Source organism: Lolium perenne, chromosome 3 (genome assembly GCF_019359855.2).
Source record: "Lolium perenne isolate Kyuss_39 chromosome 3, Kyuss_2.0, whole genome shotgun sequence".
In the NCBI taxonomy this organism is placed as follows: domain Eukaryota; kingdom Viridiplantae; phylum Streptophyta; class Magnoliopsida; order Poales; family Poaceae; genus Lolium; species Lolium perenne.
The window spans coordinates 27197494-27267493 of NC_067246.2; the positions used below are offsets into that span (position 1 = coordinate 27197494).

General features: G+C 43.2%; 3 protein-coding genes across 3 annotated transcripts; 2 read left to right on the plus strand and 1 right to left on the minus strand.

Moving 5' to 3' along the window:
• The first annotated feature begins 11280 nt into the window (after positions 1–11280).
• Positions 11281–17245, plus strand: LOC127341021 (uncharacterized). The gene is made up of 9 exons (XM_071827126.1): positions 11281–11437; positions 11534–11629; positions 11721–11792; positions 11882–13273; positions 13364–13593; positions 14368–16257; positions 16615–16758; positions 16827–17100; positions 17199–17245. Exons 1-9 carry the CDS (start codon positions 11281–11283, stop codon positions 17243–17245), a joined length of 4302 nt encoding a protein of 1433 aa, XP_071683227.1.
• On the plus strand, positions 17017–20957 carry LOC127341020 (uncharacterized). The gene is made up of 11 exons (XM_051366787.2): positions 17017–17100; positions 17199–17301; positions 17396–17526; positions 17726–17807; positions 17893–18025; positions 18116–18273; positions 18353–18814; positions 18905–19028; positions 19114–19205; positions 20194–20298; positions 20472–20957. The coding sequence occupies exons 2-10, from the start codon at positions 17249–17251 to the stop codon at positions 20243–20245; spliced, it is 1287 nt and encodes a 428-aa protein (XP_051222747.1). The 5' UTR covers positions 17017–17100; positions 17199–17248; the 3' UTR covers positions 20246–20298; positions 20472–20957.
• Positions 20958–23306: 2349 nt separating this feature from the next.
• On the minus strand, positions 23307–25444 carry LOC127338107 (subtilisin-like protease 1). Its single transcript, XM_051364357.2, has one exon. It carries the CDS (start codon positions 25244–25246, stop codon positions 23357–23359), a length of 1890 nt encoding a protein of 629 aa, XP_051220317.2. The 5' UTR covers positions 25247–25444; the 3' UTR covers positions 23307–23356.
• Positions 25445–70000: the final 44556 nt, after the last annotated feature.

The following is a 70000-nucleotide window of genomic DNA, read 5'->3' on the forward strand; positions in this document are numbered from 1 at the left end:
TATGTCTTTTATGTGAGTTTTGCTGTACTAGTTCGTGCTTGTGTTTGCTTCAAACAACCTTGCTAGCATAAACCTTGTATCGAGAGGGAATACTTCTCATGCATCCAAATACTTGAGCCAACCACTATGCCATTTGTGTCCACCATACCTACCTACTACATGGTATTTTCCGCCATTCCAAAGTAAATTGCTTGAGTGCTACCTTTAAAATTCCATCATTCGCCTTTGCAATATATAGCTCATGGGACAAAATAGCCTTAAAAACTATCGTGGTATTGAATATGTACTTATGCACTTTATCTCTTATTAAGTTGCTTGTTGTGCGATAGCCATGTTTTCTGGGGACGCCATCAACTCTTTGTTGAATATCATGTGAGTTGCTATGCATGTTCGTCTTGTCTGAAGTAAGGGCGGTTTTCACAATCAAATGGTTTGAGTATGCATACTGTTAGAGAAGAGCATTGGGCCGCTAACTAAAGCCATGAATCATGGTGGAAGTTTCAGTTTGGACATAAAACCTCAATCTCTTATAAGAATATTAACTGTTGTTGAATGCTTAAGCATTAAAAGAGGAGTCCATTATCTATTGTCTATGTTGTCCCGGTATGGGTGTCTAAGTTGAAGAATGATCAAAAGCGAGAAATCCAATGCGAACTTTCTCCTTAGACCCTTGTACAGGCGGCATAGAGGTACCCCTTTGTGACACTTGGTTGAAACATATGTTATGCAATGATGATCAGTGTTAATCCAAGCTAATTAGGACAAGGTGCGGGCACTATTAGTATACTATGCATGAGGCTTGCAACTTGTAAGATATAATTTACATGATACATATGTTTTATTACTACCGTTGACAAAATTGTTTCATGTTTTCAAAATCAAAGCTCTAGCACAAATATAGCAATCGATGCTTTTCCTCTATGGAGGACCATTCTTTTACTTTCAATGTTGAGTCAGTTCACCTATTTCTCTCCACCTCAAGAAGCAAACACTTGTGTGAACTGTGCATTGATTCCTACATACTTGCATATTGCATTTGTTATATTACTCTATGTTGACAACTATCCATGAGATATACTTGTTACAAGTTGAAAGCAACCGCTGAAACTTAATCTTCCATTGTGTTGCTTCAATGCCTTTACTATGAATTATTGCTTTATGAGTTAACTCTTATGCAAGACTTATTGATGCTTGTCTTGAAGTGCTATTCATGAAAAGTCTTTGCTTTATGATTCACTTGTTTACTCATGTCATATACATTGTTTTGATCGCTGCATTCACTACATATGCTTTACAAATAGTATGATCAAGGTTATGATGGCATGTCACTCCAGAAATTATCTGTGTTATCGTTTTACCTGCTCGGGACGAGCAGAACTAAGCTTGGGGATGCTGATACGTCTCCGACGTATCGATAATTTCTTATGTTCCATGCCACATTATTGATGATTTCTACATGTTATATGCACACTTTATGTCATATTCGTGCATTTTCTGGAACTAACCTATTAACAAGATGCCGAAGTGCCAGTTCCTGTTTTCTGCTGTTTTTGGTTTCAGAAATCCTAGTAACGAAATATTCTCGGAATCGGACGAAATCAACGCCCAAGTTCCTATTTTCACCGGAAGCATCCAGAACACCCGGGAAGGACCAGAGGGGGGGCACTGGGCCCCCAGACCATAGGCCGGCGCGGCCCAGGCCCTGGCCGCGCCGCCCTATGGTGTCGTCGCCCCTTCGACCCTCCTGCGCCGCCTCTTCGCCTATTTAAAGCCCCTGGATCGAAAACCCTGAGACGTTCGACGAAACCCACAGAAACCTTCCAGAGCCGCCGCCATCGCGAAGCCAAGATCTGGGGGACAGGAGTCTCTGTTCCGGCACGCTGCCGGAGCGGGGAAGTGCCCCCGGAAGGCTTCTCCATCGACACCGCTGCCATCTCCACCGCCATCTTCATCACCGCTGCTGCTCCCATGAGGAGGGAGTAGTTCTCCATCGAGGCTCGGGGCTGTACCGGTAGCTATGTGGTTAATCTCTCTCCTATGTACCTCAATACAATGATCTCATGAGCTGCTTTACATGATTGAGATTCATATGAGTTTTGTATCACTACTATCTATGTGCTACTCTAGCAAAGTTATTAAAGTAGTTCTATTCCTCCTGCACGTGTGTAAAGGTGACAGTGTGTGCACCGTGTTAGTACTTGGTTTATGCTATGATCATGATCTCTTGTAGATTGCGAAGTTAACTATTGCTATGATAATATTGATGTGATCTATTCCTCCTACATATGCATGAAGGTGACAGTGTGCATGCTATGTTAGTACTTGGTTTAGTCTATTGATCTATCTTACACTATAAGGTTACTTAAACATGAGCATTATTGTGGAGCTTGTTAACTCCGGCATTGAGGGTTCGTGTAATCCTACGCAATGTGTTCATCATCCAACAAGAGTGTAGAGTATGCATTTATCTATTCTGTTATGTGATCAATGTTGAGAGTGTCCACTAGTGAAAGTCTAATCCCTAGGCCTTGTTCCTAAATACTGCTGCGTTACTACTGCTTGTTTACTGTTTCACTGTGTTACTACTGCTGCAATACTACCACCATCAACTACACGCCAGCAAGCTATTTTCTGGCACCGTTGCTACTGCTCATATATATTCATACCACCTGTATTTCACTATCTCTTCGCCGAACTAGTGCACCTATTAGGTGTGTTGGGGACACAAGAGACTTCTTGCTTTGTGGTTGCAGGGTTGCATGAGAGGGATATCTTTGACCTCTTCCTCCCTGAGTTCGATAAACCTTGGGTGATCCACTTAAGGGAAAACTTGCTGCTGTTCTACAAACCTCTGCTCTTGGAGGCCCAACACTGTCTACAGGAAAGGAGGGGGAAAGTAGACATCACACCGCTGTAGCAATTTGGGTTTGATCTTGATTGTTTGATAGAGGAAACTCTCCCGGTGTTGATTTCTACTTGTTATTGATGCTATTGAGTGAAACCGTTGAACCAAGGTTTATGTTCAGATTGTTATTCATTATCATATCACCTCTGATCATGTTCCATATGATGTCTCGTGAGTAGTTCGTTTAGTTCTTGAGGACATGGGTGAAGTCTAAATGTTAGTAGTGAAGTATGGTTGAGTAATATTCAATGTTATGATATTTAAGTTGTGGTGTTATTCTTCTAGTGGTGTCGTGTGAATGTCGACTACATGACACTTCACCTTTATGGGCCTAGGGGAATGCATCTTGTACTCGTTTGCCAATTGCGGGGTTGCCGGAGTGACAGAAACCTGAGCCCCCGTTGGTATATCGATGCAGGAGGGATCGCAGGATCTCAGAGTTTAAGGCTGTGGTTAGATTTATCTTAATTACTTTCTTGTAGTTGCGGATGCTTGCAAGGGGTATAATCACAAGTATGTATTAGTCCTAGGAAGGGCGGTACATTAGCATAGGTTCACCCACACAACACTTATCAAAACAATGAAGATTAATTAGCCGTATGTAGCGAAAGCACTAGACTAAAATCCCGTGTGTCCTCAAGAACGTTTGGTCATTATAAGTAAACAAACCGGCTTGTCCTTTGTGCTAAAAAGGATTGGGCCACTCGCTGCAATTATTACTCTCGCACTTTACTTACTCGTACTTTATTCATCTGTTACATCAAAACCCCCTGAATACTTGTCTGTGAGCATTTACAGTGAATCCTTCATCAAAACTGCTTGTCAACACCTTCTGCTCCTCGTTGGGATCGACATTCTTACTTATCGAAGATACTACGATACACCCCCTATACTTGTGGGTCATCACTCCCATGAAGGACGTTATCTCTACCAGTAAGGTAGATCATCCCTCTTCTCTTTTGTTTACACATGTACTTTAGTTTAGTTTTTTTTATTTATTTATGGATGACACTCCTTCCAACCTTTTGCTTTCACAAGCCATGGCTAACCGAATCCTCGGGTGCCTTCCAACAATCACATACCATGAAGGAGTGTCTATTTGCAAAATTAAGTTGCTTACTGATGAATCAGAGCAAAACATGTGAAGAGAATTATTAATGAAAGTTAATTAATTGGGGCTGGGAACCCCATTGCCAGCTCTTTTTGCAAAGTTATTGGATAAGCGGATATGCCACTAGTCCATTGGTGAAAGTCTGTCAGAAGTAAATGACAAGATCGAAAGATAAAACACCACATACTTCCTCATGAGCTATAAAACATTGACACAAATAAGAGATAATAGCTTTTGAATTGTTTAAAGGTAGCACATGAAGTATTTGCTTGGAATGGCAGGAAATACCACATAGTAGGTAGATATGGTGGACACAAATGGCATAGGTTTTGGCTCAAGGTTTTGGATGCACGAGAAGCATTCCCTCTCAGTACAAGGCTTTGGCTAGCAAGGTTGTTTGAAGCAAACACAAGTATGAACCGGTACAGCAAAACTTACATAAGAACATATTGCAAGCATTATAAGACTCTACACTGTCTTCCTTGTTGCTCAAACACATTTACCAGAAAATATCTAGACCTTAGAGAGACCAATAATCTACACTATGAAAGGGGGAATAGATCACATCAATACTATCATAGTAATAGTTAACTCCATAATCTACAAGAGATCACAATCATAGCTTATACCAAGTACTACATGATGCACACACTGTCACCATTACATCATGAAGGAGGAATAGACTACTTTAATAACATCACTAGAGTAGCACATAGATGATATTCAACTAGATCACAAAGCTCATGATCACATAAAGATCACATGGGAGAGAGAGATGAACCACATAGCTACCGGTACAGCCCTTAGCCTCGAGGGAGAACTACTCCCTCCTCATCATGGGAGACAGCAGCGGCTATGAAGATGGCGGTGGTGTCGATGGAGATGCCTTCCGGGGGCACTTCCCCGTCCCGGCGGCGTGCCGGAACAGAGACTTCTGTCCCCCAGATCTTGGCTTCGCGATGGCGGCGGCTCTGGAAGGTTTCTCGTACCGTGGCTTATTCGTCCGAAGTTTTTAGGTCAGGAAGGCTTTTATAGGCGGAGAGTCGGAGTCGGAGGGGTTCTGAAGCAGCCAGACAACAGGGGGGCGCGCCCCCCTTGGTCCGCGCCGCCACCTTGTGTGGTGGCCCTGGGCCTCTCCTCTGGCCCCTCTCCGGTGTTCTGGAAGCTTCGTGGAATTATAAGATACTGGGCGTTGATTTCGTCCAATTCCGAGAATATTTCCTTACTAGGATTTCTGAAACCAAAAACAACAGAAAACAGGAACTGGCACTTCGGCATCTCGTTAATAGGTTAGTTCCGGAAAATGCATATAAATGATGTAAAGTTTGTATAAAACATATGTGTATCATCATAAAAGTAGCATGGAACATAAGAAATTATAGATACGTTGGAGACGTATCAACACTCCTCCATGGTATGTGAAATGTTGGAAGGCACCCGAGGATTCGGTTAGCCATGGCTTGTGAAAGCAAAGGTTGGGAGGAGTGTCATCCATAAATGAAACTAAAGTACATGTGTAAACAAAAGAGAAGGGGGATGATCTGCCTTGCTGGTAGAGATAACGGCCTTCATGGGAGCCGCTCTTTGAGAGTCTGTTTGGCAAGGGGGTTAGAGTGCCCACTACCATTCATTGACAACAACAAACACCTCTCAAAACTTTACTTTTATGCTCTCTATATGATTCCAAAACTTGAAAATCTCTAGCACATGATTTATTCCCTGCTTCCCTCTGCGAAGGGCCTATCTTTTACTTTCATGTTGAGTCAGTAAACCTATTTCCCTCCATCTCAAGCAAGCAATTGAGTTCTTGTGATCCAACCATCTATATTGTGATCTATTTAATCATGTCTTTTACTCTTCCTTGTTTAGTACCAATTTTATCTGAATGAATATGACTTTGAAGGTTATCTATGCTTGAAAAAGAAGTACAATCTGTTAATCGTTCTTTGAACAAGAACAAAGTTTGCCATCATCAATTATGATTTCCTATGCACCTTTATTTGTGATTTCTCTTTACTTGTTTCAAGTTGAGTTATATGAGGAAGTTGTTTACTAGAATGTCCTGTGTGAATTAATAAATGTGATGTTTCTTGTCCGTATTTTATTTATCGACTCTTCACTCCATAAACATGTGGTCTTGTTTACCGAGTTCCGTTTCGCTTGGGGACAAGCGAGGTCTAAGCTTGGGGGGCAGTTGATACGTCCATTTTGCATCACTATTTTATATCATAATCTACTGTTATTCATTGATATATTTCATGTTTAGAGATGATACTTATGTTATTTCACCTATTTTGCATGTTTCATGATTATTGGAGAATCACTCACCGGAGTCTGGATTCTGCTGGAAAAAGCACCGTCAGGATACAATATTTGTGAAGATCAACAATTGACGGAAAATATACCGAAGTTCCTATTTTTCCAAATGTCGGAGACAGCCAGAAGGAGAGGCCGAGGAGGGCCACCATGGGCCCCCCATAGGCCAGCGCGGCCACCAGGCCAGGCGCGCCGCCATGTGGGGAGGGGGCCCACGACCCCCCTCGGCCATCTCCCTTTCGCGTACTTCATCTCCAGAGAACCCTAAGGCGAGAGGAGGCATCGAGAATAGACAGAGCCGCCTCTGCGGGGCGGAGAAACACCAGAGAGAAAAGAGCTCTCCGGCGGGCAGAAATCCGTCGGGGAAATTCCCTCCCGGAGGGGGAAATCGTCGCCATCGTCACCGTCATCGAGCTGGACTTCATTGGGATCATCATCATCATTATCTCCGCCATCGACACCGTCATCTCCACCGCTGCACCTCGTCTCCGCTGTAACATCTTGGGTTGAATCTTGATTATTTCATAGGGGAAACTCTCCCGGTGTTGATTACTCCTTGTTGTTGATGCTATTGAGTGAAACCATTGGATTAAGGTTTATGTTCAGATTGTTATCCATCATCATATCACCTCTGATCATGTTCCATATGATGTCTCGTGAGTAGTTCGTTTAGTTCTTGAGGACATGGGTGAAGTCTAAATGTTAGTAGTGAACTATGTTGAGTAATATTTAATGGTTTGATATTTAATTTGTGGTGTTATTCTTCTAGTGGTGTCATGTGAACGTCGACTACATGATACTTCACCTTTATGGGCCTAGGGGAATGCATCTTGTATTCGTTTGCCAATTGTGGGGTTACCGGAGTGACAGCAACCTGAGCCCCCGTTGGTATATCGATGCACGAGGGATAGCAGGATCTCAGAGTTTAAGGCTGTGGTTAGATTTATCTTAATTACTTTCTTGTATTTGCGGATGCTTTCAAGGGGTTTAATCACAAGTATGTATTAGTCCTAGGAAGAGCGGTGCATTAGCATAGATTCACCCACACAACACTTATCAAAACAATGCAGATTAATCAACTATATGAAGCGAAAGCATTAGACTAAATTCCCGTGTGTCATCAAGAACGTTTGGTCATCATAAGTAAACAAACCGGCTTGTCCTTTGTGCTAAAAAGGATTGGGCCACTCGCTGCAATTATTACTCTTGCATTTTACTTACTTGTACTTTATTTATCTGCTATATCAAAACCCCCTGAAAACTTGTCTGTGAGCATTTACAGTGAATCCTTCATCAAAACTGCTTGTCAACACCTTCTGCTCCTCGTTGGGTTCGACACTCTTATTTATCGAAAGTAGTACGATACACCCCCTATACTTGCGGGTCATCACCTGCCGCAGGCACTACCACACCGACGACTCCGGCTCCGACACCGATAGTTAGAACGTCGAGTGTTCTTTCTTTGCAGCGAATCTGGCTACGGGCCAGACGAAGCCAGTAGTCGAGGTTTCTGTCTGTTCGCCTAATCGGTAGAACCAACAAGGGCACCATCTCCTCCCGCTGGATTTTCCAGTTTGGGTAATTGGGTGTGCCCTCGAATGTTCTTTCTTGGCAGCGAACATACGGAAATCAACACAACTGGCTTCTATTTATAATTTTTTTTATATTTGTGTCGACCATGGTTCAAACTATGTGTTAGTTTGTGTAAACCATGTTCCTAACTATGTGTTAGTTTGTGTAAAATCATGTTTCAAAATGTAATATTTGAAACTATGTTTAATTGAGAAGAGGGAAAAAAAGAAAAGAAAATGCATCGCCCCGCTGGAGCAGACCCCAGACGCAAACTGACGCGCGGACAAAAACGGTCATTTTAGCGTCCGCAGCGCGACGCAAACGGACGCTCGCGGACATTAAAATAGGTCGCGCCACTGGAGATGCCCTGATGATCTGAGCATGATAGGCGGGCTATACCTATGATGATTTGAACATCAAGATCTCCAAAGGCTGCATGTGGACATTCAGAAAGAACAAATACAGTTAAGTTCAGAAGGACGTACAGACGTCCAGAGCAAAGAAATTCGAATGAGCATTCATGACTTCTCAGAGCACAGCCTGCTCTGCCCCACCATCCCCGTCCTATGCATTTGCACCCTCACGGTCGTTGACAAAACAGTTCGTTAATTCGCTGTTGTTTTCAGAGAATTTGTTGCTTATAATGTCCCTATCAAATAACCTTCTAATAGTTTTTACACTTATGTATTGCAAGTTTGGAACATATAAGATCTCCTCAAAGTGATCATGTCTAAAACGTCAAACCTTAAATTTCTCTTCTAAAAGGCAGCTGTGCTACTCGTGCTCACGAGGCCTCAAGAGGGGCAAATCCATCGAGGCCACACGTTTTGCCCGCGCCAGTAACTCGCGTGTCCACGTTTCACCTTGTCCGTTGGATTCTTCCAGATTTTTCCTACCAGACGCTACGCGTTAATAGTCTGTGACAGCTGGGACCATTTTGCCGCGGGACCGGTAGCCAGAGAGGGTTGCGCGCGCTTAGGTCGTCGACGTTTCCCGCTGGTTTGGTAGCCTTTTTCCGTAGCGTCTCGTAGGCCGGTGGTGGACAAGGCCTCTTTTACCCACGTGCTCCGTGCTCCGTTTCGCTGCCAACTGGACCCCTTCGGTTTGTGGGATCCATTCGTCAGCGATGGGTGTGTGTCGCTGGCTGCCGCGGGACCGGTAGCCAGAGAGGGTTGCGCGCGCTTAGGTCGTCGACGTTTCCCGCTGGTTTGGTAGCCTTTTTCCGTAGCGTCTCGTAGGCCGGTGGTGGACAACGCCTCTTTTACCCACGTGCTCCGTGCTCCGTTTCGCTGCCAACTGGTCCCCTTCGGTTTGTGGGATCCATTCGTCAGCGATGGGTGTGTGTCGCTGGCTGGTACGGGGTGAGCGCGCTTCCTTTTTTAACGCTGCGCGTCGGACGTGGTGGGGGCTCAGCGGTATGGCAGCGAGAGATAGTGGGGCCCCGGCAGTATGGCAGCGTGAGCCCTGTCCCATTGGGCGACAACTTTCCTCACTGCGGTTTCTACCCGTGTGTGTACCGCAGCTCCGTCCGTGGGACCTGGCTTCTGCGTGTCGAACTTGTGTTGGTGGGTTCGCGGGCGTGTGGGTCAACGGTTCCTTCCCTGCCCTCTACTACTCGCCCCCCCGTTCCCGGCTCAGTCCCACGCCGCCTCGCTTCTTCTCCCTCTCCTTCGCCAAGGTGAAACCGTCGCCTGCTCCCGCTCGTCTGCCCGCTCCGTGCCGTCACCTGCCCGCTCCGTCGCAAGGGGTCAATGGGGTTTCAGGGCATGGGCGTCTATGGTTAGGGTTAGTTCGCCTCTCCTTCCTGCGCTTGCTCTTCATTGTTCTTGGTGTTCCTGCTGCGCGTTTGTTGTTGATTCTGCCTGATCTTTCTCCCCTACGCTGCAGCTTGTTTGTCATTGCTGCTGCTGTTTCCTCTCACGGTCTGAGGTTGGGGTCGCTCTCCTTCTCTGCTTTGCACGCGGGCGCCGCTCCCTCGCCCCTTACTTGTTTGATGAAATGTCTGCCTGGTAGAGTGGTAATTTGACCGCCCCTGTTTCCTTGCAGCTTGTTGCCTCCGTGCTGCTGAAGTTCTTCCGCTCGTGTAGGTCTCGGTGCTGCCGTGTTCCGCTTCCCGTGCCACCCAAGGTTTGATTCTCCTGGATTCTGTACGCTTGTTTAGGTTGGTCTTGCATCGTTTGTTTCGGTTGACCTTGTATCGTTTCATCCTGTACTTAAGGACATATACGGTATTGTTGTCCGGGGCTATAATTATGATTCTATGGTAGCATAGAGATTGCGTCAGGTCTGTGGTTATTGTCGCGGCGTGTGCAGCTCGTCGGGTGAGCCGTTTGGAGAGAGAGAGACTCTGCGTCCATTTCCAGCTGCTGCTGTAGGATCGGTGGGCTCAGAGCATTTTCTGTCCTCCCCTGTAGGTCAGGTGCCCCTAGACTGGCATTTGATGTGCTCGCAGCTTATGGCGTCCTGCCGTCAATTCTAGGTTATTTAACTGTTGTTTGTATTGGTCCCAGGAGAATAAGTCTGAAGACTGTTATTTGCTGTGAAACATTGATAGCACTTCGACCAGTGCCTTAAAATAACCAGATTATGCTGCTAGATTAGTTTGCCCACAGCGCATCAATATCGATTAGATGCAGCCCATTTGTTGTGTACTGTTGCATCCTCTTCGCCACGTTGGTTCCATGCTTTTCGAAAATTGGGACAAGGCATGTATATCTGGGAAATTAGTTAATTGTTGGTTCAGTTTTACCTTGCCTGCTAAAATATGTGTGGATTTAAACCCTGGATCTCCTTCTTTTAGTGTTGTTCTATGTTTTTTTAGGCGTCTTTTAAGTTCTGGGCTGCCTACCCTTTGACTCTTCTCTTGATTTTGGTTGTCGTTTTTCAGTCCTGTTCCTTTCTTATTTTCAGATCATGAGAAGCGTTGCCTTTGTTTTTCCATTTCTTTCACCTTAGTGATATTGGACTGTTGCTTCTTCTCCTCCTGCGTTTGTTTCGTGCTGTTAGAAAATTGATACAAAGCTTTCCTTGCCTTGTGAAAGATGCCAGTTCCCAGCCTTAACGTTTACCTAATTTTCAGGGGCATCTTTCTTTCAAACTTTGAACATCTCTTTGGTCAGTTGCTTTCAGAGTAATTCCAGTTTATAGATAGATATTTCAGATTGTTTAGCTTTGGCTGCCCTCTGGCTTGGTTGTAATTTTTCCGCTTTCTGATCTTAAACTTTGTAGATCTGCATCTTGGAAATTAGTAAATTCTATTTCTTTTTACTAGGCTACCTTCCTGTTTTAGAGGTTAGTAAAACTTTTGCTTGCTGCATAGATTTGGTTACAGGGTTGCTTGCGAGCTTGCTTGTGCCTATGCGCTCCTGCCGCATGCATGGCTGGCCCTCGTGCTGTCCGTGCAAGACCACCGCGGGTGTCTGCTACCACTGATGTTCGAACCGGCGTGCGTAGGCGCCATAGAACCTTGGTGCCGCAGCCGCTGCGGCCGGTGCTTGTTGGGTTTGTCTCTGCAGGCCTTCCAAAAAGGAAATGTACGCTCTTTTTGGTTTTCTTTTGGCAGTCCTAGGTTTCTTTTGTTGCAGGGCCTTGATTGCTGTGTGTGCATGGTTTTGTTGGTTTTCCTATAGGGGACGGTTTCTTCCCGGTTGTTAGTCCAGAGGTTGCTACTAGAAACCGGAAAAGGCGCAAGATTATACATGATAGGCTACGTGGTCGTATACCAGGTGATTGTTTACTTTTCACCGTTTTGCTCAAGTTCGGCTTGGTCTCTGGTTGTTTCTTGTGTTAGATTTTATATGCCCTTGTTTGGTACAGATGCTCCCTTTACTTCTCCCCTAGAACCTTCGTGGGTTGGCTTTACGTTGGAAGAGGCTGATATCTTAAAAGGTAAAAGAAGTCTTCAGTAGTTTGTGTTGCCCCTCTTACTTGTTATTGTGTTTTCGTGTGCTTGTCTCTAAACACAGTCAAATGTGTAGCTAGCTACAGAGATAGGTCTTTTTATGGAGGACCAGACTATCTGTGTGGTCGATGTAAGGCGAGCTTCTGGTACCAGGAAAGGGTGAAGTCCGCATCTGCAATCACCGAGAGGCGTGTTGTCTATAACAACTGCTGCAAGGGTGGGAAAGTCTTTATTCCACCTGCCAGGAAGCCGCCTGAGTTCCTTCAGGCTCTTCTTGATTTCGATGGCCCTGCGCGTAGCAAAGCATTTATTGAAAAAATACGGCAATACAACTGTTTGTTTGCTTTTACCTCCATGGGAGCAACCATTGATCGTTCCGTAAGCAGTGGTGGGGGTCCAAATGTTTTTAAAATATGTGGTAACATCTGTCATCGGATTGGATCGCTTTTGCCTGAGGAAGGTAAAACTCCTAAATATGCTGAGCTATACATATATCATGGAGGGGATGAGGCCGATAACAGAATCCAGGCATTAAATAAGGATGATAAACTTGATGGCGGTTTAGATAAGGGCATTGTTAAGGGTCTTGAGGCCATGCTTGATACTCATAATTCGCTTGTAAAAAAATTCCGCATGGCTAAGCAGGTCCTAGCAGAAAATAAGTTTGCTAATGTTTCTGTTCGTATTGTTGCTCCTGGAGAGCTAGATGGGCCCCAGTTTAGTCTTCCTTCTACGGATGGCCTTGCATGCTTAGTGTTTGGTGAGATAACGCCGGAGGCTCCTAAGCGTGATATCATTATCCGTGGTAGAGGTTCTGGTTTGCAGCGAATTTCTTCTTTGCATCCTGCTTATATGTCTTTGCAGTATCCTCTGTTGTTTCCATATGGCGAGCGTGGGTTTCAGTTGGGTGTTAAGTACATTGGAGCAGATAATTCGGACCCTAAAAAAAGGCAGAAAATGACAATGCAGGACTTTTATTGCTTTTGTTCACACTATAAAGAAGGACAATATAACCCCTACCTATCATGTGGCATGCTGTCTGATCAGGCTGTCGTAGATTCCCGTGCTTGTATAGATGAGGCTAGATTGCATTTTATTCAGTTAAGCAATGATGACTTAAGAGCCGAGAGTTTGCAAGGTCTTGTAGACGCAGTTGGGGAGGGGCGTATGGACGGGAGCTCTGTTGGCAAAAAAAATATCCTGCCCTCTTCTTACACCGGCGGACGACGCTACATGGTAGAAAATTTTCAGGATGCGGTTGCTATCTCTCGTGTTCATGGTTGTCCTGATATTTTCACCACTTTCACGTGCAATCCTAAATGGCCTGAAATCGCCGAGGCTCTCTCTGTTGAACCTGGGCAAAAGCCACACAATCGAGCTGATATTACGGTTAGGGTCTACCACATGAAGCTTCAGGAGTACCTCGCTTCTATTAGGAGTGGAAAAGCGTTTGGCAAGACCGTCGCGGGTAATTCAGATGTCTCTTCATTTGTATACTGTCCTTATTCTGTTCTTTTGGGTGTAGGTTCATGTTGTAACTTGCTTGCTCTCTTTTCAGTTTTGCATACCGTTGAGTTCCAGAAAAGGGGGTTGCCTCATGCACACATACTTGTTTGGCAAGATAAAGAAAAGCGGGGTGAGGTAACCCCAGCTTTGATTGACTCTTTTATCTCTGCGGAGATTCCTGACCCTGTAGAGGATCCTCTTGGGTATGCTCTTGTTGCTGAGTTCATGATGCATGGCCCTTGTGGGGAAGATAATCCTAAATGCCCTTGCATGAAAGACGGGGTATGCTCAAAGAAGTTTCCTAAATCATTTCAGGATGAGACATCCATTGATGAATTTGGTTTTCCTGTTTATAGGCGTCGAGACAATGGTCGTTTTGTCATGAAAAATAAAGTCAGACTAGACAATAGGCATGTTGTTCCTTACAACATGACACTGCTAAAAATATTTCAGGCTCATTTAAATGTTGAGTGGTGTAACAAAACACATGTCATAAAGTATCTTTACAAGTATGTTACTAAGGGGCCTGACTATTCAAAGACTCTATTTGAAAGGATAAAAAAAACCGGTGATCCAGAAACTGGTGACATAGATGAGATTGAGGAGTATCGAGCATGTCGTTATATCTGTGCCTATGATTCTTTTTGGAGGTGTTATGGGTATGATATACATAGCAAGCATCCTTCTGTTGAAAGGCTTGTCGTGCATCTGCTGGGTAAACATGTTGTGCGATTTCGCGCATTGTCTAACCTGCCTGCACTTGTTAACAATAGCCTGTTACAAAAAACTATGCTCACTGAGTGGTTTGCTGCTAATGTCAAATATGCAAGTGCTCGGTCTTTAACTTACTGTGATTTTCCAACAAAATGGTCTTGGGTAGCAGAAACTAAAAGTTGGGTGCGGAGAAAACGGAGTGACAAGATTGGGAGGGTTTATTATGTGCATCCTTCTACCGGCGAGCTTTATTATCTTAGAATGTTGTTGATGCTTGTGAAGGGCGCGAAGTGCTATGCTGATGTTAGGACTTATAATGGTACTGTGTATGAATCGTTCAAGGATGCATGTGCTGCCAGGGGGCTGCTAGGTGATGATAGTGAGTGGTACTGTGCTTTTGACGAGGCCTTGAAATGGGGTATGGGGAACCAGTTGCGACAGTTGTTTGTTACTATGGTCATTTACTGTGGTGTTCTTGACGAAAATGTTTTCTTTGAAAAGTATTGGACATATTTGGCTGAAGACATCCAACATAGGATACGTTGTTCTCTTCATGATGCTTCATATACTGTCCCTATCGCTGAACTAAGAAACATGCTTCTGGACGAATTGGCTGTTGTCTTTGCTAAGAACGGCTGTAGTATTTTAGATCATGCCTTGCCTCTGAAAACTGTCTATGATAATGATTCGAATGTAAATAACATGATCAGTGATGAATTTTCTCAAGACTGTGAAACGCTCATTAAAACTGCTGAGGCTATGCAGCAGCAGCTTAATGAGGATCAGAAAGTTGCATTTAAATCTATTGTAGATAAGGTGCGGGATGGTAAACCTGGGTTGTTTTTTGTGTCAGGGCAGGGTGGCACTGGAAAGACTTTTCTTTGGAATGCATTGGTTGCCTACCTCAGGGGGTACAAGATAATTGTTTTAACTGTTGCATCTTCGGGTGTTGCATCTCTTCTGTTGCCTGGTGGTAGAACAGCTCATTCTAGATTTAAGATTCCTATTGACCTAGACAACAATGGGGTTTGTGACATTCGGAGAGGTACTATGCTTTCCTCTTTGATTGAGGCCGCGTCCCTTATTATCTGGGATGAGGCTTTAATGACTCATAGAAAATGCTTTGAGGCACTTGACCGGAGCTTGCGTGATGTTCTGTCTGCCAATGATCCATTGCTGGCTGATGAACCGTTTGGCGGGAAGGTGGTGGTTTTGGGTGGTGATCTTAGACAGATCTTACCGGTGGTTGAGGGTGGCACACGTTCGCAAGTTGTTGATGCTGCTATTACTAATTCTCTTCTATGGGGTCATATTACGGTTCTTCACCTTACTATTAATCAGCGTCTGGCTGTTCAGACCACAGATGCTAATGTGCAGGCCGAAGCAGCCGCCTTTGCTGATTGGGTTCTGAGCATTGGTGATGGTACGGTCCCTGCCGTGGCAAGGCAGGGCGAATCTGAACCAAGCTGGATTACGATCCCTAATGAACATTTAGTGCATACTGATGGTGATAAGATAGCTGCTATTGTTGAGTCTGTGTACGTAGATTTCTCTACAAGGTACTCTGATCCTAACTATTTAAAAGAAAGAGCTATCCTAACTCCAACTAATGAGATAGCCGAAGATGTCAACAAGCATGTCCTTTCTATGGTGCCTGGTGAGGAGAGAGAGTACTTAAGCTGTGACTCAACAGGAAATGCCGCCGATGGAATCCGTAACATAGATATCTTTTATCCTGTTGAGGTTCTGAATACTATCAAGGTCAATAACTCCCCGTATCATAAACTCGTTCTTAAAAGAGGTGTTCCCATTATGCTTCTTAGAAATATAAGCCAGGCAACAGGTTTATGTAATGGTACACGTCTTATTGTAACTAGGCTTGCTGAGAAAGTCATTGAGGCCATTGTAATGACTGGCTCTAATGTTGGAGATGTTGTCTACATACCAAGGATATCCCTCACAACTAAAGATCCCAGATGGCCGTTTACTTTACATCGACGCCAGTTTCCTATTAGAATTTGCTATGCAATGACAATTAATAAGAGCCAGGGCCAAACTCTTGCAGCCGTTGGCCTGTATCTAAAAACTCCTGTATTCACCCACGGGCAGTTTTATGTGGCTGTGTCTCGTGTGACCTCGAGAAAGGCTCTGCGGATATTGATTGAGAATGAGGATGGCACGTCTGGTTCTGAAACCAGAAACATCGTGTTCTCTGAAATTTTCCAGTCGCTCGTAGGCAAGTGATCTTGCTTGGTATTAGGTAGTTATAATATATATGCTCTGGTTCTGCACGGGCTTTTGATCTCCTGGTTTAAATTTTAGTCTGTTTGAAGTATGCTTTTGCATGTGTGATATATACAGCCTGTTTCACTTCCTTGTTTAGGCTATTTATGGGTACATGTTTTTTCTATAGTAATTTGTGCACACTATTTCGCAAATGGATGTTCATTGGGTTTCCCAGAAGGTGATGCTTGTATGATTGTGCCTATTTTGTTCTATGTTTGGTTTATCTTTGTCTGAGCTTACTTGGTATGCTTTGTGTATCCCTAACTATTTGCTATCCTAACTATCTTTGTCGTGTTGTTTCAGATGGCGTTCAACCGGCTTTCTGAGATACATAGTGATAGCAACCAGTGGACAATCCGTGTTCTTGTTTCTCGCATGTGGCATTATCGTGGAGGGACTGATGAAGGTGCTATTCAGCACACTGATCTGGTTCTGCTTGACATAGAGGTGGGTGTTATAGTTTTGCAGCTCCTTCGTTTTTTGTGCTCATTATAAATCTGTTGATGCTTCTTCAGGGAAACCATATGTACGGTCAGCTCCCTCCAGCCACGTCAGAACGGCTAAAGGATGTGCTGGAGGAAGGAAAGGTCTTTGTTATAAGGAAATTCATGTGTGCTCAGTCAAAGACGGCCTTCAGGCCCGTCGAGAGCCCATTTATGGTTCAGTTCACAAGGTATACCACGGTTGAAGAGGTGCCGGGCTTGGCAGATACCTACCCATTCTGCACATACACCCTAACTGCATTTTCGGATATCCCAGATCCAATTGGCCGTCCTGCGCGCTTCATTGGTTAGTTTTGCTTCGTTCGCTATGTATTTATTGTGCATTGGATTGCTTCTGTTTGACTTGTATACCTATCTTACGATTTATGAACTGTGTTGCTGCAGATGTCATTGGAAAGATCGACATGGTTTCTGACATAGTCCCTATTTAGTCGATGTACCAAAAAACTGCTTCTAACACCAGGACTATTATATTGAAGGACATCATGTAGGTTCTGGCAGCTGCTACCTCTTTTAAATCTTCTATGTGCCTTTTCTTGAAGATGCATATGCCTAATTATTTCCTTACATGTGATTATCAGGGGCAAGGAGCTTAGTCTTGTTCTCTGGGGTGATCGTGCGCTCGAGTTTGATGCGGAAGCAGTTCGTGCCATGGGTGAGAAAGAGCCTGTCATTGCTATCTTTGTGGGAACACTATCAAAGACTTCTCATGGTGAGCAGTTCATTGTTTCTTTGGAGTTCATCTGTTTCTACTACCTTATGCTTTCTGCTGCACATGTATTTCTGAGCCTTCTTACCATTACATTGTCAGTCGTTTTGTTTCTTTCCTTGTATATATACACACATAATCGTTTGCTTTGCGCATTCACAGTCATTGGTTGATCATTTGCTGACCCAAAAGTCTGTTCCAGGTGTCAAAAGCTTAAGCGGTGGTTCTGCCTGTCGCTGGTACATTGATGAGGATATACCTGATATCAATATGTTTCGTGAAAGGTCTGTTCTGCTGAAATAGCCTTCAAATTTTACTGCCCTTCTCTCTATTTACTTTGTACTTACCTATGCTTTTCCCTGGAAATAGGCTTGGGCCGCAGTTTGTTCCTTTGGCTGCCTATGTTCCTACAGGGCCAGGTGCCATCATACCTCGTGTGTTCGAGGCTCCTATTGAGAAGACCACAGAAGCGCTAAACGATGCTGATCCTTTCGTTGATATGGTGAGTCAACTATATCTCAAATGGATCTCTTTAGGACGGTGTATTTGCTTCTCCCATATGTTTCTAATTGATGTTAAACTATGTCTGCAGGACAAAAAATTCATCTGCACTGTCACTGTTGATAGGCTTGGTCCTGACCAGCGTTGGTGGCTTGCTTCGTGTTCCGTCTGCCGTAAATCTGCTAGGCATGACGGATATCAGTTCCAGTGCTCTGGCAAAGACTGCGCTTCTGTTGATGCTGGCTTAGCGTAAATTTCACGCTGTTTGGCTATTCATTTTGATTTGCTTTTACTGCCAGTTGGTTATGGTTCGATCCATGCATTTCAGGTACTGTATATCTTTCTTTGCGGCTGATGCCACAGGTGAAACTGAGTTTGTGATGTTTGAGAAGGTTGCGGCAGGAGCGGTTGGCAAGCAGCTACTACCCTTGATGCGGCAGAGATACCCAGGCCATACCACAGTTGGTCAGCTAGCACAGGTTGCTAAGCGCGATACAACTATTCCGTCGGAGATTGAACGTCTTGTTGGACAGAAGTACAGGCTTCTGGTTTCCATATCCAAAAAGTGGAACTCAGGCAATAGTGAGAACTTACGTTTCCAGGTCTGCAGGATTGAAGAGACCTATAAGCCTCAGTTACCGCCACTTTCTCTCTTAGAATCTCATGGGGCTCAGTCATCCTCCAGCAGTTCAGGCCCTAGGCTCCCACCTCTAGGCGCAAATTTTAGTCAGATCGCTCGTGGTGCAAATGCAACACCCCCTCCGCGTGGGCCAGTGACTCCGGCTAAAGGGTAATGTTCCTTGCCCTTCGTTAGATGCATGCGCGAGCTGCCTTATTTTGTTTACCTATGCCATGCTGACCTTCTCATTTCTGACAGCAGGGCGTCCACTCCTAAGCGTGGCGCTAGGCGCTCTTTGTTTCCAAGCCCTTCTAAAGATAGGTCGCAGCTTGATAAGGATAGTGCCCTTGCTGCCGATGGTGTCCTTGCACCTGGCGAAGAGACGGTGATTAGCCTCTCCTCTTTTGCATTTCATTGTTGGCCAGTCCACTGCTTGTTGTCTACTCCTACTAACTAATTTCCCCTGCTAGGCAACTGAGTCCCTGGTGCAGACTGCTTCTGATGATGCCATCGCTGTTGGTGGAGACAAAGATGAACAAACAGTGGTTCCTAAGCCTAAAAGGTAACCTACACTAGACTATTACTTCCACCTGTACACATTATTGCTTGCTCACAGGATTTTGCGAACCTAATCCTTGGTATTTAAAGGACTGAACTCGGTGTGGCCACCGTATTTGTTAGTCGTATGCTCTAAACCAGCATTATATTATGTTGTACATTCGAATACTGCTTTGCAAGCATCGTGTTAAAGTGCTATGCTAGAATCTATTTTACATAGCAACAAGCTGCCATCCTAAAAAAACATACAGTGAAGCATCTTTGATCTTTCTAAAAGAATTCATGCAACCCTTACCTAATTTAATACCACATGTGTGAAGTGTGTAAAGATTAACATAGCAGGCAAACAATACGCTACTCTTAGAGGGGGGTATTGACACCTTAGCCATGATGACACAATTTTTCCTGCCTTAAGAGTAATGCTAGTTCCCTGCCCTAGGAGCTTTTACTAATTTTTAGGGGCATCATTCTTTTTTGATTTTGAGCATCTCTTTGGTGAGTTGCTTTCTAAGTCATGCCAGTTTATGAATAGATGTTTCAGATTATTTAGCTTTGCGTGCCCTCTAACTTTTCACTTGATTTTTGTTGTAATTGTTTAGGCCTCTTCCTTTCTTTTTTTGAAATAGCAAAAAACTTTTCCTTCGTTCTTCTATTTCTTTGGTGAGTTGTCACCTTACTGGTATTCGTCTGTTGCTTCTTGTCCGCCTGTTCTGGTTTCGTACTTTTACAGAATTGAGACAAGGCTTTCCTTCCCTTGTGAGTAATGACAGTCCCTCCCTTAGGAGCTTTTACCTAATTTTAGGGGCATCTTTCTTTTTAATTTTGAGCATCTTTTTGGTGAGTTGCTGCCTTAGTGGTATGAAAAACATTTTTGTTACGGGCTATACTCTGATCTGATCTGCTCTGCCCAAGATTGCTCTTTTTGGGTTTAGATGCTATTGTGGATATGGAGTTGATTAATTATAAATGCCATTCTTTCTTTTTCGTCTTAGGAACACCAACTCCACCAAGTCAGGTGGGTTAGCCAAGAAACCGAAGCTGTAGCCAGTGGTCTGCTGTGCTTGCGGGCATCGCCTGTATATAAGCCTGTATATAAGGTATGGCTTGGTCATTTATTTTACATGCTTTGTTCCATCCCCATCTTGCTATGTTGTGGTTGTTATATTACTGTCTTCTTCTTTATTCCTTTAGGGTTCCTTTTGGTTGCTTTTATTGTAGATCAATATATGATAACGGAATTTCTCTTGGTATATTGATGTCTTATTACCAGGTCCTCGTTTGTATGGCTCTCGCTTCGTGCTTTGGTTCCTGATGTAAGCTATGCTCGCATGAACCGCACGAAAAACCTATCAATGTCTTAGTGTTGCTCACGGCCAAGGCAGCTTCACTGCCGAGCTGTTGATCTGGAATCATCACCTTGCCACGCAGCGTTGTTCCCTTTGGGTTCTATGGTTGCGGCCAAGCTAATGTGATGCTTTTGCTACACCGCCTCCATGCTGCTGCTGGGTGTGCCTCGTTTGCTGCAGCGTGTTCCTTGTGTGGTGACTATGTAACTGGCTATGTAGTTTCTGTTGCGTGTAAGAGGATGCTACACTAAAGCACACTTTGTAGGTACACCCTCTGCTAGCAGGGGAGGAGCCCTACAGTCCCATGTGCCCATCTCGTGGGCTAAGCTTAGACTAAACTTATGTGCTTCTATGTATCGTACAGACTGTTGACTGAAACTCTGTTCCATATGGTGCTATGTGTGTTGTCAGTTATTGTTCAAGACCAATCTGTGTTGTTTCGTGTTGTATCCAACCTATCTGTGTGTTTAGTTCTTGTTGTAAGCTCAGATAGCATGGAGATTTATTAGAATTGTATCGCGGATAGCATACTTTACTTTCTACATAATCAAGCATCAGCTCAGAGCAGCTTTTGGAGATGTGTTTCTATGGCCACACCCAACACAAGTACATGCGTCATGATGTGTTATGTGTGTGGTGACTGTAAATTCTAATGCGTATAAGCGGAGGCTGCTCTAAAGCATGCTTGTAGGTACAGCCTCTGCTAGCAGAGGAGGGGTCCTACGTGCCCAGCTCAAGGGCTCGGCTACACTAAATTTTAGATATGCTCTTGATCCCTTGTAATGGAACACGTAGTATTGACCAACTATGTAATTATAATATGCATGTTCTATCTCTGCTTTGCTTCCAGTGTAATTGCCTATGAATTGTACAAGCTGCACAAGTAGTTGTTTACATTTCTTTTGCTCTGCTTATCTTCCTGGTTATGTAGCAAACAAGTATTTTTCCTCGGGCCAACCACATAGCTATGTAGGATTTCTGCCTTGGTCCAGTTGATCAGAAGCATTGAAGAAGAGTACATGCTTATGTTTTTATCTGTAATCATATGTTCCATGCGCATCCACTATAAATCTTCCAGTCTTTTTCCTGATGATTTAGTACCGTTGGTATCTAATTGAGGCACTTAGAAAAAAATACAAACATGGTGTATCTTACAATCCTAATGTACATGAGTTTGTTATAAATTTATCGCTCTGAGTCAGATTATTTTGCAGGCTAGGTAGGCGAGCTCCCGTGTTTCTTTTGCTTTGCATCGGAATAAGATGCATCATATCTGCTTCCCTGGTAACAAGATCAGATCGCTTTTGCTGCGGATGACACTGCCGTACTTGGGGCATCAAGGATATTAAACCCAAGATGGTCATCTGACCGATCAATGGAGTAATGTTAGTTGTAAGACCAAATCACTAAGACTTGAAGATATTTTTGTACAGAGCATCTTGGTTCCCTGTCACCCGTGTTATGTAATATTGTGCTATGGACTATCCTGTTTACCTATGTGGAAATCCATGCTATCGCTCTTGACCTATGTACAATGCATCAACTAGCCAAGACTATATTTTATTTTAGTTTGGTTTTTCAGCAGCATGTATGATTCATATCGGTTACTTTAGCTCACCGGCGGGCGAAGGTCGCGTCGGTTGACTCGGAGTTAGGGAAAAGTCACGAAGAACATATCCCCCAGTTCCATATCCTTAGTTCTACAATACATGAATGATTACAGTTGTCAAAACTAAAGTTTAAGTCAGTATTATTACAACAAATGAATTGAATAGTATCTCCATTCCACCTCGGAAAATATGTAGAATAGTACAAAAGAAAGGCATTTCCCACCCATGTAGATGAGATATCCCACTCAGTTTATAATGTTTCCGACCAATTATTGAACATTCGTTTCTTGCCATTTGTTCTTCAACATTTGCTTTTGCCATTTGTTCTTCAACATTACTGTTCTGATTTGCCTGTGCGCCGGGGCGCACCGGGTCATCTAGTTCTTTGAAAGGACTCGAGATGAAACTGGTTGAATTGATGCGCTGGAACACTAATTCGGACACTGATATACTAGTTTACTATTCAAAAGTTCCGAAAACTGACAGAAAGGCGAGTAATGAGTTTCAGTGCAAACTTCTGAAATGTCTGATTTTTTTTGGCCCAAGTAAATCAGTGAGGTGCCTACCGGAACTACAGAAATTCAGCCAATCTCGATGGGACTATGTGATTTCCTAAATTAACCATGTTTTGTTTGCTATATTTTTGGTTTGTATGATCAGTTCCCCTCATATATTGGCCTATGTGGTACTGGCATGTCACCTCCAGCCTCCGCAGCGACGGCGCTGCAATGTTGAGGAGATCAATTAGCTGCAGTTCTGAAAAGAGGTGTAAATTGGTCCTAATTTCCTGCTCTTTGTAATAGGCATCAAATAGGCGAATATACTTTTTCTCATTATCAGTGCGACAGCGCGCGGCAGGTGGCAGTGCAAAGTGGAGACTGAGCAGTAAGTGCTGTGTGTGCGTGGTGCCGGAGTCACGAGAAATTCTCGAAGCGCCTGTGTGCAAGACCATTTTTAGAGATACACATAAGCAATACCATACAAATCAAGTATACAGGAAAACCCGCTAGATTCAAAGAGTGTAGCCACATGAGAGAACAAAACTCAAAATACACCATAAAGGACACAAAACATTGCAACATTAGATTATACTGGTTGACACCAATTTTATTCCGATGCCATTGTTTACATGAACCTTGTTTACTAGACACGAATGTGCGGGCAGACGGGAAAAGCCATCGATCTCAATGCATGAATATCTAAAATGGTGCCGATGCGGAATAACTATCTTTCACTCTGATGGATGCGACGATGGGGCTTCGCACGACATGCATCTCTGACACCCATCTCAAGCTTCCTTCCACAGATTCTTCTTTACCCACCACGTGACTGCTCACTGTCAAGCTAAATGTTTTCTTCTCTCCAACCTTGGAGAATGTCAGCTTCTCCGGAAAGACATGCACCACCATTGACTTGGATGCATCCACCTTCACCGTATAGGTCGACTTTGATGGTCCGACATTCGTCACCGTTCGATTAACGGTGAATGGCATCGACGTCACAGGCACCGTAATCATCGGGTAGTTGAGCTGCGTGTTCTTGATCTTTGGTAGCGTTGCGCAATTCAGGCTTGAGTTGTGCTTCTGCATGATGGTTGCCAGACCATGGTCGCCAAGGAGCCAACAAATATAACCTGCATAGTCACTAATGCTAAGGTCGTACACTAGACCAGGGTCAGCTGCTCTGGTGGGGTTCACATGTCCAGCTCCTGTGTCATATGCACTCGCTTTCATGTATCGATGGTCCAAGATAGGTCCACCTCTCCTATCGACGATGTCTGATGTTGTCAAGATGGCAGACTTGATGGCGGCCGGTGACCAGGTAGGATGTATGCTCTTGATAAGCGCGGCGACACCACTAACGTGTGGAGTTGCCATGGATGTGCCGGATATGATGTTATAAGGTTCCCATGTAGATCCCATCTCTCGCCGCCATGCGGCTAGGATATTGAGCCCTGGTGCCAATATATCTGGCTTGAGCACACCGGCGTCGATCGTGCTTGGACCTCGGGAAGAGAACGACGCTACGACGGGGGCCGGGTGGATACCAACCAATGTGTTGTTGTACGTGATAGCAGCCACCGAGTTGGTCCCTGGCGACGACACATAAGATGTGAGGATGGCACCATCGACCTCGGTTACCTGCACCACTCTAGAGTTGTAATCCAGAAGATCTATGGTGTAGCCATTGACCTTGTTGTTGAATAACACCACACCAGCCGCGCCAGCAATCATTAAGTGGGGGATCTTATAGTACTGATTCTTCTCCGACATGCTTTCACAAACAAGGATCTTACCGACGATGGCATTGTCCTCGTCATATTCGCAGTACCGAAATTTCTCGGAGAAGATGAGAGGATATGACTTTGAGCTTGGCTTAGCTTCCTGGGTAAGCGCTTGTCCATAGATATGCTTGCCATTGCCAAGACACACTTCGGCCTGAAAGCTCCGATCCACCGAGCCGGCAGCGACTGTGAGCAACCATGGAGCATCATTGCTGAGAAAGCCTGACGTGGGACCTTCATTGCCAGCCGCACACACCACGGTGATGCCCTTGGATATGGCACTAAACGCGCCGATGGCGATGGGGTCCTGATCAAAGCGCACACCCTTGCCGAAGCCAAGGGATAGTGAGAGGACATCCACCCCATCCTTGATGGCCGCATCCAGTCCAGCCAGTATGGCAGAATCATCACATCCATCATTTTTGCATACCTTGTACATGGCGATGTGGGCTCCAGGAGCTATTCCAGCAGCGGTGCCTGTGCCGATGCCATGATATGATGCGCCAGGGACGAAGTTCCCGGCGACTATGGATGAGGTGTGCGTCCCATGCCCCGATGTGTCATCAGGATCCTCGTTCCCAACAAGTGACTTGGCACCAATAAGTTTGTTGTTGCAGCCGGCCATCTTGCACGACCCCTTCCACCGTGATGGGGGTGGTGGGACGCCATGGTCATCGAAGGAAGGGTGTGCTGCATAGATGCCGGTGTCCAGCAACCCGACGATAACTCCCTTCCCATATTTGGCGTTGGTCCAGAACCCAGTGCCATTCCTCAGACCTAGGAACTCGGGTGTGTGCGTGGTCATGAGTTGCAGTGTTCGCTCTGGGAACGCTCGCACGAACCCTGGCTTCTTGGCCACCGCATCGAGCTCAGCCCCTGTGAGCCTCGCGGCAAAGCCGCTAAATACTTGGGTGTAGGAGTGGAGAAGACGTAGCTTGCCAGTTTCACCGCCACACGAGCCTAGCAAGAAAGACTCATGCCACCGGCGGTGATCCTCCTCCCTGGCACTCGAGCGCGGTGGATCGACAAGCACGATGTAAGTGCGATATGCAGAGGTTTCTGCGGTATTCTGTTGTGCCCGTTCGATAGCTGGGTTGATGTAGCACAATCCGGGTGTAAAAAAGAGGGTGACGAATAACAGAAGTGTCGGTATGAAATTGGAAAACGCAGCCATTGCTGCAGAGCAAACACACAAATATGATGAAGATGATGGTGATGCTTGGAACAGAGTCTGGGTGCCCTTTATACACCACGAATGATCCATGCAGTATATCGTAATTTTGGCACCATTATTTACTTGATAAATGCACCGGATGCAAAAATGATTTTAATATGTGCCATATCTGAATGATCTCGTACGATTAGGTGGGAGGCCAGCAACCTTTGTAGTAGTACCTACAAGACCGGTGATCAATGCAGTTTATCGCAAATTTGCCACAATTAGTTACTATACTGTACTTGATTAATGTAGCACGCGTAGCAACATATAAATAGCTTTAGTTTGTGCCAAATCTAAATGATCAGGATTACGTGGGAGCATCGCAATCTTTGGTAATTAATAGTATCTCTGGCACGAAATACTTATCACAGATTCAATGAATCTAGACATATTTTAGTCTATATTTAAATGCGGTGAAATATTTAGAGAAAATACAAGATCTTCTTTATATTCTGCATAAATGATATACTAAGATTTCTTCGTGTGAACATATATTTGCCATCGCTAAAACTATAGTTAATATTCAAATTAACAGCTGGTGGCTTGTACCTCATAAATGACAATATTGAAGAGTCATACTACCTTCATTCTAAAGAGTAAGGTTTATATTATTTTTGAAAAGTTAAACTATATATACTACCTCTGTTCCAAATCGTAAGAATTATATATTTTAAAGTCAAACCAATTAAAGTTTGACCAAACTTTTAAAAATATATATCAATAAATATGATATTTTGTAGATACCATATGGAAATCTATTTCATTACCTATCTAATGATAGTATTTTGCATCTTAATGTTTGTTTTATAAAAATTTGATCAAACTTAAGATAGTTTGACTTTTTAAAAATAGTATAAGCCTTCAGCTTTGGAATGGAGGTACTGTAAAGTTTGATTAAGTTTTTACAAAAAAATAACTAGTAAATTATAAAATTAATATTATTAGATACATTATCGAATATGTTTTCATATGATATCTGTACAACATCATATTTATTGATAGATTATCTAAGATTTGGTCAAACTTTACGTGGTTTGACTTTTGAAAAAAATGTCATAGTTATTGATACGTGGAACACATCTATAACTCTGTAATCTACCTAGAGCTTCAGATCAAGGACGGTCCACAAATTTTGGTGGTTCTACGACGATATGACACTAAGGGCACCTTGTTCAGAGTGGCGGAAGCTTCCATAGAGCTTTAGTTTGTGCCAAATCTAAATGATCAGGATTACGTGGGCGCATTGCAATCTTTGGTAATTAATAGTACCTCTGGCACTAAATATTTATCATAGATTCACCGAATCTAGACATATTTTAGACTATATTTAAATGCAATGACAAGATCTTCTTTATATTCTACATAAATGATATACTAAGATCTCTTCGTGTGAACATATATTTGCCATCACTAAAACTATAGTTAAGATTCAAATTAACAGTTGGTGGCTTGTGGCTCATAAATGACAATATTGAAGAGTCATACTACCTCCATTCCAGAGTGTAAGGTTTATATTATTTTTGAAAAGTTAAACTATATATACTACCTCTGTTCCAAACCGTAAAGCTTATATTTTTTTTAAAGTCAAACCAATTAAAATTTGATCAAACTCTTAGAAAAATCTATCAACAAATATGAGATTTTGTAGATACCATATGGAACTATATTTCATTATCTATCTAATTATATTGATTTTGTATTTTGTATCTTAATGATTTTTCTGTAAAAACTTGATCAAACTTGACAGAATTTGACTTTTTGAAAATAATATAAGCCTTAAGCTTTTGAATGGAGGTAGTATAAAGTTTGATTATGTTTTTACAACAAAATATCTAGTAAAATATAAAATCAATATCATTAAACACATCGTGAAATATATTTTCATATGATATATGTACAACCTCATATTTAATTAAATATTATCTAAAATTAGATCAAACTTTACGTGGTTTAACTTTTGAAGAAAATAAGTCATACTTATAGATACGTGGAACACACCTATAACTCTGTAAGCTACCTAGAGCTTCAGAGCAGGGACGATCAACAAATTTTGGTGGTCCTACAGCGACATGACACTACGGGCCCCTTGTTCACAGTGGCGGAAGCTTCCATACAACTAAGCCCCCCCCCCCCCCCCCCCCCCGACCTACAAGATGATGTTGAATCCCACGAAGTGAGTCTTCGGGGTGCTAGCCATAAAATTCTTTTGCTTCGTAGTTTCGCACCGTAGTATTGAAGTCAACCAAGCAAAGATCAAGGACATCTTCAATATCTCAAGACCAACTTGCGTATAGGACATGCAGTAGCTCACGGTTGTTAGCCGCCTTGGTGAGAAGACAATGCCTCTTGAATAAAGCACACAATATTTTTATGGATGGAGAAGCTGATTCCACCTTGCCAGAGTTGAAAGGAATTCTCTATCCTGCCCCATCCTCGCAGCACCTGAGGCCTGAGCTATTGTACTTGGCGGCGACCAACAGTGTCATCAGCATCCTCATCTTGGTAGAACACAAGGAAGAAGCACACGAGTATAGAGTCTATCGACCAGTCTACTACGTCAGTAAAGTCTTACCGGAACCCAAGAAGAGCTACCCCCACTATCCAAGAAGCGCTACCCCCCACTAGCTGAAGTTTTCCTCGCTTCCCAGATGTTGACGCATTACGTCCAAGAACATTCCATCACAGTTGTAAGTAAGGCTCCACTGTCCGCCATCATCAACAACTATGATGCCACATGCAGGGTAGAGAAGTAAGGCATTGAATTTACCACTTTCTAAATCAACTACAAAGCATACGATACTATCAAGCCACAAGTCTTGGTGGATTTTTAAACAAATATATAACTACATAGAACATATAACGGTCTAATATTTAGTACTCTCTCCATGGAACAAAGTATGTCCCAACTTTATCTAAATTTAGTAGCTGTCTAATATGTATTACCCCCTCCGTCCAATAAATGATGTCTCATCTTTGTCTAAATTTACCTACATCTATAAATTAAACCATGTCTAAATACATCCAAATTTTGATGAAGTTGAGACATCCTTTGTTGGATGGAGAGAGTAATACAATTTTGATCAAAATATCTTTGCTCTGGATGTCATTGGCAAACAATAAAATTCAGATTCATTTTCAAAGCCATCATCGGCCACTTGTATTGTGCAGTGAAGTGGTCCACGAGCGCAGTTGTCATGCCCACAAAGCAACAACCTTTGACTGGGCAGAAGCAAGGCGCGTGCGGGCACGCCTTCTCGTGTTCTGCCTTCGGGTGGTAGGGGATCACACCAGTGCAACCCTGTGTGTGATATGAGCATGGCAAGAGAATGGAGCCGATGATACGCTCCACACTGTGGCAGCGGTCTGAGATGGGCCAGGAGCACACAGCACACACCTTCTGTTCCTGGGAGCTTGTCGCGGCAGGCTGAGCAGACGAAATGCCCCACTGAAAACTGCGAACAAGAAATCAAACAATCTCTGAATTTCAATATACAACTTTTCATGGCAGCATACAGGAAGGCAACCAACAATCTCTGAGTTCTAATACAAATTTTCATATCAGTATACAGGAAGGACAATCGATTACCTGGAATAAGGGAGGGCTAAGGGGGTCGGAGCAGACGGGACAGTCCAAGAGGTCCGTCCCCATGATTACAATGGCATGATTTTTTTCTGACGATGCGCTCTTCCTCTTGCGGACCTTCACCCCCTTCTTCGATCTTGGCGCCTTTGCTGCAGCAATTCCCCTCCAAGAGAGCCATCACTACAAGAAAAGTTGCCATAGCCGCCGAAGTTGAAGTTGCGCCGTGGTTGCTGATGCACCATGGCCGATGATTTTTGTTCTCTCCGTGGTGCATGTCAAAACTTTTTTCCTCGTTTTTGAGGCCACCTAGCCCGACGAAAACATCGCGTATGGTGGCCCGGGACGTGGTGCATGATGAATTCTCGGGTGCGCTGGCCGAGTCAACGCAAATCCGCACCGCCCAGTGATGTAGGGCCCAGACGGCAGCCTCTCTAGCATTGTTTTTTCTCGACCACGCAATCTCGTTCAAAGCTCTCCGATCGAGCCGCTTCCGATACAGGATCATGGGTCCCGCATGTCATCCCCTATGAACAAAAATTCTTTCTTTTCTTGGCTTTTTTGACCCCTTGATTTCTGGCTACTTCCTTTTTCTTTTGATCCCGTGCCGCCTTGGAAACGTTGAGACCGCTGCTGCAAAATGGGACCCACATGTCATCCTCTATGTGCAATCAAGTTTCTTTTCTTGGAGTTATTTTTGGCACCTGATATTTGGTCACTTGCATTTTTCTTTCGATCCGGTGCCGCCTCTGAAACATTGAGACCGCTGCTGCTAAATGGGACCAGCATGTCATCCTCTATGTACAATCAAGTTTCTTTTCTTGGAGTTATTTTGGACACCTGATATTTGGTCACTTGCCTTTTTCTTTCGATCCCGTGATGCCTCTGAAACGTTGAGACCGCAACAGGCTCATGGGACCCGCATGTCATCCTCTATGTACAATCAAGTTTCTTTTCTTGGATTAATTTTGGCTCCTGATATTTGGTCACTTGCCATTTTCTTTCCATCTCATGCCACCTTTTAAACGTTGATACCGCTGCTGGAAAATGGGACCCGCATGTCATCCTCTATGTACAATAACAGTTTCTTTTCTTGGATTATTTTTCACCCTCTGATTTTTTGCTATTTCCTTTTTCTTTCGATCTCATGCCACCTTTGAAACGTTGAGACCGCTGCTGTAAAATGGGACCCATATGTCATCCTCTATGTATAATAAAAGTTTCTTTTCTTGGATTATTTTGGCTCCTGAGATTCGGTCACTTGATTTTTTTCTTTCGATCTCATGCCACCTTTGAAACGTTGAGGAACCTGATGGCTCACGGGACCCGCATGTCATCCTCTATGTACTATAAAAGTTTCTTTTCTTGGATTTTTTCACCCTCTAATTTTTGGCTATTTCCTTTTTCTTTTGATCCCCTGCCGTCTTGAAAACGTTGAGTAAGCTGCTGACTCATGGGACCCGCATGTCATCCTCTATGTACAATCAACTTTCTTTTCTTGGAGTTTTTTTGACCCCCTAATTTCTAGCTACTTTCTTTTTCTTTTGATCTCAAGCCGCATTTGAAACGTTGAGACCGCTGCAAAATGGGACCTGCATCTCATCCTCTATGTACAATAAAGTTTCTTTTCTTGGATTATTTTTGGCTCCTAATATTTGGCCGCTTGCCTTTTTCTTTCGATCTCATGCCGCTTTTGTAACGTTGAGGAAGATGTTGGCTCATGGGTCCCGCATGTCATCCTCTATGAACAATAAAAGTTTCCTTTGTTGAATTTATTTTTTACTCATAATTTCTGGCTATTTTCCTTTTTCTTTTGATCCCCTGCCCCTTTGAAACGACGAGGACGCTGCTGGCAGGTCGGTCCCACATGTCATCCTCTATGAACAATAAAAGTTTCCTTTGATGGATTTATTTTTGACCCCTAATTAATTTTTGGATAGTTACTTTTTTCTTTTGATCCCTTGCCGTCTTGGAATCGTTGAGGATGCTGCTGCCTCATGGGACCCGCATGTTATCATCTATGTACAATCAAGTTTCTTTTTTTGGAGTTATTTTTGGCACCTGATATTTGGTCACTTGACTTTTTCTTTCGATCCCATGCCACATTTGAAACTTGAGACCGCGGCTGCAAAATGAGACCCGCATGTCATCCTCTATGTACAATAAAATTTATTTTCTTGGATTAATTTTGGCTCCTCATATTTGGTCACTTGCTTTTTTCTTTCGATCTCATGCCGTCTTTGAAACGTTGAGACCGCTGCTGCAAAATGGGACCCATATGTCATCCTCTATGTACAATAAAAGTTTCTCTTCTTGGATAATTTTTGGCTCATGATATTTGGTCACTTGCCTTTTTCTTTCGATCTCATGCCGCCTTTGAAACTTTGAGAAACCTGTTGGCTCATGGGACTCGCATGTCATCCTCTATGTACTATAAAAGTTTCTTTTCTTGGAAGTTTTGTCACCCTCTGATTTTTGGCTATTTCCTTTTTCTTTTGATCCCATGCCGCCTTGGAAACGTTGAGGATGCTAGCCGCCTCATGGATCCCGCATGTCATCCTCTCTGAAGGATAAATGTTTCTTTTCTTGGAGGTTTTTTTACCGCCTGATTTTTGGCTACCTACTTTTTCTTTCGATTCGGTACCGCCTTGGAAACATTGAGACCGCTCCTACAAAATGGGTCCCACATGTCAGCCTCTATGAACAATAAACCTATCATTTCTTGGAGTTATTTTTTACCCCTAATTTCTGGCTATTTGCCTTTTTCTTTCGATCCCCTGTCGCCTTTGAAACGTAGAGGACGCTGCTGGCTCATGGGTCCCACATGTCAGGCTCTATGAATAATAAACCGTTCCTTTGTTGAATCTATTTTTGACCCCTAATTTCTGGCTATTTGCCTTTTTCTTTGATCCCTTGACGCCTTTGAAACGATGAGGACGCTGCTGGCAGGTCGGTCCCACATGTCATCCTCTATGAAGAATAAAAGTTTCCTTTGTTGGATTTATTTTTCACACCTAATTTCTGGCTATTTGCCTTTTTTTCGATCTCTTCCACCTTTGAAACGTTGAGGCCACTGCTGCTAAATGGGTCCCACATGTCAGCCTCTCTTTTCAATAAACGTTTCCTTTCTCAGATTTAATTTTGACCCCTGATTTCTGGCTACATTGATTTTTCTTTCGATCTCCTGCTGTCTTTGAAACGTTGAGGAGGTTGCTGGCTCATGGGTCCATCATGCCATCCTCTCTGAACGAAAATCTTTCATTTCTTGGATTTTTTTCACCCGTGATTTCTGGCTACTTGGTGTTTTTCTTTGGATGTGTTGCTGTCTTGTTAACGTTGAGGACCCTGCTGCAAAATGGGCCTCACATGTCATCCTCTCTGAACGATAATTGTTTCATTTCTTGGATTTTTTCCACTGCTGGCTAATGGGTCCCCGATGTCAGCCTCTATGTACAAGAAACGCGTGATATCTCGATTATTTTTTAACCCGAGATACTGTGGATACTTGCCTTTTTCGGTCCCTTACATTTTAATTTACCTTTTAAACTTTGAGGGACGTTGTTGGCTTATGGGTCAGACATGCCAGGCTTAGTATACTACAAGAAAGGTGTGATATCTCGATTATTTTTTACCAATTATATTGCTGAATAATTGCCTTTTTATCCTTTCGTTTCATTTTACCTTTTAAAAGTTAAGACACGACGCTGGTTGATGGGCCCCTCATGTCAGCCTCTATGTACATGAAACTTGAGATATCTTGAATTTTTTGACCCATGATATTGCGGGATACTGCTTGCCTTTTTCTCAATCCCTTCTGTTTTACTTTACCTTTAAATGTTGATGAACGATGTTGGCTGATGGGTCCTCGATGTCAGCCTCCTTGTACAATAAACTTGTGATACCTTCGAAAAAATTACCCGTTATATTAGGAGTACTTGCCTGCAACAACAATGTGATGAAAGTTTCTGCTAAACATCTTCTATAATACATCATCTTCAGATATATTTGGTTCAAATCGCTGCACTTGTTCACGACAGGTTTATCTGTATTATTCGCTCCAAGATCTTGCAACTTGATAGAATAAATCATGGAATTATTAGGATTTGTTTTGAATTTAAAATCCACTTTATAAATTTTTAAAAATACCGTGCTCCATGTTGGTATGGAGCGATCAAAGATTTTAATATCGGGCATGAGTAGTTTCAAAAATTGCAACACAAGAATTCAAAAGAAATAAGAACAAATTTACGTAGAATCTCCATGTTTTTTTTACTAATCATATGATCTGTGTTTCATTAGAAAATGGCCTAAATTGCATGAGTAGAAAGGCCCATTCACTACAAGAAAAGTTGCCATAGCCGACGAAGTTGAAGTCGCGCCGTGGTTGCTGATGCACCATGGCCGATGATTTTTGCTCTCTCCGTGGTGCATGTCAAAAAAGAAATTTCTGATTTTTGAGGCTACCTAGCCCGACGAAAACATCGAACACGTCGCGTATGGTGGTCCGGGACGTGGTGCATGATGAATTCTCGGGTGCGCCGGCCGAGTCAATGCAAATCCGCACCGCCCAGGGTTATAGGGCCCAGATGGAAGCCTCTCTAGCATTGTTTTTTTCTCGATCGCGCTATCTCGTTCAACGCTCTCCGATCGAGCCTTTTACGATGAAGGATCATGGGTCCTGCATGTCATCCTCTATGAACGAAAATTCTCTTTTTTCCTGGATTTTTTTGACCCCTTTATTTCTGGCTACTTGCTTTTTCTTTTCCCGTGCCGCCTTGGAAACGTTGAGACCGCTGCTGCAAAATGGACCCGCATGTCATCCTCTATGTGCAATCAAGCTTCTTTTCTTGGAGTTGTTTTTGGCACCTGATATTTAGTCACTTGACTTTTTCTTTTGACCTCGTGCCGCCTTGGAAACGTTGATACTGCTGCTGCTAAATGGGACCCGCATGTCATCCTCTATGTGCAATCAAGTTTATTTTCTTGGAGTCATTTTTGGCACCTGATATTAGGTCACTTGCCTTTTTCTCTCGATCCCGTGCCGCCTCTGAAACGTTGAGACCGCTGCTGCTAAATGGGACCCGCATGTCATCCGATGTGTGCAATAAAGTTTCTTTTCTTGGAGTTATTTTGGCACCTGATATTTGGTCACCTGCCTTTTTCTTTCGATCCCGTGCCGCCTCTGAAACGTTGAGACCGCTGCTGGCTCATGGGACCCACATGTCATCCTCTACGTACAATCAAGTTTCTTTTGTGGGATTATTTTTGGCTCCTTATATTTGGTCACTTGCCTTTTTCTTTCGATCTCATGCCGCCTTTGAAACGTTGAGACCGCTGCTGCAAAATGGGACCCGCATGTCATCCTCTATGTACAATAAAAGTTTATTTTCTTCGATTATTTTTCACCCTCTGATATTTGGCTATTTCCATTTTTCTTTCGATCCCATGCTGCTTTGGAAACGTTGAGGATGCTGCTGCCTCATGGGTTCCGCATGTCATCCTCTATGAACAATAAAAGTTTCTTTTCTTGGATTATTTTTGGCTCCTGATATTTGGTCACTTGCCTTTTACTTTCGATCTCATGCCACATTTGAAACGTTGAGGAAACTGCTGGCTCATGGGACCCGCATGTCATCCTCTATGTACTATAAAGTTTCTTTTCTTGGATTTTTTTCACCCTCTTATTTTGGCTATTTCCTTTTCTTTTGATCCCCTGCCGCCTAGGAAACGTTGAGTAAGCTGCTGACTCAAGGGACCTGTAACACCCCAAAATTTTGAAACAAATAAGAACCATATTTTCAATTATCCAATTTTTATGGTTAACAAAAAGTTGCCTATTTCAAAACCTTTTCTATTATGTGAATGAATGAAATGTTTGCTTTTGCCATGAATGTGTGTTTGAATGGTTTGAAATGGTTTCCAAGCCACAACCATGCAATTAGGATCAAAGAGAAATAAATCAAAAAGAAAATAAAATAGAAATAGAGGCACATATGATCCTATGGCCATATTTGTAAATATAGGCCTATGCCATGTTCTACCTTGTTTAGATGGTTTGAAAACCTCAACAAACCCAACCTAGTACCCACCAAGCCAAATAAAAAATGAAACAAAAAGAAAATGAAAAGACACATAGAGGCATATGTGGGTATATGGCCGAATTGCAAATTTGAGCCTATGCCCTACTCCTTTGTTTGAAATGGTTAAACACAATCCTAAACTCAAAATAGTACATAAGAACACAACACAACACCATTGGGATCAAAGAAAATCAAAACCAAAGGGAAGAAAATGAAAAACCCTAAGTGACATATGATAATGGTCAAATCTGCCATTTTTACCATGATACCTACTTTGAGCCCCTTTTGTTGACTATTTCTAAACTAAACTTTCTAATCTTTTTATCCATATCACTAGTACTAATAAAAGTGAACAAGTTGGTATAATTCAACCTTGCGTATTCAAAGTGAAACTCTTAATATAAGCATGCAAAATGGCAACTTTGAATCATATTCTAGATTGCCCCCAAATTTTGGATTTTTCACAAACCAACTCCAAATTGCAAACCAAGGCCACCAATAGATGCCAAACATTATTTAGATCACACCTATGAAGTATTTTGGCCAAATTCAAAATTCAAATGAGACCTTTGCATCCCACATAAGGTGATCAAATTAATTAAATAAAAGGTAGAACCACTATTCCTACCCACTATGCACCACCTCACTCCACTTTTCTTGTGCTCATCTATAGTGGGCATTGTCCTTCAACCTCTCATGACCTCATCATGTCCTTACCAACACCATGCCAAGCCCATGTCCTTGCCTATGTCACTCATTTTTGCCATGATCCATTGTGCCTTGCTCTAGCTCTCCCTAGCCTTGTCAACCATGTCACATACTCATGCCTCACCTCACTGAGTCTGGCAGTACCCTCCTAGCCCAAGAAAACTGCAGGGAAGATCCCTAGCCAAGCCATGCCATCATAATGCCCATGTCACACCCCATCTGCTCCCTCTACTCCTTAGCCCTTAAAACCATGTCAAACAGGTGGGCTTCGGCTCACTGAACACTCCAGTACTCGCCACGGACGAGGAACAGCCGTGAAACGGCCAGTCCACGACGTGCCCGCGCCGCTTGACCATGTCACTATGCGCATGGACATGCCAGCGCGCGCACGAAAGTCGCCGCCCGTTCCCGTTGCCTGGGACCCCACCCTGCCTCCTTTTCTCTTCCACGCGATCAACACGACCACAGGGAGTACCACGGACACCTCGCCCTGCTCGATCGCGACCTATGGCCACCGGAATCGAGGACGACGCCTGCCACTGTGTCACAGGACACCGCACGTTGCCGACCGCTCGAAAGCGCCATCCACTATACCACGACGCCCTTGAGCATCGCCATGACCTCCTAAACAGCGCTGCACTCGCGCCCGTGGCACTAGCCCCCGGAAACCACCTCCCCGTCGACGACCTACCCGTAACCCTCGCCCCCTCGCTCGCCTACAAAACCCAGCCTCCCCTTTGCCATTTCTCCACACCACTCGGCTCCCCTCCTCTCACTCACCCTCCTCGAGCACCGCCCCCTCCTCTCGCCCTTCACAGAGCCTCAATTGACCGGAGCATCGCTGGATTGGGAGCCAGACGGGGGTGACGATTTCGACCACCTCAGGAGCCGCCGCGACCACCATCTGCCTCGCCGTCGTCGACCAGCTCATTTGGCCGCCTCTCCGACCCTCACCGGAGCCTAGGTAAGCCCCCAGCCACCCTCCTCGCCGCTGGTAGGGTTAGCTCTCGCCAGAACTATTCACTGGGATAGAGACGAGCCTCGACCGTTGATCCCTGTTCTAATCCGACGGCTCCTGCTGCGTACCGTTTCGGGCTGGTTAAACACCCGGTGACGAGTGGGGACCGCTGTCAGGCGGCCCGCTGCGCACTGGAGCACAGTTCGGCTGGCCCATTTGTTTTCCCGTGCGCCCAGATGTGAGAAACTTGACCCAAAAACACTCACCATTAATTAGTTATGCTGGCAATTCCTTGGGATAAGGAATCAGAGGGCACCGTTGTGCACGTCCAGGACGCCCTAGAAGAAACAGAAAAGGGTGAATCAGAAAAAGGATATACTTACCTTGGAGGATGGTGTTGTGCACGCTCGGAATACCGGGAAGACCTGGATCTCCACGCACGTCGTCGAGGGCATTGAAGAGCCATCCAGGGCGTCCTCGTACACTACCGGTAGGGAATACCTTGTCGTGCATGCTATCGAAGGCTCGAGGCCACACATGGTGTCCAGGGCGCCGCCACAAACGTTGTTGAAGGCGCCGTCACGCAAGCCATGGACGGCTTCGCCCTAGAAGCCTTAGGCGTCGTGCACTCCATAGAGAACTCCGCGTCCAAGCCGACGGCGGGGCGAGTTGAGCGAGCCGGCAATTAATCTCCAGCTCCCGTCATCTGAGTATCGGTTGTTGTCGTCTAAAAGATAAATTAGGCAAGAGGTAGACTTGGGGAGAAAATTATGCTGCAGGATTTTTGGAGTGGTTGACATGCATATGTGGCAGTTAATTTGCAACGTGATTTTAGGATCTATTTGTGGGCGTGGTTGATGGTTGGAGGATGTGGGAGAACAGCGAAACGTGAACCGTGTGATGCATGTGAATAAACGGTGGAGATTCAATTTTCCAACGGCACTTTGTGCCTTTATAAGTATAGTAGATATAGTAGATATAGTAGATATAGTAGAGATAAGGAGTCACACGTTCTGTAAATTAACCGGATATGGATATGGATTCCTAGTTTCCTATTCCTATTGCTATACGTCGGTTGCCAAATTTTCCTTTCACAATGGGACACGGTTTCCAGCATCGCGGCAACACGTCGTATCTAGGCCGGCTAGCTAGACGCGGTTCCAGTGCAATGTACGAAAGCGTAAAGGTGGATGGACCAAAGCGCATTATGATGGACCAAACCAGGAAAACGTTAGTTCCTTTATTATTAGGTATAGATATAGATTGTAATTATCGGGAGCGGCGCTGGCGTTGAATTCTCTGTGTTGGTCGTCCCAGGTATATGCTAGAACCGCTCTCGCAAAAGGTAGCCTTCTCAATGCATACTAACTTCCCAACAGACAAAGTCAGGTGCAGAGTACAGAACCGATCTTTAGTTCTCCAATCGATGTAGTACTTGTGCTGTTTGGCTTCCTTGAGTTTATACACCAGGGGTGACGTTGATGGAGCTGCTTGATTCGGCTGAATTTTCTTCGCGAAGACAACGTGAAGCCGACGATCGAACGCCGCACTAGCGATGCTCGGGTATCCGCGCGGATTGTAACTGTTGTTGCTCTTGTTGAAAACCAGATGCGATCTGGATATTGAAGAAGATAGTCTCACCCGGATTATAAAATCCAGTCGCCGCAGTTTTCCACAGACGGCCTCAATTGACGAGGGATCACCTCGCCAATGCCTACATATTGTAGACTTGGGTTTTGGGAGAGAGCGACGATGGAGATTTCGGGAGCGAGATTAGGCACACGGCGTACCCAGCTTCGGATCCCCTCGTTGGAGGATCCCTACGTGCTGCTAGCAATCTACTATATGTTCATAAGTATCTTTACAGGGTGCCGCCGTAGGCGGAGCTATGTTGTCTCCCTTCCTCCTATCGGGTATCCTGGCTGGCTTTATATATGCAACCAGCCTAGGATTTTACAAGAGTTCTAGTCAACTACTTCTTCGGGTTGCCTTGTTCGGACCTTCTCCATATTGGGCCAAGCCGAGCCAGGTATACTAATAATGGGTACCCGAAGGGTATACCCATGTCACCCGGACAGCAAGCGCACTCACTACTAGGAATTACCTTATCGCCGGCGCATAGAATTTGCTACCGCCGGCGCGTTTCTGTTCACCGGCGACCACCTCGCCGGTGGTAATGGGTTATCCCTGGCGCTTTCGTGTTCACCGACGGCAATGGGACATTACCCCTGGCGCTTTGCTATACTCGCCTCCATACTCGCCGGTGGTATTTTTGTAGGATAACGTAGCATAGAAAACAAAAAATTTCCTACTGCGAACACGCAATCCAAGCCAAGATGCAATCTAGAAGACGGTAGCAACGAGCGGATGATCGAGACTCACCCTTGAAGATTTCCAAAGCCTACAAGATGAGGCTCTTGTTGCTGCGGTAGACGTTCACTTGCCGCTTGAAAAAGCGCGTAGAAGATCTTGATCACGGCGCCACGAACGGGCAGCACCTCCGTACTCGGTCACACGTTCGGTGTTGATGAAGACGACGTCCTTCTCCCCGTTCCAGCGGGCAGCGGAAGTAGTAGCTCCTCCTTGAATCCGGCAGCACGACGGCGTGGTGGCAATGGAGAACTCCGGCGGAGCTTCGCTAAGCGTTGCGGGAGAGGTGGAGGAGAGGGGGCGGCTAGGGTTTGGGAGAGGGGGGCGCCGGCCACTATGGGGTGCGGCCACCTTGTGGTGTTGGGTGGCCGACCCCCTCCCCTTGGCCCTCATTATATAGGTGGAACACCCAAGAGTTGGTCTACAAGTCTTCGAATAAGACCCCAAACCAAAACCTTCCATATGACATGAAACCTACCCAAGCTAGGACTCCCACTAGAGGTGGGATTCCCACCTTCCCTTGGGAGGGGGTGGCCGGCCACCTTAGGTGGAGTCCACCTGGGACTCCACCCCCTAGGGTTGGCCGGCCATGGTGGTGGAGTCCTTTCGGGAGTCCGCCTTCCAAAGTGACTTTCTTCCGGAATATTCTAGAACCTTCTAGAACCTTCCATAAATGCACCGGATCATTTTCAAACACATAAAATGACTTCCTATATATGAATCTTATTCTCCGGACCATTCTGGAACTCCTCGTGATGTCCGGGATCCCATCCGAGACTTCGAACAAAACTTCGAACTCCATTCCATATTCAAGTTCTACTATTACAACATCAAACCTTATGTGTGTCATCCTACGGTTCGCGAACTATGTAGACATGGTTGAGATCTCTCTCCGACCAATAACCAATAGCGGGATCTGGAGATCCATAATGGCTCCCACATATTCAACGATGACTTAGTGATCGAATGAACCATTCACATACGATACCAATTCCTTTTGTCACGCGATATTTTACTTGTCCGAGGTTTGATCATCGGTATCATTCTATACCTTGTTCAACCTCGTCTCCTGACAAGTACTCTTTACTCGTACCGTGGTATGTGGTCTCTTATGAACTTATTCATATGCTTGCAAGACATTTAGACGACATTCCACCGAGAGGGCCCAGAGTATATCTATCCGTCATCGGGATGGACAAATCCCACTATTGATCCATATGCCTCAACTCATACTTTCCGGATACTTAATCCCACCTTTATAACCACCCATTTACGCAGTGGCGTTTGATGTAATCAAAGTACCTTTCCGGTATAAGTGATTTACATGATCTCATGGTCATAAGGACTAGGTAACTATGTATCGAAAGCTTATAGCAAATAACTTAATGACGTGATCTTTTGCTACGCTTAATTGGGTGTGTCCATTACATCATTCATATAATGATATAACCTTGTTATTAATAACATCCAATGTTCATGATTATGAAACTAATCATCTATTAATCAACAAGCTAGTTAAGAGGCTTACTAGGGACTCATTGTTGTTTACATAACACACATGTATCAATGTTTCGGTTAATACAATTATAGCATGGTATATAAACATTTATCATAAACATAAAGATATATAATAACCACTTTTATTATTGCCTCTTGGGCATATCTCCAACAGTCTCCCACTTGCACTAGAGTCAATAATCTAGATTACATTGTAATGTACCTAACACCCATGGCATTCTGGTGTTGGTCATGCTTTGCCCTAGGGAGAGCTTTAGTCAACGGATCTGCTACATTCAGATCAGTGTGTACTTTGCAAATCTTTACTTCTCCATCTTTGATGTACTCGCGAATCGAATGATAACGCAGCTTGATATGCTTCAGCCTCTTGTGTGACCTTGGTTCTTGTGCATTGGCGATGGCACCCATGTTGTCACAGTAGATGACTAGTGGGTCCAATGCACTAGGAACCACACCGAGCTCTACAATGAACCTCTTCATCCATACCGCTTCTGATGAAGCCTCTGAAGCCGCTATGTACTCCGATTCTGTTGAGGATTTCGCCACCGTGCACTGCTTCGAGCTTGCCCAGCTTACTGCAGCACCATTCAATATAAACACGTACCCAGACTGTGACTTAGAGTCATCAGGATCAGTGTTCCAACTTGCATCGGTGTAACTTGTTACAACGAGCTCTTGGTCACCTCCATAACAAAGAAACATATCCTTAGTTCTTTTCAAGTACTTCAGGATATTCTTGACCGCTGTCGAGTGTTCCATTCCTGGATCACTTTGATATCTGCTAGTCAAACTAACAGCATGTGCTATATCTGGTCTTGTACACAGCATGGCATACATGATAGAGCCTACTGCCGAGGCATAGGGGATCTGACTCATCCTTTCTCTTTCTTCTGCCGTAGCCGGACCTTGAGTCTTACTCAAGACCTTGCCTGGTAACATAGGTAAGAATCCTTTCTTACTTTCGTCCATTCTAAACTTCTTTAGAATCTTGTCCAGGTATGTACTCTGTGATAGCCCTATTAGACGTCTTGATCTATCTCTATAAATCTTGATGCCTAATATATACGATGCTTCACCAAGGTCTTTCATTGAAAAACTATTATTCAAATAACCCTTTACACTGCTTAATAGTTCTATATCATTCCCAATCAATAATATGTCATCTACATATAATATCAGGAATGCTACAGAGCTCCCACTCACTTTCTTGTAAATACAGGCCTCTCCATGACACTGTATAAACCCGAAGTCTTTGATCACCTTATCAAAGCGTCGGTTCCAACTTCTTGATGCTTGCTTCAGTCCATAAATTGAACGCTGAAGTTTGCATACTTTGTCAGCATTTTTAGGATCGACAAAACCTTTGGGTTGTACCATATACAACTCTTCCTCAATGTCTCCATTAAGGAACGCCGTTTTGACATCCATCTGCCAAATCTCATAATCGAAAAATGCAGCTATTGCTAACAAAATCCTTACAGATTTTAGCTTCGCTACAGGTGAGAAAGTCTCATCGTAGTCAACACCTTGAATTTGTCGGAAACCCTTTGCGACAAGTCGAGCTTTATAGACAGTAATATTACCATCAGCATCTGTTTTTCTCTTGAAGATCCATTTATTCTCGACAGCCTTGCGGCTATCAGGTAAGTCTACCAAAGTCCATACTTTGTTATCATACATGGATCCCATTTTGGATTTCATGGCTTCTTGCCATTTGTTGGAATCTGGGCTCATCATCGCTTCTTCATACGTCGCAGGGTCTTCACCATTGTTGTCCACAATCATGACATTTAGACAAGAATCATACCAATCAGGAGTGGCACGTTCCCTTGTCGATCTGCGAGGTTCAGTAGCTATCTCATTTGAAGTTTCATGATCATTATCATTAGCTTCCTCTGTTGCCGGTGTAGGCGGCACAGGAACATCTTCCGGTACTGCGCTACTCTGATCAACGAGCAGAGATTCTTCAATCTCATCGAGTTCTACTTTTCTTCCAGTCACTTCTTTAGTGAGAAATTCTTTCTCAAGAAAGGTTCCGTTCTTAGCAACAAAGATCTTGCCTTCGGATCTGTGATAGAAAGTGTACCCTATAGTTTCCTTAGGGTATCCTATGAAGACGCATTTCTCCGCTTTGGGTTCTAGCTTGTCCGGTTGTAACTTTTTTTTACATAGGCTTCGCAACCCCAAACTTTAAGGAACGACAGCTTAGGTTTCTTATTAAACCATAATTCATACGGTGTCGTTTCAACGGATTTTGATGGTGCTCTATTTAAAGTGAATGCGGCTGTCTCTAATGCATAACTCCAAAATGATAACGGCAAATCAGTAAGAGACATCATAGAACGAACCATATCTAAGAGAGTTCGATTACGACGTTCGGACACACCATTTCGTTGTGGTGTTCCCGGCGGTGTCAATTGTGAAAGTATTCCGCATTTCTTTAAATGCATGCCAAACTCATAACTCAGATCGTAGAAATTTAATCTTCTTGTTACGTTGATTTTCTACTTCACTTTGGAATTCCTTAAACTTCTCGAAAATTTCGGATTTATGTTTCATTAAATAGATATACCCATATCTACTTAAATCATCTGTGAAGGTTAGAACATAACGATAACCACCGCGCGAGGCTACACTCATTGGTCCGCACACATCGGTATGTATGATTTCCAACAAGTCTGTAGCTCGCTCCATAATACCAGAGAATGGAGTCTTAGTCATTTTTCCCATCAGACATGCTTCGCATCTATCAAGTGACTCAAAGTCAAGTGATTCAAGTAATCCATCGGTATGGAGTTTCTTCATGCGTTTCACTCCAATATGACCAAGACGACAGTGCCACATATAAGTAGAATTATCATTCAATTTAATTCGCTTAGCATCAATGTTATGTATATGTGTATCACTACTATCGAGATCTAATAGAAATAAGCCATTCTTTTCAGGTGCTCGACCATAAAAGATATTATTCATAAAAATAGAACAACCATTATTCTCAGAATTGAATGAATAACCGTCTTGCATTAAACAAGATCCAGATATAATGTTCATGCTCAACGCGGGTACAAAATAACAATTATTGAGGCTTAAAACTAATCCCGAAGGTAGATGTAGAGGAAGTGTGCCGACAGCGATCACATCGACTTTGGATCCATTTCCAACGCGCATCGTCACTTCATCCTTTAGTAGTCTTCGTTTATTCTTTAGTTCCTGTTTCGAGTTACAAATATGAGCAACCGAACCAGTATCAAATACCCAGGTACTAGTACGAGAACCAGTAAGATAAACATCTATAACATGTATATCAGATATACCTTCTTTCTTTTTCTTGACAAGGCCGCTCTTCAGATCCGCCAAATACTTGGAGCAATTACGCTTCCAGTGTCCCTTCTCCTTGCAGTAATAGCACTCAGCATCAGGCTTAGGGCCAGTCTTAGGTTTCACAGGAGGCGTGGCAGCTTTCTTGCCACTCTTCTTGTTCTTGCCTTTAGACTTGCCCTGTTTCTTGAAGCTGGTGGTCTTGTTGACCATCAACACTTGGTGCTCTTTCTTAATCTCAATCTCAGCAGATTTTAGCATGGCGAAGAGTTCAGGTAACTCTTTGTTCATGTTCTGCATATTGTAATTCATCACAAAGTTCTTGTAACTAGGTGGCAGTGATTGAAGGACACGATTAATCCCCAGTCTGTTAGGAATCACTATTCCCAAGTCACTGAGTTTCTTCGCATGCCCGGTCATGGAGAGCATGTGCTCAGTAACGGAGCTGCCTTCTTCCATCATGCAGCTGAAGAAGTGTTTCGATGCTTCATAGCATTCCACGGCCGCATGAGTCTCAAAGATAGTTTTCAACTCATTGACTAACTCATGTGGATCATGGTGCTCAAAACGTTTTTGAAGATCGGCTTCCAGACTGCACAGGATGGCACACTGAACTTGAGAGTACCGAGTTTTCCGAGTCGCGTAAACATTCTTTACTTCATCGGTTTCAGTTTCTGCAGGAGGGTCACCTAGCGGTGCATCAAGCACATATTGCAGATTTCCGCCATTGAGGAAGATCCTCACATGACGGAACCAGTCGGTGAAGTTGCTACCGTTGCTCTTAAGCTTTTCTTTCTCTAGGAACTGGTTAAAATTGATTGGGGACGCCATATCTACAACATATTTGCAATAGTTTAGACTAAGTTTATGACAAATTGAGTTCAAATTTTAATTCAACAAAATTAAAAAACTAGGTGAACTCCCACTCAAAACAATATCCCTCGAATTGTCTTAGTGATCACACAAACCAAATCCACCACACCAAGTCCGATCATCACGAGACAAGATGTAACTTCAATGGCGAACACTCAAAGTGTTCATCATATCAATCATATGATTCATGCTCTACCTTTCGGTATCACGTGTTCCGAGACCATGTCTGTACATGCTAGGCTCGTCAAGGCCACCTTAGTATCCGCATGTGCAAAACTGGCTTGCACCCGTTGTATGCACTTGTTGAGTCTATCACACCCGATCATCACGAGATGCTTCGAAACGACAAGTCTTGGCAACGGTGCTACTAAGGATGTGATACGTCTCCGACGTATCGATAATTTCTTATGTTCCATGCCATATTATTGATGTTATCTACATGTTTTATGCACACTTTATGTCATATTCGTGCATTTTCTGGAACTAACCTATTAACAAGATGCCGAAGTGCCGATTCTTGTTTCTGCTGTTTTTGGTTTCAGAAATCCTAGTAAGGAAATATTCTCGGAATTGGACGAAATCAACGCCCAGGGGCCTATTTTGCCACGAAGCTTCCAGAAGTCTGAAGACGAAACGAAGTGGGGCCACAGGGTGCCCAAACCCTAGGGCGGCGCGGCCCCCCCCCCCTTGGCCGCGCCGGCCTATGGTGTGGGGCCCCTGTGCCCCCTCCTGACTTGCCCTTCCGCCTACTTAAAGCCTCTGTGACGAAACCCCCAGTACCGAGAGCCACGATACGGAAAACCTTCCAGAGACGCCGCCGCCGCCGATCCCATCTCGGGGGATCCAGGAGATCGCCTCCGGCACCCTGCCGGAGAGGGGAATCATCTCCCGGAGGACTCTACGCCGCCATGGTCGCCTCCGGTGTGATGTGTGAGTAGTCTACCCCTGGACTATGGGTCCATAGCAGTAGCTAGATGGTTGTCTTCTCCCCATTGTGCTATCATTGTCGGATCTTGTGAGCTGCCTAACATGATCAAGATCATCTATCTGTAATTCTATATGTTGCGTTTGTTGGGATCCGATGAATAGAGAATACTTGTTATGTTGATTATCAAAATTATATCTATGTGTTGTTTATGATCTTGCATGCTCTCCGTTACTAGTAGATGCTCTGGCCAAGTAGATGCTTGTAACTCCAAGAGGGAGTATTTATGCTCGATAGTGGGTTCATGCCTGCATTGACACCGGGACAAAGGATGTGAAAGTTCTAAGGTTGTGTTGTGCTGTTGCCACTAGGGATAAAACATTGATGCTATGTCTAAGGATGTAGTTGTTGATTACATTACGCACCATACTTAATGCAATTGTCTGTTGCTTTGCAACTTAATACTGGAGGGGGTTCGGATGATAACCTGAAGGTGGACTTTTTAGGCATAGATGCAGTTGGATGGCGGTCTATGTACTTTGTCGTAATGCCCAATTAAATCTCACTATACTCATCATGATATGTATGTGCATGGTCATGCCCTCTTTATTTGTCAATTGCCCAACTGTAATTTGTTCACCCAACATGCTGTTTGTCTTATGGGAGAGACACCTCTAGTGAACTGTGGACCCCGGTCCAATTCTCTTTACTGAAATACAATCTACTTAACATCGTTCTACTGTTTTCTGCAAACAATCATCTTCCACATAATACGGTTAATCCTTTGTTACAGCAAGCCGGTGAGATTGACAACCTCACTGTTTCGTTGGGGCAAAGTAGTTTGGTTGTGTTGTGCAGGTTCCACGTTGGCGCCGGAATCCCTGGTGTTGCGCCGCACTACATCCCGCCGCCATCAACCTTCAACGTGCTTCTTGGCTCCTCCTGGTTCGATAAACCTTGGTTTCTTTCTGAGGGAAAACTTGCTGCTGTGCGCATCATACCTTCCTCTTGGGGTTCCCAACGAACGTGTGAGTTACACGCCATCAAGCTAGATTTCTGGCGCCGTTGCCGGGGAGATCAAGACACGCTGCAAGGGGAGTCTCCACTTCTCAATCTCTTTACTTTGTTTTTGTCTTGCTTAGTTTTATTTACTACCTTGTTTGCTGCACTAAATCAAAATACAAAAAAATTAGTTGCTAGTTTTACTTTATTTGCTATCTTGTTTACTATATCAAAAACACAAAAAAAATAGTTTACTTGCATTTACTTTATCTAGTTTGCTTTATTTACTGTTGCTAAAATGGCCAACCCTGAAAATACTAAGTTGTGTGACTTCACAACCACAAATAATAATGATTTCTTATGCACACCTATTGCTCCACCTGCTACTACAGCAGAATTCTTTGAAATTAAACCTGCTTTACTAAATCTTGTTATGCGAGAGCAATTTTCTGGTGTTAGTTCTGATGATGCTGCTGCCCATCTTAATAATTTTGTTGAACTATGTGAAATGCAAAAATATAAAGATGTAGATGGTGACATTATTAAACTAAAATTGTTCCCTTTCTCATTAAGAGGAAGAGCTAAAGATTGGTTGCTATCTCTGCCTAAGAATAGTATTGATTCATGGACTAAATGCAAGGATGCTTTTATTGGTAGATATTATCCCCCTGCTAAAATTATATCTTTGAGGAGTAGCATCATGAATTTTAAACAATTAGATACTGAACATGTTGCTCAAGCTTGGGAAAGAATGAAATCTTTGGTTAAAAATTGCCCAACCCATGGACTGACTACTTGGATGATCATCCAAACCTTCTATGCAAGACTAAATTTTTCTTCACGGAATTTATTGGATTCAGCTGCTGGAGGTACCTTTATGTCCATCACTCTTGGTGAAGCAACAAAGCTTCTTGATAATATGATGATCAACTACTCTGAATGGCACACGGAAAGAGCTCCACAAGGTAAGAAGGTAAATTCTGTCGAAGAAACCTCTTCCTTGAGTGATAAGATTGATGCTATTATGTCTATGCTTGTGAATGATAGGACTAGTATTGATCCTAATAATGTTCCATTAGCTTCATTGGTTGCACAAGAAGAACATGTTGATGTAAACTTTATTAAAAATAGTAATTTCAACAACAATGCTTACCGGAACAATTCTAGTAACAACTATAGGCCATATCCTTATAATAATGGCAACGGCTATGGTAATTCTTATGGGAATTCTTACAACAATAATAGGAGTTCACCCCCTGGACTTGAAGCCATGCTTAAAGAATTTATTAGTACACAAACTGCTTTTAACAAATCTGTTGAAGAAAAGCTTGGGAAAATTGATATACTTGCTTCTAAAGTCGATAGTCTTGCTGCTGATGTTGATCTTTTGAAATCGAAAGTTATGCCTAATGAAAATTATCATAATAAAATTGTTACTACAGCAAATGCCATCCAAGTTAGAATTAATGAGAATATAAGATTAATGGCTGAACTGCGTGCTAGGTGGGATAGAGAAGAAAATGAAAAACTAGCTAAAGAGAAGAATGTAGCTAAAGTTTGGACTATTACCACCACTAGTAATGCTAATACTACACATGTTGCTGCACCTCCTACAATTAATAATAAAAGAATTGGTGTTAGCAATGTTTCCACTTCTAATGCAAAGCGCGAGAAACCGCTCAAATCGCTAAAACTGCTGAAATCGCTTGTGATAAAGTCATTGAAATTTTTTCCAACATTGGGGATGATGATCCCATTGCTTTAGATTATAATGGTTTGAATTTTGATGATTGCCACATCTCTGAAGTTATAAAGTTCTTGCAAAAACTTGCTAAAAGTCCTAATGCTAGTGCTATAAATTTGGCTTTCACACATCATATTACAAATGCTCTCATAAAAGCTAGAGAAGAGAAACTAGAGCGCGAAGCCTCTATTCCTAAAAAGCTAGAGGATGGTTGGGAGCCCATCATTAAGATGAAGTTTAAAGATTTTGATTGTAATGCTTTATGTGATCTTGGTGCAAGTATTTCTGTTATGCCTAAGAAAATTTATGATATGCTTGACTTGCCACCGCTGAAAAATTGTTATTTGGATGTTAATCTTGCTGATCATTCTACAAAGAAACCTTTGGGGAAAGTTGATAATGTTCGCATTACCGTTAACAATAACCTTGTTCCCGTTGATTTTGTTGTCTTGGATATTGAATGCAATGCATCTTGTCCCATTATATTGGGAAGATCTTTTCTTCGAACTGTTGGTGCTATCATTGATATGAAGGAAGGTAATATAAAATATCAATTTCCTCTCAAGAAAGGTATGGAACACTTCCCTAGAAATAGAATGAAGTTACCTTTTGATTCTATTATTAGAACAAATTATGATGTTCACACTTCGTCTCTTGATAATACTTGATACACACTTTCTGCGCCTAGCTGAAAGGCGTTAAAGAAAAGCGCTTATGGGAGACAACCCATGTTTTTACCTACAGTACTTTGTTTTTATTTTGTGTCTTGGAAGTTGTTTACTACTGTAGCAACCTCTCCTTATCTTAGTTTTGTGTTTTGTTGTGCCAAGTTAAGCCTTTGATAGAAAAGTAAGTACTAGATTTGGATTACTGCGCAGTTCCAGATTTCTTTGCTGTCACGAATCTGGGTCCACCTCCCTGTAGTTAGCTCAGAAAATTAAGCCAATTTACGTGCATGATCCTCAGATATGTACGAAACTTTCATTCAATTTGAGCATTTTCATTTGAGCAAGTCTGGTGTCATTTTAAAATTCGTCAATACGAACTATTCTGTTTTGACAGATTCTGCCTTTTATTTCGCATTGCCTCTTTTGCTATGTTGGATGAATTTCTTTGATCCACTAATGTCCAGTAGCATTATGCAATGTCCAGAAATGTTAAGAATGATTGTGTCACCTCTGAATATGTTAATTTTTATTGTGCACTAACCCTCTAATAAGTTGTTTCGAGTTTGGTGTGGAGGAAGTTTTCAAGGATCAAGAGAGGAGTATGATGCAACATGATCAAGGAGAGTGAAAGCTCTAAGCTTGGGGATGCCCCGGTGGTTCACCCCTGCATATTCTAAGAAGACTCAAGCGTCTAAGCTTGGGGATGCCCAAGGCATCCCCTTCTTCATCGACAACATTATCAGGTTCCTCCCCTGAAACTATATTTTTATTCCATCACATCTTATGTGCTTTGCTTGGAGCGTCGGTTTGTTTTTGTTTTTTGTTTTGTTTGAATATGGATCCTAGCATTCACTTTATGGGAGAGAGACACGCTCCGCTGTAGCATATGGACAAGTATGTCCTTGGTTTCTACTCATAGTATTCATGGCGAAGTTTCTCCTTCGTTAAATTGTTATATGGTTGGAATTGGAAAATGATACATGTAGTAATTGCTATAAATGTCTTGGGTAATGTGATACTTGGCAATTGTTGTGCTCATGATTAAGCTCTTGCATCATATGCTTTGCACCTATTAATGAAGAAATACATAGAGCATGCTAAAATTTGGTTTGCATATTTGGTTTCTCTAAGGTCTAGATAATTTCTAGTATTGAGTTTGAACAACAAGGAAGACGGTGTAGAGTCTTATAATGTTTTCAATATGTCTTTTATGTGAGTTTTGCTGCACCGGTTCATCCTTGTGTTTGTTTCAAATAAGCCTTGCTAGCCTAAACCTTGTATCGAGAGGGATTACTTCTCATGCATCCAAAATACTTGAGCCAACCACTATGCCATTTGTGTCCACCATACCTACCTACTACATGGTATTTTCCGCCATTCCAAAGTAAATTGCTTGAGTGCTACCTTTAAAATTCCATCATTCACCTTTGCAATATATAGCTCATGGGACAAATAGCTTAAAAACTATTGTGGTATTGAATATGTAATTATGCACTTTATCTCTTATTAAGTTGCTTGTTGTGCGATAACCATGTTCACTGGGGACGCCATCAACTACTCTTTGTTGAATTTCATGTGAGTTGCTATGCATGTCCGTCTTGTCTGAAGTAAGAGAGATCTACCACCTTATGGTTAAGCATGCATAATGTTAGAGAAGAACATTGGGCCGCTAACTAAAGCCATGATCCATGGTGGAAGTTTCAGTTTTGGACATATATCCTCAATCTCAAATGAGAAAATTATTAATTGTTGTTACATGCTTATGCATAAAAGAGGAGTCCATTATCTGTTGTCTATGTTGTCCCGGTATGGATGTCTAAGTTGAAGAATAATCAATAGCGAGAACTCCAATGCGAGCTTTCTCCTTAGACCTTTGTACAGGCGGCATAGAGGTACCCCTTTGTGACACTTGGTAAAAACATGTGCATTGTGATGATCCGGTAGTCCAAGCTAATTAGGACAAGGTGCGGGCACTATTAGTACACTATGCATGAGGCTTGCAACTTGTAAGATATAATTTACATGATACATATGCTTTATTACTACCGTTGACAAAATTGTTTCATGTTTTCAAAATCAAAGCTCTAGCACAAATATAGCAATCGATGCTTTTCCTCTATGAGGACCATTCTTTTACTTTCAATGTTGAGTCAGTTCACCTATTTCTCTCCACCTCAAGAAGCAAACACTTGTGTGAACTGTGCATTGATTCCTACATACTTGCTTATTGCACTTATTATATTACTCTATGTTGACAATATCCATGAGATATACATGTTACAAGTTGAAAGCAACCGCTGAAACTTAATCTTCTTTTGTGTTGCTTCAATGCCTTTACTTTGAATTATTGCTTTATGAGTTAACTCTTATGCAAGACTTATTGATGCTTGTCTTGAAGTGCTATTCATGAAAAGTCTTTGCTATATGATTCACTTGTTTACTCATGTCATATACATTGTTTTGATCGCTGCACTACATATGCTTTACAAATAGTATGATCAAGATTATGATGGCATGTCACTCCAGAAATTATCTGTGTTATCGTTTTACCTGCTCGGGACGAGCAGAACTAAGCTTGGGGATGCTGATACGTCTCCGACGTATCGATAATTTCTTATGTTCCATGCCACATTATTGATGTTATCTACATGTTTTATGCACACTTTATGTCATATTCGTGCATTTTCTGGAACTAACCTATTAACAAGATGCTGAAGTGCCGATTCTTTGTTTTCTGTTTTTGGTTTCAGAAATCCTAGTAAGGAAATATTCTCGGAATTGGACGAAATCAACGCCCAGGGGCCTATTTTGCCATGAAGCTTCCAGAAGTCCGAAGACGAAACGAAGTGGGGCCACAGGTTGCCCAAACCCTAGGGCGGCGCGGCCCCCCCCTTGGCCGCGCCGGCCTATGGTGTGGGGCCCCTGTGCCCCCTCCTGACTTGCCCTTCCGCCTACTTAAAGCCTCCGTGACGAAACCCCCAGTACCGAGAGCCACGATACGGAAAACCTTCCAGAGACGCCGCCGCCGCCGATCCCATCTCGGGGGATCCAGGAGATCGCCTCCGGCACCCTGCCGGAGAGGGGAATCATCTCCCGGAGGACTCTACGCCGCCATGGTCGCCTCCGGTGTGATGTGTGAGTAGTCTACCCCTGGACTATGGGTCCATAGCAGTAGCTAGATGGTTGTCTTCTCCCCATTGTGCTATCATTGTCGGATCTTGTGAGCTGCCTAACATGATCAAGATCATCTATCTGTAATTCTATATGTTGCGTTTGTTGGGATCCGATGAATAGAGAATACTTGTTATGTTGATTATCAAAATTATATCTATGTGTTGTTTATGATCTTGCATGCTCTCCGTTACTAGTAGATGCTCTGGCCAAGTAGATGCTTGTAACTCCAAGAGGGAGTATTTATGCTCGATAGTGGGTTCATGCCTGCATTGACACCTGGGACAAAGGAGAAAGTTCTAAGGTTGTGTTGTGCTGTTGCCACTAGGGATAAAACATTGATGCTATGTCTAAGGATGTAGTTGTTGATTACATTACGCACCATACTTAATGCAATTGTCTGTTGCTTTGCAACTTAATACTGGAGGGGGTTCGGATGATAACCTGAAGGTGGACTTTTTAGGCATAGATGCAGTTGGATGGCGGTCTATGTACTTTGTCGTAATGCCCAATTAAATCTCACTATACTCATCATGATATGTATGTGCATGGTCATGCCCTCTTTATTTGTCAATTGCCCAACTGTAATTTGTTCACCCAACATGCTGTTTGTCTTATGGGAGAGACACCTCTAGTGAACTGTGGACCCCGGTCCAATTCTCTTTACTGAAATACAATCTACTGCAATACTGTTCTACTGTTTTCTGCAAACAATCATCTTCCACACAATACGGTTAATCCTTTGTTACAGCAAGCCGGTGAGATTGACAACCTCACTGTTTCGTTGGGGCAAAGTACTTTGGTTGTGTTGTGCAGGTTCCACGTTGGCGCCGGAATCCCTGGTCTTGCGCCGCACTACATCCCGCCGCCATCAACCTTCAACGTGCTTCTTGGCTCCTCCTGGTTCGATAAACCTTGGTTTCTTTCTGAGGGAAAACTTGCTGCTGTGCGCATCATACCTTCCTCTTGGGGTTCCCAACGAACGTGTGAGTTACACGCCATCAGGATGAACACTTTATTATCTTGATATTTTAGTGAGAGGGATCATCTTATAATGCTACCGTCGCGATCTAAGCAAAATAAGATGCATAAAGGATTAACATCACATGCAGTTCATATGTGATATGATATGGCCCTTTTGTCTTTGCGCCTTTGATCTTCATCGCCAAAGCACGGACATGATCTCCATCATCAACGGGCATGATCTCCATCATCGTCGGCGTATCGTCAAGGTCAATGGCGCCGTCTTCATGATTGTTCTCCCATGTAGCAACTATTACAACTTCTTTGAAATACTACTCAACATGAAATTTAAAGACAACCATAAGGCTCCTGCCGGTTGCCACAATACAATAATGATCATCTCATACATATTCATCATCACATTATGGCCATATCACATCACCAAACCCTGCAAAAACAAGTTAGACGTTCTCTAATTTGGTTTGCATATTTTACGTGGTTTAGGGTTTTCGAGTAAGATCCAATCTACCTACGAACATGAACCACAACGGTGATACTAGTGTTGTCAATAGAAGAGTAAATTGAATCTTCACTATAGTAGGAGAGACAGACACCCGCAAAGCCACTTATGCAATACAAGTTGCATGTCGAGCGTGGAGCAAATCTCATGAACGCGGTCATGTAAAGTTAGCCCGAGCCGCTTCATCCCACTATGCCACAAAGATGCAAAGTACTCGAACTAAAGACAACAAAAGCATCAACGCCCACAAAACCATTGTGTTCTACTCGTGCAACCATCTATGCATAGACACGGCTCTGATACCACTGTAGGATAACGCAGCATAGAAAACAAAAATTTCCCTACCGCGAACACGCAATCCAAGCCAAGATGCAATCTAGAAGACGGTAGCAACGAGGGGATGATCGAGACTCACCCTTGAAGATTTCCAAAGCCTACAAGATGAGGCTCTTGTTGCTGCGGTAGACGTTCACTTGCCGCTGCAAAAGCGCGTAGAAGATCTTGATCACGGCGCCACGAACGGGCAGCACCTCCGTACTCGGTCACACGTTCGGTGTTGATGAAGACGACGTCCTTCTCCCCGTTCCAGCGGGCAGCGGAAGTAGTAGCTCCACCTTGAATCTGGAAGCACGACGGCGTGGTGGCGGTGGCAATGGAGAACTCCGGCGGAGCTTCGCTAAGCGTTGCGGGAGAGGTGGAGGAGAGGGGGCGGCTAGGGTTTGGGAGAGGGGGGCGCCGGCCACTATGGGGTGCGGCCACCTTGTGGTGTTGGGTGGCCGGCCCCCTCCCCTTGGCCCTCATTATATAGGTGGAACACCCAAGAGTTGGTCTACAAGTCTTCGAATAAGACCCCAAACCAAAACCTTCCATATGACATGAAACCTACCCAAGCTAGGACTCCCACTAGAGGTGGGATTCTCACCTTCCCTTGGGAGGGGGTGGCCGGCCACCTTAGGTGGAGTCCACCTGGGACTCCACCCCCTAGGGTTGGCCGGCCATGGTGGTGGAGTCCCTTCGGGACTCCGCCTTCCAAAGTGACTTTCTTCCGGAATATTGTAGAACCTTCTAGAACCTTCCATAAATGCACCGGATCATTTTCAAACACATAAAATGACTTCCTATATATGAATCTTATTCTCCGGACCATTCTGGAACTCCTCGTGATGTCCGGGATCCCATCCGAAACTTCGAACAAAACTTCGAACTCCATTCCATATTCAAGTTCTACTATTACAACATCAAACCTTAAGTGTGTCACCCTACGGTTCGCGAACTATGTAGACATGGTTGAGATCTCTCTCCGACCAATAACCAATAGCTCCCACATATTCAACGATGACTTAGTGATCGAATGAACCATTCACATACGATACCAATTCCTTTTGTCACGCGATATTTTACTTGTCTGAGGTTTGATCATCGGTATCATTCTATACCTTGTTCAACCTCGTCTCCTGACAAGTACTCTTTACTCGTACCGTGGTATGTGGTCTCTTATGAACTTATTCATATGCTTGCAAGACATTTAGACGACATTCCACTGAGAGGGCCCAGAGTATATCTATCCGTCATCGGGATGGACAAATCCCACTATTGATCCATATGCCTCAACTCATACTTTCCGGATACTTAATCCCACCTTTATAACAACCCATTTACGCAGTGGCGTTTGATGTAATCAAAGTACCTTTCCGGTATAAGTGATTTACATGATCTCATGGTCATAAGGACTAGGTAACTATGTATCGAAAGCTTATAGCAAATAACTTAATGACGTGATCTTATGCTACGCTTAATTGGGTGTGTCCATTACATCATTCATATAATGATATAACCTTGTTATTAATAACATCCAATGTTCATGATTATGAAACTAATCATCTATTAATCAACAAGCTAGTTAAGAGGCTTACTAGGGACTCATTGTTGTTTACATAACACACATGTATCGATGTTTCGGTTAATACAATTATAGCATGGTATATAAACATTTATCATAAACATAAAGATATATAATAACCACTTTTATTATTGCCTCTTGGGCATATCTCCAACAATTTTAAGTTACCCGGCGCACAGGCGAAGGCGCCAGCGGTATGTTGAATAGGATTCAAAAAAGGCATGGAATAAAGGCCGGAGATGGTCGAGATGCAAGGCCGGAGATGGTCCGGCGTCCTCTGCGCCAGCAGGTCGCATAATAGGGGAAGGCAGTGGAGCCTTGATACGTCCAAAACGTATCTACTTTCCCGAACACTTTAGCTATTGTTTTGCCTCTAATTTGTGTATTTTGGATACAACTAACACGGACTAACGCTGTTTTCAGCAGAATTGCCCTGGTGTCTTGTTTTTGTGCAGAAACTCAACTTTTAGGAAAATCCCCGGGATTAATTCCAATGGGCCTATTTTCATAGAAGAGGGACGGAGCCAGAAGACCAGAAGGAGGGGGGCCACGAGGCGCCCACCTCACAAGGCGGCGCGGTGGGCCCCTAGGCCGCGCCGGCCTATGGTGGCGGCGCCTCAGCCAGCCTCCGACGCCCCCCTTTCGACTACTTAAGGGTTTCGACCTAAAAACGCACGGGGGTTAGACGAAATTGCCAGAAGACATCCAGAACACCGCCGCCATCGCGAAACTCCGTCTCGGGACCAGAAACTCCGTTCTTCCGCCGGGACGGGGAATTGGAGGAGATCATCATCATCATCACCACCGACGCCTCTCCATCGACCATCCATGCTTCCCCCATCCATGTGTGAGTAATTCCCCCGCTGTAGGCTGAAGGGGATGGTAGGGATTGGATGAGATTGATCATGTAACGTCATAAGATTGTTAGGGCATAGTGCCTAGTATCCGTTGTTGGTACTTTTATGATATTGTTGCAACTTGTTATGCTTAATGCTTGTCACTAGGGCCCGAGTGCCATGATTTCAGATCTGAACATGTTATTTATTCATGATGATATTCATTGTTTTATGATCTTACCTGCAAGTTGCATACACATATTGCTGTCCGGAACCCGAGGCCCCAAAGTGACATAAATTGGGACAACCGGAGGGGAAGGCTGTGATATGAGGATCACATGTGTTCACGGAGTGTTAATGCTTTGCTCCGGTACTCTATTAAAAGGAGTACCTTAATGACCAGTAGTTTCCCTAGAGGCCCGGCTGCCACCGGCTGGTAGGACAAAAGATGTTGTGCAAGTTTCTCATTGCGAGCACGTACGACTATATATGGAACACATGCCTATGATTGTTTAGTACTTGGATACCGTCTTATTATTATCTGCAAATGCCCTACCTTGATTGTTACATGAGTTCTCTTATCCATGCAGCGCCCGTTCATCCATCCCTGTGCCTACAGTATTTTAATCCTGCCGTTTACTATAACCACTACTGTTGTCTTTGTTACACTGCTGCTTATATTTCACTACTGCTACCGCTATAAAACTGTTGCTACTGCTAAACTCTTGCGAGCAAGTCTGCTTCCAGGTGCAGCTGAATTGACAACTCCGCTGTTAAGGCTTACAAATATTCTTTGGCTCCCCTTGTGTCGAATCAATAAATTGGGTTTTACTTCCCTCGAAGACTGTTGCGATCCCCTATACTTGTGGGTCATCAAGACTATTTTCTGGCGCCGTTGCCGGGGAGCATAGCTTTATTTGCAAGTTCACCTGGATTGATATTGTTCGCTGCAAATCCTCCATCATGGGTAAACCTCGCGATATTAAATTCGCCATATTACCATCCACTACAAGAAAAGGTACAACTCTGAGTACCTCTGTTGCTCTTGATTCACCATCTATGATAAGTCAACTTGTTTCACCACCACAAGCTTCACGTGTTGGTACTTCTGCTGAAACTGAAAATTCCTCTGATAATTTTGATGATGCTTCTACTGTGCTTGATGATAATGGTTCATTAGGTCCTTTTCTAGATGCTACACTTGCTAGGTCTAGACAAATTGAAAATACTGAAATTCCTAATGAAAATATTGTTACACCTGTTAATTCACCTGAGTCTGTTGAACATTCTAGTGATGATCTTGATGAAGATTATGTGGAACTTGATGATGATTTTATTGATAAATGCAATGCTACTACTGGTACAAGTAACCTTAAAAAGCTTATTGCACAACATGCTGTTAGATATAAACTGTCTCCTGATCCTAAATTTGCCACATCTCCTATAAACATTAAGGATAAGGATTATGATTTTTCTCTTGATTTATCTCATATATCTGTTGTTGAGAAAACACCTTTTTGTGGTACTGAAAAAGAAAGTGCTGTAGAATACATGAATGAGCTTTCTACTTTGAGTAGCTTGTTTTCTGATGATATTAAGAAGCGTACTTATTTTGTTGCTAAAATTTTTCCTTTCTCATTAAAGGATGATGCTAAAATTTGGTATAATAGTTTGCCTCCTGATTCTATTGATAGTCCAAGTGGTTTGCTTGATGTTTTCTTTCGGAAATACTTTTCTGCTAGTGCTCAACATATTGCTTTGCAGAAAATTTATTGTTTTGACCAGGAAGATGGAGAGAAATTGCCTGAAGCTTGGGCAAGATTTTGCTCTCTTATCAGAGCTCGGCCTGGACATGATTTGGAAAAGCATGACCTACTTGATATATTTTATAGTGGACTAACCATTGAGTCTAGGGCATACCTGGATAGTTGTGCTGGTTGTGTTTTCAGGAAAAGAACTCCAGACGAAGCGGAAGAATTATTGGCTAAAATAGGCCGGAATCATGATGATTGGACTACACCTAAACCAACTCCAACGCCAATATTGAAGAAGAGGGGTATGATTAAATTAAATGATGAAAATATGAGGGAAGCCAAGAAATCTCTTAAGGAGAAAGGAATTAAATCTGAAGATGTGAAGAATTTACCTCCCATAGAAGATTTATGTAAGATAACTCCCCCTTCATCCATGATTGAGGTACATACTCTTCAACGCTTTAGTAGGGAAGATATTCCGTACTCAAAACCTCCTGATCAATGTTTAGATGAGTTTGATAATAAGCAGGATAATTTTAATATGGGAGTAGAGAATCATTTAATGGAAAATTCTCAAGCTATTAGTGAATTGCATGATATTGTGGAGAGAACCTCCAATGATGTTAAGATGCTTGTTAAACATTTTCATATGGTTCAAACTCAAATTGATCAACTCACTAAAGTGCAAAATGACTTGTTGAAAAATAGTTCTAAAGAAAAACATGCTTATGAAGTAACAACTAGAGGTGGTGTTTCTACTCAGGATCCTCTATATCCCGAGGGGCATCCCAAAAGAGTTGAACAAGATTCTCAACGAACTGAAACTAGTGCTCCTTCTAAGAAAAAGAAGAAGAAACATAAAACTATTGTAGAATCCTCTGAGCCTGTTAATGATCCTAATAGTATTTCTATTTCCGATGCTGAAATTGAAAGTGGTAATGAACATGATAAAGATAATGATAAGAATGATGTTTCTCATAAAGATGAGATTGAAGATAAGCCTGAAAAGCATGCTAAAAATAAAAAGTACACTAAAGAAGATTTTATTGCTAAGAAACATGGTAATGAAAGAGAACCTTGGGTTCAAAAGCAAATGCCTTTTCCTGCTAAGAAACTAAAATCAAAGGAAGAAGAACACTATAATAAATTTTGTGATTGGATGAAACCTTTGTTTTTGCAAATGCCTTTGACTGATGCTATTAAATTGCCTCCTTATTCAAAGTATATGAAAGATATTGTCTCTAACAAAAGGAAAATTCCTAATGAGGAGATTTCCACTATGCTCTCGCTAATTACTCTTTCAATGGCAAGGTTCCAAAGAAGCTGGGAGACCCAGGTATACCGACTATTCCTTGTTCCATCAAGAATAATTATGTTAGAACTGCTCTATGTGATTTGGGAGCAGGAGTTAGTGTTATGCCTTTTTTCCCTTTACAAGAGAGTTGATTTAGATAAGTTGATACCAACTAATATATCTTTGCAAATGGCTGATAAATCTACTGCTGTTCCTGTTGGTGTATGTGAGGATGTTCCTGTTCAAGTTACTCAAAATTGCTTGATATTAACTGATTTTGTTGTGTTGGAAATGCCTGAAGATGATAATATGTCTATTATTCTTGGAAGACCCTTTCTTAACACTGCAGGGGCTGTTATTGATTGCAATAAAGGAAAAGTCACTTTCAATGTTGATGACAAGGAACATACTGTTTATTTTCCCAAGAGGATTGATAAAGTATATGAAGTTAATACAATTTCTAATTTGAGATCTATCAAAGTGGGAGATATTGATTGTCCAATATATGAGCCTAAAGAAGAATATCAAACTCTTGTGATTGGATCCATATCAATACAATATAAGGTAACATGATTGATTTGAGGTTTATTTCTTCTTATGACATGTAAAAATTATTTGGTGGCAAGACTTGATCAACCTTGTTAACAAGTATATTTTATATGCATAGAAGAGCTAAACAACCTTTCTTTCTTTCTTCACTTGTTTTACTTGCTGTAGTACCACTTGTTTTTCAAGATGCTTAAGTTGTTTAGAAGTTTGAAAATCTTTTTCTGCCCTGTAATAATAATCTTAACACCCAAAAATGTGCGTTTTACGAAGTTCTCAAAAATTTACAAAAATTATACCGTTGGTCTTATTTTTCGAAGAGCAACCTGAGAGTGCCTGGGGCTGACCACTGGGGCACCCTAGGGCTGGCCCCCATGAGCCGGCGCGGCCAAGGAGGGGGGCGCGCCACCCTGTGGTGTGGGCCCCTCCTTGCCCCACTAAGTCATCTCTTTCTCCCATTCTACTCTCTCTCCCGAAAAAACTCGTACCAAGTTTCTCTCACTCGCGTTTCTGCTCAAGAGCTCAGGATTCTTCGATCTCTTTGCTCAGCCCAGATTTCTGTCTGAAATTTGGCACATTTGCTCTCCGGTATGTGACTCCTCCGATTATCCAAATAGAATTTTGTTTGGTTGAGTATATCTTGACTAATTTGCTGCTGTAGGTAACATGTTAAGAGAGCTTGCATGCTTGTTCTAAGTTGTAAAAATTAGTTTTGATGCATGTTTAGTACTCTACCAAGTTCCTATAATAGTTTCCCTCATTTATATGTCTCCAAATCAACTTTTATAATGATTGTTGAAAAATTTCAGAAAATGGAGTGGAATAGGCACCAACTGAACCAACAAGAATTGGAGGTGCAAGGAGTTATGAGAGTTCACCGCGAAGAGGGAGTATACCCCTCCTATTACCCATGCACTGATTTTATGAGAAGTGCAGGAATCTTGCAAGATGTTCAAAATCCGATTTCCAATGCAGGGTTGGAAAGTTTTGTTGTTGGTGAACCTTACCAATATGCAAAACTAACCATGTCAGTGGTGCAGGATTTTGAATTCCATTGGTCCCAACCTAACCCCATGGTTCAATATAAAATTTACAATAAAACTGTCAACTTGCCCTTTGATGACTTTTGTGCAGCTATTAAGGTGCCACAGTGGGGATCGCGTGAGAAGATCAGGGGGCTGCCATCGGAACTCTTGAAACTTTACGAGATGATGTGTCAAGGGAGAAGTTTCTCGGATGAGAGTGGTAAAATTCGTAGCATTCAACTCCCAGCTATTCGCTACTTTGCTCACTTCATCACCAAGTGCGTTCTTGCTAGAAAGAATGCGAATAAGTTATCTATCCAGGATTTGGCTTTCCTAGCTGCTGCATTGCAATGTGATAGGACTTATAATTTGGGTGCTTTGATAGCATTTAGACTTGCTACTAACCGTGATAAAGGAGGAATTTGTGGAGGTCTCATCGCCTCTCGTTTGCTAGCTATGCATGGTGTAGAACCTCACCCTCTTGATGTTCAGCTCTCCATAGAGAAACTTGATATTGTTTCCATGATAAAACATGACTTTGTTTCTGATTGGTCTAATTTGAGTAACCTGTCTTATAAGATAACATTTTACAAGAAAAATTGGAGAACAACTAAAAAAACAGAAAGGCTAGTAGGATTGTCTGCACCTATTTTGTTTAACCTTGATTCCAGGAAAAATTGGTCGGTCACGGAAGATGAACTAAATGCATACATAGAGGGGGATGGCCATCATGCAGGGGACAGCACGGAGGAGGCCGAGGAACACCTCGACTTGTCATCCGATGCAGCGAGCTCTTCACATCAACATTTTGGTCGTGTGGAGCCTTCACCCTTTTCTTCTGCACAGGGGCCTTATTATGACCACACCATGTACGATCCATCGGCGTGGAACCCTGACCCTCGCTGGGGTTGATCTCCACTTAGGCCAAAAGCCTAAGCTTGGGGGAAGGTATGCCGGCATCACTCATTCATTGCATATTACAATTGCCGGATACTTGTACATACTTGTTTAGTTTCTTAAGGTGGTTTCTAATAAGAGGGAGATGATATTTGGGGAAGTGCTGTTTGAAAACAGATTCTGGATTGATACCAAAAAAATTCCCAAAAACAGCCAGAACGTTATTTTGCGAAGCCAATTTTTGTGCATCTTCCCCAGGTTATTATCTAACTTTCATTAGTTGAGCACTTTTCGAGTTGAGCAGCGGAAGATTTTCGTAAAAATAGATTACTGTACTGCTGTCAAGTTTGACGAATTTCCGCTGCTTTGTGTTTATGTGACTCTTTTAGTTTTTATTTTCTTGTTTTTGCTTTGGTTTTTTCCTAAAACACAAAAAGACCAAAAACATTTCTGTTGTTTCACTTTACCATTTGTTTATTTTGGTTTCTTATTCCTATTTTGCTTTATTTGCTATCGTTGGTTTGCTATGAGAAAATCCAAAAAGATTTTTGCTTTGTTTGCTTGTTTCCTTTTGTTCTTATTTCCAATTCGAAAACACTAAAAATATTTGTTGTTCTTCTTTGGTTTTGTAAAGTTCATTATGGAGTTCAGCGGTCTCCGGTGGCTGGAGCTTGGTTTTCATTCCACATTATTCAAGCTACACAAGTGAAAGGCAATAATGACGATCTACGACAACTCGATTGTGGTGAGAGGCTGGTATGAACTCTATTTGTTTTCATTTTTGTACATATACTCATCCATGTGAGCATGCTTAGTTGGTTCATATGAGGTATATGTCACTTAAGAAAGTTTAGTAGTTCATGATCTCTCATGTTTAGCTCCAATTTATTAATATGAGTAGCATGTCATAAATATTTGCTTGCATTGTTTTATTCATAGATAGATATGACATTGTGGTATCCTCCTCTGAATAATTCACTTGAATCGACTTGGCACATGCTCACGCATGCATATGACTAAAAAAAAGTCAATTAAGCCTCGATGATTTACTTTGCCTCAGAGTTCTTGTATCACTTTTATGCCTCTGTTAATTTATTTTGTCGCAAGCATGATTATGACAGTTAATGCTCTCTTGATTGTCGCTTCCCAGTCTATTGCTAGCCTTCACTTGTACTGAGCGGGAACGCTGCTCATGCTTCCAAACCCCTGAAAACCAAGTTATCCCAAAGTGTCCACCATAAATACCTATGCATGGCATTTCAAACCATTCCAAGTAAATTCTCATGTGCTACCTTTAAACCTTCAAAATACTTCTCAATTTGTGTCGATGTTTTATAGCTCATGAGGAAGTATGTGGTGTTTTATCTTTCAACCTTGTCATTTACTCCTGACAAACTTTCACCAATGGACTAGTGGCACATCCGCTTATCCAATAATTTTACAAAAAGAGCTGGCAACGGAGTTCCCAGCCCCAATTAATTAACTTTCATCAATAATTCTATTCACATGTTTTGCCCTGATTTATCAGTAAGCAACTTAATTTGCAAATAGACACTCCTCCATGGTATGTGAATGTTGGAAGGCACCCGAGGATTCGGTTAGCCATGGCTTGTGTAAGCAAAGGTTGGGGGGAGTGTCATCCATAATGAAACTAAAATACATGTGTAAACAAAAGAGAAGAGGGATGATTTACCTTGCTGGTAAAGATAACGTCCTTCATGGGAGCCGCTCTTGAAAGTCTGGTTGACGAGGTAGTTAGAGTGCCCACTATCATTCGTTGACAACAACAAACACCTCTCAAAACAATTTTACTTCTGTCTTTAGAAAAAAATGAAAAGCTCTAGCACATGTTAATCCCTGCTTCCCTCTGCGAAGGGTCAATCTTTTACTTTTATGTTGAGTCATCATCCTTTCTTTGAGCACTTTCTTGAGAGCACAACTGTCATTCTTAGTATAATATGCTTGTCCCAAAATGTGATTAACCGTGGTATAATTTTGATGCTTTTATCTTTGATAATATCTACTTACAGTCTTTCCATGAACTTCAAAGGTGCCCGGGCATTTATGTTTTGCTGTACAAATACGGGCAAGCGAGATACCACTTCATATCCTTTTATGAACATTGCAATCTTGCTGATAGACATGATTCATGATGCTTATTATTAATTTGTTTGTACCTTTTCCATGATTGGCATAGCTATTAGATGACTTTATTTGCATGTATCTTATTATGAATTGCCTAAGTACTTGTCCATATCATGAGAATATTTACATCATATGAACAAATGTGTTCGTGAAAGTTCTTTTATCGCACTCAGTTGTTAACTGAATTGCTTGAGGACAAGCAATAAGCTAAGCTTGGGGGGAGTTGATACGTCCAAAACGTATCTACTTTCCCGAACACTTTTGCTATTGTTTTGCCTCTAATTTGTGTATTTTGGATACAACTAACACGGACTAACGCTGTTTTCAGCAGAATTGCCCTGGTGTCTTGTTTTTGTGCAGAAACTCAACTTTCAGGAAAATCCCGGGATTAATTCCAATGGGCCTATTTTCACAGAAGAGGGACGGAGCCAGAAGACCAGAAGGAGGGGGGCCACGAGGCGCCCACCCCACAAGGCGGCGCGGTGGGCCCCTGGGCCGCGCCGGCCTATGGTGGCGGCGCCTCGGCCAGCCTCCGACGCCCCCCTTTCGACTACTTAAGGGTTTCGACCTAAAAACGCATGGGGGTTAGACGAAATTGCCAGAAAACATCCAGAACACCGCCGCCATCGCGAAACTCCGTCTTGGGACCAGAAACTCCGTTCTAGCACTCCGCCGGGATGGGGAATTGGAGGAGATCATCGCCATCATCACCACCGATGCCTCTCCACCGACCATCCATGCTTCCCCCATCCATGTGTGAGTAATTCCCCCGCTGTAGGCTAAAGTGGATGGTAGGGATTGGATGAGATTGATCATGTAATAGTCATAAGATTGTTAGGGCATAGTGCCTAGTATCCGTTGTTGGTACTTTTATGATATTGTTGCAACTTGTTATGCTTAATGCTTGTCACTAGGGCCCGAGCGCCATGATTTCAGATCTGAACATGTTATTTATTCATGATGATATTCATTATTTTATGATCTTACCTGCAAGTTGTATACACATATTGTTGTCCGGAACCCGAGGCCCCAAAGTGACAGAAATTGGGACAACCGGAGGGGAAGGCTGTGATATGAGGATCACATGTGTTCACGGAGTGTTAGTGCTTTGCTCCGGTACTCTATTAAAAGGAGTACCTTAATTACCAGTAGTTTTCCTAGAGGCCCGGCTGCCACCGGCTGGTAGGACAAAAGATGTTGTGCAAGTTTCTTATTGCGAGCATGTACGACTATATATGGAACACATGCCTATGTTTGTTTAGTACTTGGATACCGTGTTATTATTATTATCTGCAAATGCCCTACCTTGATTGTTACATGAGTTCTCTTATCCATGCAGCGCCCGTTCATCCATCCCTGTGCCTACAGTATTTTAATCCCGATGTTTACTATAACCACTACTGCTGTCTTTGTTACACTGCTGCTTATATTTTACTATAAAACTGTTGCTACTGATAAACTCTTGCGAGCAAGTCTGTTTTCAGGTGCAGCTGAATTGACAACTCCGCTGTTAAGGATTACAAATATTCTTTGGCTCCCCTTGTGTCGAATCAATAAATTGGGGTTTACTTCCCTCGAAGACTGTTGCGATCCCCTATAATTGTGGGTCATCAAGCCTCCGACAGTTGGTAGGGGCGAAGGGGGCGACGGGGGTCGTGCACCTGGCGGCGGAGGTCGTGCGTGTGAAAGGTGGTGGCAAGGCGTAAGCCCTGTGCACCGCAGGTGGCGGGGGCCATCACCTAGGCGCGCGGAAGGTGGAGGCGGCGGTCGCTGGAGCGCGCGGTAGGTGTTGGGGGTGGCGGTCCCAGGGCGCGCGGCAGGTGCTGGGGGCGGAGGTCACCGGGGAGCACAGCAGGTGGTGGGGGCGGCGATCGCCGAGGTGCGCGACAGGCGGAGTGGGCGGCGGTAGCCAGGGCGCGCGGCAGGCGGTGTGGGCGGCGGTAGCCGGGGCAGGTCGTGGGGGCGGCATCGGCCGTCCGAGCGGAAGATGGTGGGAAGGTTGGGGAGGAGCAGGGGCAGTGGTGAGATGCGAGGGTGAGGAAGAGCAGGTTGTTTGGGCCACGATGGGATGAGGCAGATGCGGGGTGGGGCGTGCGACTTTTTATCCAAACGTCGCACTGAACAACACATAGTGCGGCGCTACCACCGGCGGTTTTGTCTAAAAATGCCAGCAATAACTATTTCATCCCGGCGAAAATAACTACGGGGCGCCGGCGGTAAATTCAGCCTGGGTGGCCCACGCGGGACCACTTTACTGCCGGCACATTCAGACCCGTTTCGCCGGTGTAACTATGCTTATAACAGCGCTTCTAGCCCATCTCGCGGGCGGTAATGTGAGACCCATCCTTGGCCTCGTGGCCCAACACATCGCCGTCGCCTTCTGTCTCGCTTCGCCAGCGATAAGTGGTCTAGCCCCGGCACTTCCAACCAGACTCGCCGGTGGTAATGCGAGGCGACCCTGGAAGGCCTTACCGCCGGCCTCCTTGGCCCGAGTTCGCCGGCGGTAATAAGTGCGGCTATAAGCTTATTCCTAGTAGTGACTGCTTCCCAGCGAAGCCACGGCCTGGGGCGTGTAGTGAACATCATTTTCGTCCCATGCAAGCATGGATGCACCTTCAAGGTCACCTACTACAAGAAGGAACGGCACGAGAGGATGTGCTTGAAAGGGCTGTGCATCTGCCCGGTATCTAACTGTGATTTCTTTGCCCCAGCTGCAGTGCTCCTGGATCATCTCACCACCCTTCATGAGTATCCATCTAAAGCATCAAATACTTCGTGCCGTTCGAACTAAAACTCCAACATATCTCTGACGTTCTATATGATGGCGGATACGATCACCTCTTCCTACTTGACATTGCACCACCAGAGTCCCTCCACCATGCAGTCTCCCTTCTTCGTGTCGAGCGGCCGGATCCTCTAGGAGGACCCACGATTGGATGCTCCGTGTGTTTCTCGTCCTTCAAGGGCCATCACCAAGTCTCAACTTTGAACATTGGAAGCCCGTCACAGCCAATGCACAGCTTCTGTGTCGTACCCAAGGTTTCTGATGGGGAAACTGATGTCATGCTCCATATCACCATAGATCTTGCTCCTGACTACTATAATATGTACGAGCCGGAGGAAGAGGACGATAGCGACGAGGACTATGATGAGGATGATGATGATGACGATGATACTGATGAGGAGGTTGGTGACAAGTATGGTGAGGCGGATGATTACAGTGGTGTTTGAGACGGCATTCACTTGAATGATGCGATGAGCCCGAGGGACTACACAATGTCAGATTTTCAGCGCATTGGTGTTGCCATGAAACAAGTTCTGCTTTACTCATGCAGCCACAATTGGAAGTACTATGTATAGTATCCACCGGAGTTGACTAGGTTGTATGTGTTGAACTTCAACTTGGTACTCTCACGTGTCAATCTGCTCCTCGTACTATTATACTACTGTGTTGTGTTGTACTTTTGTTGCTAGGTTAGCTGTTAATAGGGAATTACACTTTCTTAGAACTCATTAGAGCAAACATTTCACATTGATATGGTGATCTGTGCAACTCTATGAAGAGGACCCGGTGGAATGTGCGATCCCTCTCTTTGGCATGTGGCCTGTTATCCTTGCCTTCCACAACAATGAGCTCTAACATTGCCCTCTTCTCCTCGTCTCGTCCATAGTGGCCTTGTGCATCTAATATTTCCCGAGTGCTTGCCACCTTGCTCGATTCTCTCGATTCTTCTTCTCAGCCATGATCATCTTTACATCCAATGTTTTGATTTCACCATGTCATCAATTTTGTCCCTCAAGCTTCAAGCCTCGGCCAACTTCCTTAGATTCTCCTTTGTCTTCTTATTTCCATCGGGACTACCCTTGTTTCTTCATCCATTTGGGACATAATCATCAAATTGGACAAATCCCCCCTCCCTCCTTGGTGGAGCTTTGTGCTCTATCAACTTCTACTTCTTGCTACAATGCACAACAATGTTGCAAGACGAACAATTTGTTTTTTTTTTGGAGAAGGACATTTGCTTGTACATTTCCATTGCACCTTTATCTAATATACCAAACAATGCACACGTATTTGTGAGAAAAACTATCGCAAGTATTTCAAACAATGTTAAAAATCAATGAACAATGCACAAAAACTCACACAGTCTTCAATCGTTGACACCACTTGGAGGTGCATTTCTCATTTAACACTTCCTCCAAACATCAACTCCAATGGCTATAAGCCACCCTTTTTCTTGAGGTGTTTTGTGGTATCCTAAAATAAATAGCAGCCATCTAATTTTGTGCATCCAATGGCCCATAACAATTTTTACTTGTGCCAAAAAAGTGATAAGTATGATTCGTGGTGTTAGTTATTAATCTAAGATGATCTATGGCTTTAAGTTATTAATGTGTGTTAGTTCTCTCTCTTGATATGATATGTTGTACACCATGTAATATTTGCCTTATAATCTCGAGAGGGAACTACCCTTTGAAGTGTGGTAAAGTGTATGGCGAGAAGTGACATTATCGTGTCAGAACTTTTAACACATGGAAGAGGGGGATAAAGGGAGACTCGCCAAGCTCATATCGATGACAATGGGGTAAAACCCTTAATTGCGATAGTTAATATGTGATTTGCAGAAGGCTAGTCACAGTGATTATTTAGAGATACGATGACCGATGGCCTTCTGGGCGCATCTTGTTGTGGAGTTCTCTCCACACACAATATGATTAAAATCATATTTTATCTTGATTAACATGAATCTCAATACTAGAGCTGGATCCAATAATGTCTGAGAACACTTTGTCCCATTAAGTTTCAACCCATTTATCACTACACTTTTAGTTATTGCTTTGTTTACTTTCTTGCAACCAATCACAACAACCTTTAAAACACCTTTATTTTGAGATTAAAGAATGATTCATAAGTAGCCTTTAATATATATATTAGCAAGGGGCATTAAGACCTTAACTAGTAGCTCCTCGTGATTCGATACTCTTATTTCATAACTAGCTACAATTGATCTGTGTACTTGCAGTCGTCAACCGTCATGTTCCCACAGGCGCACGTTGGTGCACTGGCGGTAGCCTATTTAGGTGCTCTAGTGATAGCCTATTCCCTAGTAGTGATGCATAGAACTAAGCTTGACCAAACTATTGTGCCAAATGGTACTTTAGTTGGATATCTAGATAAGACTCTTTTCAAAATTAAAATCTAGATAAGACTTCAATTTAGTGAGATTTGGAATCACTCGGCTCGGAAGTACATGCTCATATAACTACACCTACTGCAGTTATATTTGTAACATGAACCTAAATCGTATTAGCATTTATGTCTCAGAGCTACTTTGGTGTTTGCATTATTTTTTTTAGAGTATGTCCTACCCCACATTCTTTTCATCATTCGTCACTCGAATCACTTGCATAAGTACTTGTTCTTTGTAAGATGGACTTATTACATTTAAAATTCAACATCACAGTCAGATGTCAGCCTATTATTTTAAGGTATCAAATTATTTTCCATGAGATATGTAAGGATGGCTTGCAATGGCCAATGTTA

Bases quoted from the DNA above. Each gene is read 5' to 3' on its own strand.
- LOC127338107 (XM_051364357.2), bottom strand. From the start codon at position 25,246: ATGACCACGCACACACCCGAGTTCCTAGGTCTGAGGAATGGCACTGGG.
- LOC127341021 (XM_071827126.1), top strand. From the start codon at position 11,281: ATGGCTGGCCCTCGTGCTGTCCGTGCAAGACCACCGCGGGTGTCTGCT. The intron at 13,274-13,363 runs GTAATTCAGATG...CTCTCTTTTCAG, and splicing joins GTTTGGCAAGACCGTCGCGG to TTTTGCATACCGTTGAGTTC. The intron at 16,759-16,826 runs GTGGGTGTTATA...ATGCTTCTTCAG, and splicing joins TGGTTCTGCTTGACATAGAG to GGAAACCATATGTACGGTCA.
- LOC127341020 (XM_051366787.2), top strand. From the start codon at position 17,249: ATGTACCAAAAAACTGCTTCTAACACCAGGACTATTATATTGAAGGAC. The intron at 17,527-17,725 runs GTGAGCAGTTCA...AGTCTGTTCCAG, and splicing joins ACTATCAAAGACTTCTCATG to GTGTCAAAAGCTTAAGCGGT. The intron at 19,029-19,113 runs GTGATTAGCCTC...TTCCCCTGCTAG, and splicing joins TTGCACCTGGCGAAGAGACG to GCAACTGAGTCCCTGGTGCA.